The sequence below is a fragment of the Dendropsophus ebraccatus genome, chromosome 7 (genome assembly GCF_027789765.1).
Source record: "Dendropsophus ebraccatus isolate aDenEbr1 chromosome 7, aDenEbr1.pat, whole genome shotgun sequence".
NCBI classification, from domain to species: Eukaryota; Metazoa; Chordata; class Amphibia; order Anura; family Hylidae; genus Dendropsophus; species Dendropsophus ebraccatus.
The window spans coordinates 78,640,298-78,712,386 of NC_091460.1; positions in this window are offsets into that span (position 1 = coordinate 78,640,298).

A 72,089-nucleotide genomic window follows, 5' to 3' on the forward strand; every position below is an offset into this window, starting at 1 on the left:
GTCTGGTGTAGCAGTGTTACCCAGTCACAGTTTGGTATACCTGGTGTGCCCTGTATATACATGTACTGTATAGATGGAGTAGGGGGCCCTGTATACATGTACTGTATAGATGGAGTAGTGGGTCCTGTATATACATGTACTGTATAGATGGAGTAGGGGGTCTACCAGTTATTACTGTGGATGTTGTGAGGCAGCTTCCCTAGCAACCATTGCTCCCTGTGAAAATGAAAGCAGTAATCCTATTGGTTGCTAAGGCTCCAACTGCCGTGTCTGCTGCAGCTAATTATATCCCCTGTGTTTGCAGTGAGGAGATTTTCCCATTCATCTCTATGGGGCGCCTCTTTTTCCCCTCCCCCTCCCCTCCTGTACATCTGGTGGGGACGGGACCTTCAAAATAACCTTCCTGGGCACCCAATGTATCTGTGTGCCAAATTTGGGGTCAAACGGTTCAGGCGTTAGGAAGTCTATAGAGGACAGACAGACAGACAGAAGGAAGGACAGACAGACAGACAGACAGAAGGACAGACAGACAGACTTCGATTTTTATGATTGATATATATATATATATATATATATATATATATATAAATATATATATATTTTTTTTTAATAATGTCTTTTATAGCCCAATTTTAATTGATCAAGTGAGGTAATATATATATATATATATATATATATATATATATATATATATATATATATATATATATATAAAACCTCACTTGATCAATTAAAATGGGGCAATAACGGACATTATTTTAAAAAGAAAAAGAGGACACCCTTTTTTTTTTTACTTAGTGTGAACATAGCCTTACAAGAATCAACAAGAAATTATCATGCTGCCTTAAAGCATCAGTTTTATTTTTCTTTACACTTCCACAGCTGTTTTTAAACCAAGAAAAGGAATGGGGATTGCAGATGAGTGCTATTAATGTTTGAGTCTGATCGTTTGCAATTTGAATATCAGTGGCTAAAGAAGTTTGATGGTCCTGGGGAGTCCTGGAAAACAAGAATGGCTTGTATCCAAGCCTTTGGAAGTATTCATGTTTTTAAGACTTAAAACAAGGATGGCTTGTATCCGAGCCTATGGCTGTATCTATGTTTTCCCAAACTTCCTAGGGCTGCATTCAACTTTTTCAGCAAATAGTATTTGAGTGCAAAAGATCAGGCATGAGCATGCTCGAGTTGCGCTTATCTCTAACAGGGACTGTAAAGTAAGGCCTTCTACTTCTGTGGGATCCACTTCTGGCTTTGGCTCAAAAAGTGCAGTGGCAGATTTTGAAAAAAAATTGCAGTGTGTCAATGTGCAAAAGGGATCAATAGTATATCTCCTTAGTGCTACATTAGTTTATGGTGATTTAGTTTCTTTGCAGATGTGAGTTAAAAAAAATTGCCAACAATAATCACAATATAGCAATGTGTAGGCACACTTGACATTTTCCTTACTTCCCAAGAGTCTCAAGTTTCTCATTTGCTGCCGTCATCTCTCTATGAATGTTTTGAAAAATCATCAATTTAACATAAACCCCATCTGGATTAATATAGTTATAGCAGCTGTAGTGTGTCTCTTTTTCTGAATCTGTAAAGCTACATGCAGTGCAAGAGATAGGAGAGCCAAAGTACAGAGATATTTAAGTATCTCAGAATGCTGACCACAGTTCTGACATCACACCAGGAAGACCCCAATCACTGATTCATATGGAAAGAGAAAATATGTATTTCAAAAATTCATAGCGGGGAAGAAAAATACCACAACAGCAAGTTAGAAATGAATAATAATAATAATAATAATAATAATAATAATAATAATAATAATAATAATAATAGCGATTGTGCCCCCCCCCTTATTTGTAACCATGCGTGCAATTAAAAGAAACATCAAGCTTTGTGAAGGTGACAAGGTAAATGTACTCATTTTTCCATTTACTGATTTATTTTTTTTTTATTTCTCCCTCAAATTTATAGCAACGTGCAGTTCTGCCCCTAATGTTTACATAATTTACTTCTGCCTAATACAGCCCTATCCCTGCCTTTAAATCTTCCCAGTACATCCCCATAACCCTTATGAAGAGATTTCTGCCTGGCTACCATCTTACACCACAGGGTTATACAAGGAATACCATCACTCACATTGATTCCTTGTCCTTAATGGGGCTTAAAATCTAAACTCTAAATTGACCTATATTTTTGAATGGAAAGAAACCAATGCACACGCAAGAACATAACAACTCCTTAACCCCTTCATCACCAAAAGTCATTTATGCACGGATGTCCAGGTCACAATGAAGCAGCTTTCTCCTCCTCGCCTTCTAAGGATCATAACGCTATTTTTCCACCTACAGGGCTTCTTGGGGTGTATTTTTTGGGCCTAGTTTTTATTGGTATCATATTGGCGTACAAGAATTTTTTATTTTTTTTTAAATATATAATTTTAAAAAATCAGTAATCCTGAAGGTTTTTTCCCCTCTTTTTGTGTACGCTGTTCACCGTGCGGGAACAATATTTTTTTTACAGTTAAATATGCAATCATTAGATTACATATACTAATTAATGCTGTGCTATAGCATAGCATTGATCAGTGCTATCTGTAATCTTCTCATAGAGCCTGTCTGAAGTGATGGCGAAAGAGATCTCCTTCACCTGTCAGTGCAAGTGATCGGGACTTGCATGGCTGCGGAATCCCGATCAGTCAGTGACAATTGCTTATCCCGTCACTGACTTCCGCAAAGGCCGCCATTGCTATGCATTGCGCCATTTAAGGGGTTATGACCGCAGCTGCCTGCAATTACCCCCAGATCTGGGGACACTAATGGGTGCAGGGCCGATTGCATTGAAATGGCCCTGAGCACAATAAATCCCCTTCATGGCCACAAATGTTTATATACGTTCCTGCTGCACGGGTTATCTGCAGCAAGAACGTATAAAGCCGTACTGTGGATGTGAAGGGGTTAAAAATTCTAGGACTCTAGCATGGAATGGCCACAGTACTAAACCACTGAGGCACCATAACATCCATAGATTTTTTATTATCGCCTGGTATCGTTCACAACATGCTGCTCATACTGCTGCATTTGGTTACAACACCAACAAAAGTTAATGCAATCCTAATTTATTGAAACATTCTAGAAAACCTCTTTACTGTTAGACATATGGATAACTAATTAATGTGAATGAACCTATAAATCACTTTATTCATTTTAATCTTGATATGTGTCTAAGCTTTCCTAAAGATTACAAAGATTACCAAGAACAGACAGTGAATATACCATTAACCGCTGGCCATCTAGTGCTGAAACAAAATAAATAAGACTTGAGGGAACATGACTTCTCTTGAAGTCCAATTTTCACATATCATGGCAGCAAGAAACCAGTATAATTTGCCATCTTTTTATCTCTGACCTTTAGGTGATAGTTAATGATGGAGGAGCAACAGTAAAATGTATAGAGAATAGATTACATACCCATTATGACTCTTATATTAGAAGGTCAGCTTGTTATAGATGGTCATCATTATTTTTATTACCCAATATAATCTTCTTTTGATCAAGTCTAAGGCTTGTAACCCAGTTTCATTTATTGTCTGCAAGGGCTAGGCAATCTTAAACATATCTTTTAATGTGTACAGTATGATCAAAATCAAATTCCTGTCTAGAACTCGCTCCTCTTAAACAAGGCTATCTACCTCTCTTTCCATTACGTAAAAAGAGTTCACCCTGGGGTTACTTGTGAAATGTTTGCTGATAATGACTCAATACATATAACATAGACTACTTGCATTTTTAAGCCATAAGGATTGCATTGCCCTATTTTGCATTATATGAAGTCTGCTGAATTAATTTAGTTTCCTTTGGTACAGTATTTTCACTTGGATAATCCTTGCAAAACTGGTGCACAGTGTTATGCTTATAGGGGAATCTGTCAGCTGCAGTTCAGGTTCCAAACTGATGACATTTTTAGGTAGCTGTTGGGGCAAGGATATACCTTGCATATAGAGGCTACTGAGCTGCTAAAGGAAGTAACCCTTCATTCCTTGCCATGCTGGACTCTGGGAATCAGCCACCCTCTGTCAAACAGGGATGTGAAGGGAAGAACGGTGGCATTCCAACTCGAATCAAGAACTAGGAAAAGCCTCTTTGACTCTGCACCAGAGAATAAGAGCAAATTTCTGCAGCAGCTCTTCCTCTCAGCTAACAGAATGCAATTGAATCGAGCATCAGGTGACCTGGGTCTATATACACACACAGGTCACCTGGTGCAGCTTGCCAATCACTGCTATGCCAGCAGCCAACATAGCTGCAGTATAGCAGGATTTGCCAGTTCCTTCCCTGCATATTTAATGGATAAGTTAGGCCGCCAAACATGAGAGGAGACTTTCTATTTTACATGCGTACCATGTGGTGTGAAGGTGGCCATGAAGGTGATGTTACTTTGGATAAAAACATTGTAATCCTTAAAATGGCTTTTGCCTTGTATCTGCTTTTGGAAAAAGGAGAGGAAAGCTGGCAACACACCTATGAGCACAGCACCTTGAACTTACATTGCAGCCACAATACAGACACAAGAGAGAGACATTGTTATATAAACAATATATAGAAAGCAACAAGTTGTACCAGCTTGACTGCGCAGGACAGGAAACTGCTGACCATCTGTGGACCGACCTATCAGTAGGGGATATGTATGTGTCTTGTCACTTGAAACCCCGCCTTTATTGAAAGTTTATATATTTCATGTGAAACCAAAAAAAGCATGAGTGTGCACTCACAACTAAGCTGAGACAGGAGATTATACCGTCTTTTTTCATGACCTCATCGCTAGCGCTCAGCTTACTTAATTTGAACAGGGATCTGGAATGGAGGGATGGAGGATCTGGAATCTCATGCTCTCCATGATATGTCATTCAAAATAGAAGAATACTACCAAGAAAGACATATGAAGAAGGAAACCTTGGTCTTAGTTTACAGTCTGTTAGTTATGAAGAAACACTATAGGTTTCATAAATGTTAACCAGAGCAGTAACTAGAAATGGCTGGGCCCCATAGCAAACTTTTGATTGGGCCTCCTCCCTGACTGACCACAAACCCGTCAAGTGTAGTCCTGACCTTTAACATTTAACTGCAAGTGCTCAGCAGGAGTGCTTGCAGTTAAAGGGACATTTGCAGCACCCTGAAGGTCCTCTCGGCCACCTGGTCCTGCCAATGACGACAGCTCAGAGGGCTCAGTGTATTGTAGTAGTGGGCTACTGGACCCCTCATTTGGCATGCCCCATAGTAGTTGCTATGGCTGCTTTGGTGGTAGTTACGCCCCTGATGTTAACTATACAGAGCACCAGTATCAACACTCTAGAAACAACAGCTTTTACATTGAATATTCCAAACCTTTGACAGCTGTATAACTGTATGACTATAACATGAAAAAGCCTTTTTATTTGATCCCCATAGACTGGTGTTATAATTTTTGTATGGAGATTTAGTAGGTTCTCATAACTGATTTGAGTACCTCTTGTTCACGAGTTGCACTTGAGACCTGCTTTGTATGATGATAATTTTAAACCATTAAGAGCTTTGGCCACTCATAGAATACGTGAACTCACAAATTCTCTTGATCCAAAATGCAGGCTGTGAGGACAGATAAGATGTGAAATGTCTTAATATTACAAAATCTTTATTATTTTCACTGGATACTTAATAGTTAAATATTATAGTAACTCTTGCATTTGTTCCAAAAGCAATGGCGTCTTCATGCCTTTGGCAGCTTTATTACATCTCTAACAGATGTTTTAATTTGTCATATTTTTATGTCACCTCATAAAGGAGAGGCCACGACTCTGATCTCTAAATGCAGTCTGCACATCCACTACTGCATTTACTGGACAGGTTTTGACAATTATAAAGAGGGAATATTGAAGAAGTGTACCCTCTGGAGCAACCAATTCTGAAAACCATCCATTTTCTTTCTTATTTTTTTTTTATATTTTTTTTTATAATCCTTGTTAATTCCAGCCTTGCACTAGACAAGAAATAAGATGTATCTTGTCACTTCAGGGTAATATCATATAATCTCAGGGTAATAAAGAATTCATTTCTGGAAAAAAAAGTAGTGATATAGAAGAAGGTTCATTTTCATTCTTTACAAAGGGGAACTTTATCGCTTCAGATGTGACCTTGTATAATTAAATACAGTTTCAATATCATGAGGAAGAGAAGCAGAGAGACATAGGAATTTTTCATTTTATTTTGAAATGAAATAAAATCAAGTTATATGAAGCAGTCACTGTAATGTGGAATGTAATAAGTAAAAAGTATTCATTGCTTCCTCTGGAATTCTCTCAGTTGAATTTGTTCATTTAGATTTTATTCAAGAACAATTTCGGCGAACTTCACGAAAGTACAATTTAGTACTGCTGTTAAATTGCATCAACAGTGAATAAACTCAAGGGAATCAAACCGAAATTATTTTTTAAGAATTATTGAATAATAATAACAATAAACATGACTATTATTATTATTATTATTATTATTATTATTATTATTCCTTTTTATTTACAAGTTAATTTTTTTTTGTTTACACAGAAAGATGTGTGTCCGATAACAATCAATTTTGAAGCCTGCTCTAAAGACACGATCAGCCTTGAATCAGGCATTTACCCGGTACTCAACTAATCGCTGTCACTTTTTACATGGGTTGATTATTGACCAAAGAAGCATTTCTAGTACAGATGAGGGAGTAGTGAAATATTCGACTTTTGAGAATTCAAATCGAATAGGCACCAATATTTGACTATTCAAACAAATATTCAATCCCATTATAGTCTATGAGAAAAAAATTTGAGGCACTTGGAAATCCAAATTCGACCACTTGGAGGTCATCAAGTCCCCCATGAAACCTCCCTTAACAATGCCAACACCTCCGGAGTGACACTGTGACTTTAGGGGGAGCATGCCTGGGTGCACCCAACACCCCAAAATCGCAGTATAATGCCACTCTCCGCAGTTGCGAAGGAAAAATATTTGTGAACGCTTTACGAATGTTTACTAAATGCTCAAACATTTCCTTCGTATTTCATGCACAGCGTTAGATACATGATTCCAATGTGCATCCGTAGAGCGTCATGTTATTTGTGCGTATCACGCATTACGCTATATGAATGCTATGCCGCAGCAGAGCAGAGATTAGGCAACTGGCACAATAGGTATGACTTGCCTTTTAATGGGCAACTGGCACAATAGGTATCACTTGCCTTTTACTGGGCAACTGGCACAATAAGTATCACTTGCCTTTTACTGGGCAACTGGCACAATAGGTATCACTTGCCTTTTAATGGGCAACTAGGACAATAGGTATTACTTGCTTTTTAATGGGCAACTGGCACAATATGTATAACGTTTACGTGCCCTTAGTGGGCTAAACCAGGGACACTATAATTCACTTGTACACACAGGGATGAATACACCTGCTGATGCTGCTGATGCTGCTGCTGATGCTGTTATATCATCTACATCTTAGCACTGAGTAGTGCTTTGGATTCAAAGATGAACTTTTTTGCTGGATCTTAGCCCTGTAAAGGACTTTTGGGTTCAGTAGTAATCCTGCCTAACCAAAACGCTACTAAAACCTATCTCTCCCTGCTCGAAGATCTCTCCCTGGCTAGGTTGAAAGCGCATTTCATTCGAGAGAAGGAAGTCAATAATTAAATATTCGAGGTCATGTGGTTCAGCCATCCAATGAGGATAGACACCGTTTTCGTGCTGTGTGCGTACTCCCAGGGTCCCTCGCGGCCTCCCTGCATGGTGATTGGATTAAAAAAAGTACCAAGTGCGATGGGAGGGCTTTCAAATGTTTCCCGCATATTCATCACACTACTCGATTGAATTTGAATCTTTCGAATATCGCAATATTTGATCGAATACCATCTCGATCGAATCGTATTCACTGATCTCTAATTTCTAGCAATGCCCCTTCGACCGATGATTGGTCTAAAAAGATGGATTGAGCATAACAATTAATAGTGAACAACAGAGGTGACACAGAGTGATCAATACATTATAGCATTATAGCTTTTAATCTAGGGTAAAGGCTCATTTTTAGTAGTGCTGTTACATGGAGGCACATTGTTTGAAGTTAAAACTCCATAAAAGTGGACAACTGACTTTCATTATATTTTTCTGAAACAAGCTTTACAATATTTTACATGTAAAGTTTATCAAATGAAAAATTGAGATTCCTTGTCTTTCAGTTTTAAAGACTTCCAAAAGGAAAAGATTTTTTCATAGCTATGAATATATGTGGTTTATGTACCTCGTACTAACAGGTCAGAATCTGCCTGTCTCTGTCTAACAAGCAAATATTGGATTAGAAAAATAAATATGTACTTATATGAGTTGGAAATGTAAGGATTAGTGACAATGCTTGCTTTTCAAAATCTGTACAGATAAATTGTGATATGTTAAATCTATATCAATTGTGGCTTCTCAGTGAAAGGATAGCCATTTTTTTTTCTATAGCTTTGCCATTCTTCTTGTATCACTGTATGCATTAAACCCTAAACAATAATCCAGGCTATATGTTGCATAATTAAGTCAAAACATAATAACGTATCTAATCCACTACAGGATTTTATCTGGAAAAGGTATCTGTCTATTAATAATGATGCCCACAAATAATGATTGTGATTATCAATAGAAGGTTGCCTTTTCCCAATAAATACCAGCCCGTGCAATGTTGGCAGTTAATATTATCTAACCTTATCACTTTTACTTTTAGTTACTGATATGACCACTGAATGTAGAGTAGGGTCTATACACATTTGTACTCAAAGAGGTAGACACTACAAAATTCAAGCTATAACATAACTAAAATGAGTAAAATAATAAAAAAGACAGTTTTCTCAGGCTTCCTGGCTTCATAGTGGCCCAGTTAAAGCCAACATAAAGTTAACTTGCAGTAATCAGGTTGTGGTGTTCAGTAGCTTAGCACTTGATTGCTATCAGTGGCCACTTGGAACAATCTGAGGTTAAATCTAAACACAAAACCCCAGACAAACCCATCTGCCTACATAGACAGACCCTAAGACTGCCAAATCTAAAAAGACACAGCACATGAGTAAAATGCAAGAAAAAACTCCCCCAAACTATATAAAAAAAAATGGGTAATGCAGTGACTTATAATGAAAATGAAAAGTGTACTGAAAACAATATCACCATGTGCGGTCCAGTAGATGATAGGATTGGTCAGGTGGGAGCAGCAAAAACACCCCAAGCGTTCCGCCATACCTCAGAGATGTGACTAGCACTCAGGTTTTAGGGTGAAGCCCACTATACTCTCTTGGTTGATCCACCAGCCAACGTTGTCTCTCCCTGTCAACACAGTCACCTCGGCCGGCCTGCTTGACCTCCAAGCACCCATTACCAGCCCACCACCCATCCTCCATGCCCCTGCCAGCCACTGCCGATGGGGACATCCAACGACCACTGCCGCCTCTGCCCTCAGCGCAGGTCACCCTCACCGGCCTGCTACAGCTGCAGGCATCTATCTTCAGGCCGCTGTTGCTGGGGAAGTATTTCCTGTAACAGGGAGAAGCAGCAGCGGGTGTGTTCAGCTGACAATTATGTCCCCTGATTTTGTTTGTATACCGAACAATGTTTGAGTATCGAACTAAGCTTAATCAGGAAATTCCGTACAGAAGTGTACACTCCATATTATTGCATCATACTGAGCAGCTTTTCAACAAGCTTTAAGGCAGGAAACTGTGTGTCACCCTGGCGAATGGTACTATGGAGATGGAGCAAACAGTATTTAGAAGCAATGGGGAGCAAGGAGAACAGAGCTCCATATAGGTATTTCAAGGCCAAATTCAACAAAAAGTGATTTAGAAAAATGACAATTTTTTTATTAAAGTGCCCAAAACAGAGAAGTGTTGCCACGGGTCAAAATTACAGTTACAAACAAACAATGTAGTAGACAAGGGAATACATGGTCAGGAATGCGGGCTGAAGAATTATCCTCTGCTTTACTGCTGTGGCAGAGATTGAAGAGCAAAAAGAACCTAACCACATAGTAACCTGGGGAGGTGTGTAAGAGTATACAACCATACAGAATTGTGTAAGTGCAACCACCTGGTCCTCTTTTCCTGTATATACATGTCAGCATTCTGCCATTAGGCTGTATTGCATCAACACAGATCTGCCTGCTGTGATCTATGTGACAGGCAAATCTGCATCATTGCTTATCATGGGGTATCATGTTGTGATATTCTGAAATGGAGAAGAAGATGATGTACAAATGATAGCATATGCTAAATGTCAATTTGATGCATGGTATCTGTATTTAGATGAGGAAATATCCCAAGCTTCACTTTTATGGTGCAAGGTTTATGTCACTGGTACTGTAGATTTCCATACTTTTACTAGTTTTATTTCTTCTAGTATTTTTTTTTTTTTTTAGTAAACAATTCAATATTGGAAAAAGAAAGTCTTGAAATCTGACAGGTGCCCTGAGAGCATAGGACAAGGTGAGAGCATTGATTGCCAATCTACAGGGGAGAATCTCAGACATCAGACTGACACATGTTTCACAGGCCGTGGCCTGAATGCTATAATTTAGCTCCTACTGCACTGTGATTAAGGATCGCAGAGCCACAGCATCTGCATGTGCTCCCCAGAAAGGTGCTATTTTTGTGTGACTCTATTTGATACCGACAAGAAGAGTAACTGAGGCCTGCAGAGCCATTTTTAAAGCAATTTGTCATCACTATCATGGATATGACAGCTACCATTTTTCAGGCTTGATGCAGGGAAAGGTCAAAACCACTGATCTCATATCTATCAGTGTACAGATGGTTTGTGAAATATATTGATTTTTGTCCCTCATTACTGCTGGATACATGTATCAGGCGGTTTGTACACGGAAAGGATTAATGTCACTGATTAAAATGTGCTTGCTAAACAGCTAAGTTTTCTGTGACCTTTTTTCCAGCTGCAATGTTTACTCTGCAGCAAATAAAGAAAATAATATTTCTCACACGGCTTGGGTGCATGTGGTGTGTTTATCAGGGCTAATTATCACAATAGGACGAAGAGGGAAAATTGATGTTCTGGATGGTTGTCTACCAGTATGTTCTGTAAATAATGATCATTGGTGTTTGTGTACAGGGAAGAAACGATTGTGGGTCTGAGGTTTGTAACTTTAAAGTGATTTTAGGTCCAAAATCCTGACATGTCCGACAATGTGTAGACATATTAAAAAAAATGGTTGTATGTTGCAAAGCATAATTAATTAAGGCATTTATTTTATACTGTCTGGACACGGCCCATTTCCTATTGACTTCAGGGGAGCTCATTATTATACTGAAAAAACAGATGTAATTTAACCTCAAAATTTGAGCAGCATTTTACTTTTAATTTAAGTTGTGTGAACATAGCCAAAAACTGTCTTGTCTAAGTTGTAAACCACTTTGAGGTCAAAATAAAGACTGTTTTAACTAGATGTCCATCATCAGTTATTTTATAAGACTATGTTCACGCATAGCAGGTAGTTTGCCATAATTAGCATTATTTTTGCTACGATTTTGCCAGAATTGCAACAAAATAGCGATATTTTACTGCAATTGCGCGATTCACATCAAAATAGCTGTAATTAAAGCTTATTAAACGTTATGTAGGAAGATAGCCTAACAATGGGCATTATTATCTGAATAACAGCAATTGTTATAAAATGCTACCCGCTGTTTGACGTTAAATGATGACTGTCCAATAATGATGGCCACCACTTCGACGGGGTGTGAACATAGCCTATAACTGGCTTGCTTTCAATAAAAAAACATGCACTAAAAAGAGCATATTTAAACAATGCCCTTTACCAAAGCAAAACACTTTCTACTAGGCCTCACCCTACTACTGTGCATGGTCCTAAATTCAATTCTTTATTGTCTGATTTATTCTTAAAATCTGTTTAATTACAAATGCTCAAGTTTTTTGGTGCAAATTCACCAAACATTCTAGCACACACACACTTTATTTCTCTCCCCACTGTGTGTGCCCACATAAGACCAATGTAGGTAATAGAGGTAGACTGTTAGTTTATGATCTTTTCATTCATTTTAAAGAGCGCTTTGTGCCGCCACCACTACACAGAGAGTTCACTAGAGAATATAAATTCCTATCTTTCATATTTAAGAAACATTCACAGCAGTAGTCCCCTGGTAAAAGCTTTGGTGCTGTAAGAAGGGGGTTGATGTTCTCACATTTCCATGAATTCGGATGGGTATTTGCACATCTCTTTTTTCTTTTTAGTTAACGGTTGATTTTTATTTTGATGAAGAATCAAATTTCTGCAATACCAATAAATAGGGCCACAATAGTATGGTATACGTTCATATTCATTAGGAGAAGTAACGAGTGTGTTTATCATAGGTTGTCTTTTTGTAATTTTATCATTATCAGTGCTGTTTATGTGTGTACACATTTAGGTTGTGGTGAAGGCCATCCTGGAAGCAAAGGGTTAAGCAACAGCATCTATCTGTGTCTCCAATTTATAAAGTGAGATCTAGACAACATCTTTAACAGACCAGCTCGGCAGCCTTTAACAACAATATTTTATGAAAACATTCCTCTGTGCTTTGAGAGTTTTGCAATGCCCACTCATCATTTAGATCAATTTAGAGAGTCACACGTGTGGTCCAGTGGAAATTGCAAGCGTTCAGCCAATGATTCTAAACTGCAGAATAGCTTCACTTTACAGAATTGGGTTGAGAGACCACAGCTCGCATAGGAAAAAATTAATTTGTGACTGCTGAGCACTTCTACCCTCAATAAATTTACATTGCCCTATAAAGCTTACAGAACTGAACAGCCACAAGCGACACAGCTTTAAAGTAGAGCTCCAAAAGTATAAACATTAAACTACAAGAAATATATAAAGTGCATAGAAAGATACCATGTTGTCAGGGGAATCATGAGCATGGAGCAATGGGACGTCTGCACATAATGGATGACGTAACCACTTGAAGAGACTGGAACGCCTGTCAAACAACCAGTTCTGGTGCTGCTGTTTCAGGTTTCCTTAGCCTGTTGTGGGCCACAGGTTACTGTGATTGGTCTTGCAAACCTTTCTAATTGTGTTCTTTGCATTTATCTGTCTGTTTCTTTCCCGACCTGTGTCCATTTACTCCACAAACCATATAAGAAATATTAAGAGATTACAGTGGACTTACATCCAGTGACTCACAGAGAGTATATTCCCTAATTGAAAATGTTACCTTTTCCCTTTCTTCCCCATCTGGTCTAGACCATATCTTCCAGCCACTACTCATCTCATCAGAACCTGCCAGACAAACATCTTAGGCGCCACATTCTTCTAGCTCCCTACTTACCTTTCCCGATATAAAGTGCCCCAAATGGTGATAATGCCCCCTTTGCTGTCTCACACAGTTAAGTAGGTAGGTAAGTGGGTTTGCAGAGGTGTAGGGCCCCCACTGGGTAAGTAGAATGCTCCAGTATGTAGACAAGTGGCCCCAGTAGGTAATTACCCCAATTACATATCCCCCAGTTGCTAGTATTCCTTATTACTATATAAATGCCCCCTGTAGATTCCTAAATTTAGTAGGCCTCCTAGATGTAATTTCCTGAATTAGCCAGGTCCCTTTGTAGATATTCACAATAGTTTCCCCCCCCCCCTGCACCCCCCACCCAAGTATCCGCAGTCAGGTTACCCCTCTGTAGGTAATATCCCCAGTAGCTAGGTCCCTTCACTATTCTTTATTGATTCTCTGCTCATAGAAAACAACTTACAAGCGCCACCTTGCAATTTTCACAAAAATTGTTACAAAGCTCTGTGGTCTTATAGGGAAAAACAGGTTGCCGTAATCCCACTACTGTATCACAACTGAGTGAATATATGATAGATAAAAATATGTGTGAAGATGTATTTTATGACATTAGAAATATGGTAATGGTTACTTATTGTGCTACTGATTATAAAATGTGATAAAATGGTTATTATTAGAATCGGTATATACCTGACATCTGGAAAAATGATAGATCAGCTAGTGATGACAACCCATAGCCTATCATAACACATGCTTAGTTTTAAAGGGTATTTCTGTTTATAAAGTCACACAATGTCAGTATAACAATACATAACATTGGAATGCACTACAGTTCTTTCGGTACCAATTGTGATGTATCATGCAGCTAGGATGATGTTGATATTGCCGTCCTAATCAAAAGAAGAAATTGTCCACCAACTGTGGCTGTAAAGTGTTTATTTTCTATACTCATCGATGCCCAGCTCCTTTGAGTGCTTTATTTTTCTTTAAATGGGACCAGTTCAATATTACTTTGAAAAGCCAAGTAAGTGGTAATGCTATGTGTAATTTCTCCACTTACCTACCTGGAAACTCCATTTAAGCACATGCTTTTAAAGCTACAGCAAGCTATACACTGGGACTTGACATCAGATAGTGAATACAACTGACCCCTCAACATCACAAGTAAGGCCCCAATAACATCATTATTATTCTAATGGAGCAGGCATAACAGAAAGCAGACAGCGAAAACAGTGATTGTGAAAAAAAGCACTTTCATCTATAGCCAGAAACGTTTTAACTCCTGAGTGCAGCCTAATTATAGGGTAACACTGTGCCATGGGAGTCAGAGAGTCTATGGACTCCTCTGCTACATTTCATCTGTCAAAAATGTCTTCCTAAAAGCTTACTATGAACAAGGAGAAACTCTGTTCTGAAGGATGCATTTTGCTTGCATGAAAATATATTCTTCCCCTGGCACATTTTCAAACATGCATCCAGGATTTAATTAGCAATATTCCCATATTGTTTCTGTAAGGCAATATTCCTTGGCTAATGGTTTCTCCTGAATGTTTGAATTGTATTTATAGCACAAAAATTCACTAGTGTATTTTTAGACTAGTCTTTAAGTTAAAGAACAAAATGACTGTAATAATCATAAGTATAAATATACTATAATAATCATAAGTACAAATAATCTAGCCTTTACCAAGAAGTTACAATGATTTACGTGGGTGCATTTGCACACTGATAAATTCCAGCTAAAACTTGTTCCGTATCTGGGTATTCTGGGAATGCCTGGGTATACCTGGGAATGCATGGCCAAATAAAGCAGTACTACTAGGCCACTGCTGAAGAAACTTTCCTAAGACCAGTTCACTCTGCGATTTGTGGTACTGTCGGTTTAAACGAGTTTACATATGGATTTTGATTTCCGCCGAGAGTACGTAAACCCCGTGCCCCTTAACCCACAGCAAACAATTCAACCCATGCAAACTGACAGTACTGGGAATCGCAGCGGATTTCACTGCGGAACTTGCAGCATGAAATCCAATGCAATTCCGTTATGTGTGAAACTAGCCTAATTGTCTATTCTTAACGTTCTATGTATAACATATTTAATCTCATAAAATCTTTTTCTGTGTTAATTTTGCAAAAACTGTGAACATCAAGAAGAAAACCAAAGAGAGACAGTCACAGGTAAAGTATATTGTAAAGCACTGGTGCTAAAAGTCCCCATAACAATTTTAGGGTGTCTTGATCATCTATAATTGAGGCGTTATCAAGACAAATATTTCCTATATTTCAAAAAGTAGAAATGCCAAGTTTCCAAATTATTCAAAAATTTTCAGGAGATGTAAAATCAGAACAGCATAATTCAAAGTTCCTAGAGACTATTTTCAGAATGGTTATTTTATGGAAAATACTGTTTTCAAAAACAGATATGTCAGCAGGGCTGGTGAGTCCTTTCTAAATCCATGAGCAAGATTCTGGGATTCTTTGCGTAATCTGAGCACTTTGTTTAAAAGGAATCTGTCTCTAGCTTCATGCTGCCGAATCAGAGGTAGCATGTAGTACTAAAAGCCTTCCTTATTCAAACACTGTAGAATTTACTCTAAATTAGTTTTTTTCAGTTATTTTTTTTTTAATTATGGAGTATAGGGAATCAAGACTTTGGGGCAGGTTGCTGGCCTTGTTTGATACATCTGCCCCATTTTATGTATTGGGAATGATCTGCCAGTAAGAGACAGCCTCGCACAATGACTTGGATCCCCATTACCAGCCAAAGTTTAGACATAATGACCAATTATTGTAATTTTGAGTCAGTGTTTCGTGCTGCACATGGTTCAGGCAGATTATTTTTAAAAGTATTGAGACCATGAGTGGAAGTATTTAAATGTCTAATTATGTTAAATGGGTTTCCTGTCCAAAATAGACTCATAGAGGCATCTGTGACCCCACTCGGTAAGTTTGCTCATAACTACTGATGCACTATACTGTGGATAGCTCATCAGTGTATTTTGAATGAAAAAACCCTTTAAGTTTTTCTGTGTCAGACTTTCATTATTTTGAAATGTAGCATTGCACTTTGTGTTGGTGATCACTCACTATCCACCCATACAATATGCTAAAAATTATGGCCTGGACATCTGTAGTGCATCCGTGTTTCCGTCAATTTTTTTTAGAAACGCAACTAGAGATGAGCGAACCGGGTTCGGGTTCGAGTCGATCCGAACCTGAACGTTCGATATTTGATTAGCGGTGGCTGCTGAACTTGGATAAAGCTCAAAGGTTGTCTGGAAAACATGGATACAGCCAATGACTATATCCATGTTTTTCACGTAGCCTTAGGGCTTTATCCAACTTCAGCAGCCACCGTTAATCAAATGCCGAACGTTTGGGTTTGGATGGACTCGAGCATGCTCGAGGTTCGCTCATCTCTAAACGCAACCTTTCAACATTTGACTAAAAACTCATCCAGGAAATACAGATGCCAAAAGGTTAGAATCCATAGAAAATGGTGTAGCCTATTGATTTCTATGAGAGAATCCGCAAAAAAGTCTGAGTCCGCACTAAGACATGCCCTTTTTTCAGGATTTGTTTATGTCCTTGTAATCTTCTGATTGTATGAATAGCCCAATAGACATCAATGTACACTAACTGGAGTCCAGCAATACTGATCCATAGATTACGGGACATGTAAATCAGGCCTAAGAGTTGGATGTTATCATGAAATACTTTTGTTACTCCTCCCCTTTACAGCCTTTCTGTGATTGATAGGTTCTCTCCATCTGCTCTATTGGGACAATTTTGTCAATCGCAGAAAGCAGGATGACAGAGTAGTCTAAAATGCATCTGAGAAATACATCAGACTCCTACTTATGATTGCCACAACAAAGTTCAGTACAGTGTAGTGCTGAAGAGTAATGATACCCGTACAGACACTAAACGTCTCTAAGACAATGAAACAGTGTATTAGATCGAGCATTGTTTTCCAGCTGATTTTTATCTGTGGAAAAATTAAAACTTGGCTATGATTGGCTGCTGTGGGAAACAAGGTCAGCTTTTCTTCTAGACAGTTGTGATAAATGATGCCCAATGTGGCAATCTATAAATTAGCCAAAAGCACGTAACAGTACGTATGTATATTTAATATGTATACAGATAGCTGAAGATGATCTATAGGGATGCATAGCATATTGTACAGTTTAGCCATGCATTCATGTTTCCACACAACCAAAGAGGTCAGTTTTGAATTTATTACTTAAAAGTCATCTTTTTTTTCAGCTGTATAGCACTGAGTTTGATAAGGAAGCTGTAGAGTTTATATATTATTCATGATATCTAAAAACCCAGAGGCTGGACCCCTGTGGGGTCTCTCCAGTAATTGGTCTCCTGATGCTGATATGCTCAGCTCTAAAAGTCCTTAAAACATTATGAGATCTCTATTCCATCTGCTCCAAGCGTTGAAAAATGTGTTAAAGTAGAGCAGTGGCCTGTTTAGCTCACATCATTTTATATATTCTGCTTCAGCCATACACTGCATAGTGAATTCTCTTTAATTTTTATGAAGTATTCAGAATGCGAAGATTCCTTACAGTTTTATGTTGAGCTGGAAGCTATGGTGCAGCTTATGTAACCCAGTTAATTTAAAAAAGCCTCTGCAAAATCTGTTCTCTTTAATTGGTTCTACCCATGGACACTGGCAGCAAACAGATTAGGCAAATGCAGTAATGTGAACCTCAGTACTGCTGGGACTGACTCCCTCAACCTGCTGCTGCAGTTTCACAGCACACTGAAGTGCAGTTGCAGCAGTGGCCTGGTATACCTCTGGTATAAAATAATTCAATGTTTTGCATAATGGGCCCTATGTGACCCCAGGAGTTGTAAGCTGTTCATCTAAAAAGCATATAGCAATAATGCAGATACAAGTTGGCACATATTATTTAAACTTTTCCTCCTTTTGCAGTGATGCTGCACTGATTCATGGACAAACTTAAGTTAAATAAGATTGCCAGTCAGTGCAAGGCTGCGTTCACACTGCATTTTTTGATCAGTTCAACGTATATGTTTTTAATTGGTTCCTTTAAAGGACAGAAAAACATAGTCAACACTACTTTTGCGTACGTTTAAAAAAAAAACTCATCCAATTTTATCTGTATTTTTTGGAAATCAATGGAAAAATGGATCCAAAAGGATGGCACGCAACTGCATCCGTTTTTTTCAATAAAACGTATAGGAAAAACGCAGTGTGAACCCAGCCTTAATGGACAATTATGCAAACATGACTGTCCATATTTATACAGAAAAAACAATGAAATGAACACCAATGAACAGGAAAAATGACAAGAAGCAATATATGTTTGTAGCTGGACATTCTAATTATAGCAACATTAAAATATGGTTAGAATTAGAATGGTAGTAGCTCTGTGGTGTGCACAGGTTCCCTATACTAAGATAAAAGTCAACACATTGGTTGAAAGCATGGAATAGTTCTCAAAGAAGGGACCTGACAAAGAGGAAACATCAGAAAAGTCTGTGGATGATGCTGCAAGGACTAATCAGGAGTAAAGCAGGTAGACAAGACTCCAGGAGATGATGCAAGAGGAAAACATTACTGGAACAGAAGTGCGAGTAATAAACTGAATGTATTTGTCTTTGTAATACAAAGTATCATATTCTGATGTGTTTGTGTAGGTGTGTGTGTACTGTGTATGTGGTGTTTCTGACATGCTAAGTTTGAGGTGTACATGGTGTCATGAGGCTTAGAGGTGTACATGGCGTGCTGGAGGCTTAGAAGTGAAACTGGACCAATACACAGATATCTTTAAACAATGGGTATAGAATAGAGATGAGCGAACCGGGTTCGGGTTCGAGTCGATCCGAACCCGAACTTTCGGTATTTGATTAGCAGGGGCTGCAGAACTTGGATAAAGCTCTAAGGTTGTCTGGAAAACATGGATACAGTCAATGACTATATCCATGTTGTCCAGATAGCCTTAGAGCTTTATCCAAGTTCAGCAGCCACCGCTAATCAAATGCCGAAAGTTCGGGTTCGGATCGACTCGAGCATGCTCAAGGTTTGCTCATCTCTAGTATAGAAGCATACGGTCAGTAAGAACCTATGTAACATTGAGGCCATTTAGAAGAGCACAGCTAACGTAAAAGTGTTCTAGACCTGTAGGTAGCAAACTGATCCCTTCATAGGGAATGGTGACCTTTTACTTAAGATACAGGGACAAGTGGCCTTATTTGAGAAGCAGGGAATTATGACCAAGCTTTTGAGATGCAGGGAACAGTGACCAAAGATATTACCATTGAGACCCTGTAAATATAAACCCAAAACAGAGCCCTTGAGACCATCTGAAACACAGAATGCTCTAGAAATGGCATATAAGTTTCTCAATGGAACATCAACACATCATGTGTCATCTGAATAGTGCCAAGTCAATTACTACAACTTACATAAATAAAAATGGGTACAGAGCTGCAGATAGAAGAAGACAGGTGTGGCACTTCAGCTTCCAAGGAAAATGCTACAGGCAAATAGCTGTGACAGTTCAGCTTTCAAGGAAAAATGTTATTTTATAAGCCTGCCAATGGCCATCAGCAAAGACAAAGGCGACATGCGTTTCATGTCCCTATCACCTATTTGCCTGTCTGCAGCTCTGTGCCTAGTAAACACATGACAGGTTTTCTTTGAGAAAAAAAATAAAGGGTTAATTTTTAGGAGTTGTTGCTCCACTAAAAATATCACAGTGTATATGTTTAAATAAATAAATGGTATATCAAGAGAGCTATACTCTCTTGTACTATGCCCAACACTCAAGTTGCTTTGCAATTTCTCATTGACAGTGGTCCAAGGGATCTCCACCTTGACTAAATTTAGGTTCATGATATATGACATCCATGAACAACCCAAGACAATCTAGGAAAACAGAAAGGCCAAGAAGATGAGTTGCTACCTGGCCTTTACCACCTTAGGTATTGATTTATTCAGAAATACTACATGTAATGTTTCTCAAGGTTGACATGAGTAATAGACTTGAGAAATCACTTTATCTTTGGGCATTCCCATCATGTGAGAGAATCTTGGCAGACTCATCTTTATAAAGCTTTAGCCATTTTTGACACAAAGGTATCTTATACCTGATGCTCTTTACTATCATAAAATTAGATGCGTATACTGAGGAAGGTGGCCTCAGTCTCCATTTGTATCACGTAAAAAAAAAAATTCAAATACTGTTTTATGGGTTATAGGTTTCATATATTTTCAACTCTGATAATAAGGTCTCATAGGGTAGGCAGCCTTGTTAATGCTGGTTTACAGTAAACAAGCGGCAAATATATGATTAACACATCATGACATCTATGTGAGTGATATGTATTCGGGGAAGAATGAGGATCTCAGATACAGGGAAATATTATACTGGAGGAGTGTTGTTCCCATAGCAACAATAAAATTCACTAGTCTCTTCTGTGTGATGCCTATATACCGGGGTTAATGACAAAACTCTGATAATACTGATCAGTGCTGTCAAGTGGAGCAAGCATTCAACATTCTCACTGACTAGGATTACATAGGAACAAAATGTGTTCTTTGTGTCTATCTCAAGAACAATGACAAAAATATAATAGGAGAATGATTATAAAGAAACATAAACCTTATTTTCTACAACAGTATAAACATAAATGTTAATTTACAATAAGAACACTGTATTTAATGTGGAACATATGAAGAATAGTGATGGTCCAGCTACAAAAAGTTAGTGTAATGCTGTAATAATACCAACCATATCACGCTATGAAAGTTAGTGGAGGCAAATGGATCCCATTGACTTGTAACCATTATGATCTCCGTTGTTTTGACATAAAGAATAATATTCCATGTTGCACTATTCTTTTCATCAAATGTGATGGAACTTATTGATGGATGTTTTAAATAAGGCCTCCAAAAGTAGAGTGGCATAGTACAATGTGCAACCGGTGCCGCATGACTATGGTTCACAAAGAGGACATTTCCCTTCTTGTTAACCATAGCCGTGAGCTTTCAACCCTGGCACTTGTGCTAAGGAATCTTACCATTCATTTTCCATTTTTCAGAACATGCATGGTAACTGGACAATAACTTGATGGCACTGGCAGTAAGAACATATTTAGTTGTACGGCTGATGTAAAGGGGTTAATAACTTGTATATAAACAATAGGTTACAAAAGTGAGTACTGTTTATAGCTACATATAAGTCCTCCCTTGTTCCAAATCCATCTTTTTTGACAAGAAGTATCAGTGTTAGTGATAACAGTAGGCTGTGGGGAAAGGAGGGGGAGGGTATACACTAGGTCAGACAAGAAGAGAAACCAGCTTACTCAGACTGGTGACAGAAAGGAGGACAAATTCAAGGCAGTCTGTTGGGGAGAATCCCATGTGTGTAAGTATAGCTTAGTACACTGTAAATACCAAACAAAATGGAAAACTAATTTGTGATCAGCTGGTATAACACTAGCTAACAAGTTTACCTGAGAACAAGGACTCTGGGTAGTAAATGAGCATGTTTAGCTGAAAGTTCCCATCTCCCCATCCTTAACATAAAACATAAAGAATGTGCTGGGACCCATAATATGACTGCCTATTTGTCAGTTTTCATCCTGTGCAGAAAGTCTAGTGCAGCTGTTTCTTCCTGTTCATTACGTTATTTATAGTTCATTGACTGTAAGTACATTACAAGCTTTCAAAGCTTCACAAAAGAAGAGGTTCACTTAACAACATTAATAACTTCCTGTGCATACATGCATTAGAACAAACATGACATCTGGAGGAGAACATTCATTCATGTACACATCTGATTCACACTCCAGCCTCTATTTACAAGGCTCTTATGTATTGTATATATTGAATATATGATTGTATAAAAGCATACAGGCTTCTACGAGATCTAAACGTTTTAGGCTATGTTCACACACAGTATTTTTGCTCTGTATTTTGGTCAGTATTTTGCAACCAAAATGTGGATTGAATACACAGGAATGCTATGTTCACACACTGTTAAAATTCAGTGGATGGCCCCATTTAATGGTAAATAATTGTTGTTGTTTTTAAACAATGGCCGCTATTTGCCATTACATTAGACATAGCTTTTCTGTGTTTTCAATCCACTACTGGTTTTGGCTGCAAAATACTGACCAAAATACTGTGTGTATATAGCCTAAGGCTATATTCAAACTACGGTATGTAAAAACAACGGTTGTATTTCATAACAATGGCTGTTGTGCAAATAATGGCCGTTGTTTCAAAAGTAATGGCCATTGTTCCTAAAAGGAATCGGGTACATCCTCTTTAATATGAGCCACGGATCAAATGGTGCCGTCATGGGAAAGCCGGTGCCACGGTCCGTTTTTCTTTTAACCGCGGCCCAGTTCCCATGTACGGCGCCGTTCTATCCAAGGGTCCCGGGCCAGTGCTGGAGCACAGGAGGCGGGCCGGCCCACCCCCCAGAGGGAGGGAATTCCCTCCCCTCTATGAGGCAGCTCCTTCAGAATCAATGGAGCTTGGTCATAGAGAGGAGGGAATTTCCTCCCACTGGGGGTGGGCCGGCCCGCCTCCTGTGCTTCAGCACTGGCCAGGGACCCTTGGATAGAACAGTACACAGAACCGGGCTGCGGTTCCAAAAAAGGACCGTGGCACCGGCTTCCCCGTGAAAGCGCCGTTCGATCAGTGGGTCAGATTAAAGAGAATGTACCTGATGGTACATCCTCTTTAAATGGTTTACACAGTTCATGACACAGCTGGATCTGTGACCCGGCTGTGTCACAGAACGGTCGGTGTCAGTAAAGTTCAACCCGGCTGGTACTGCAGTACCACTCCGATGACCATAATTTATGCTGAATTGGAATGCAGGCGCATCCGTGTGCGCTCGCATCCCAATTCACCTAAGCACACAATGGAGAATGCAGCTGCACAAAACTGACATGTCAGTTTTCCATAGTGTATAATATAGGGGACATTTATTAAAAAAGGCTAAAATGCCTTTTTTAGGCACAGATAGACCCCCCAAAAAATTGCAAATGGTCTTTTTGTGAATATTTAATTCACATCGGGCCCATATACACTTCCTGCGCCAGTGGGATGGCAAGGGGGTGTTACAAGTGGCGCGGCAGCACACTTAGGGGATGTGGCACCTCTACATAAATCCTTTGAGCTCCGGAGCTATGGGGACATTTGTAAGCCTGGCATAAAAAATGTCAGACTTAATTTTTGTCTTCCTATGTGCACTACGACCGGGATTCCCTCTGACTTCTATGGCATTCTATCTTTTGTATTAATCATGGCTGTTGTTGCAATTAGCAACAACGGCCGTGATTAATGCAAAACATACATTGTGCGAACATAGCCTTAAGTTGTATTTAATTTGTTTATGAGATGCGGCATTGTGCTTTTTATGTGTAATGTTAAAATTGCAATATAAAAGATTATAGGCTGCAAATTTACAGTTTTATTAAACTGTTACAAAAAGCATCTTCAAGAAAAGGAAAAACCCCTGACATCTCTATAGTAAAATCAAAGTTTTGCTCTCTGTGCTTTATATTGCTGGTATAGCCAGTTCTGTATGAAAAAGGAACTAGAAATTGAGGTCAAAAGCCTTCTTTGATAACGCACACTGAAGCAAGTGGAACAGAATATTTTTTTTTTTCTGTGCAAATCTCTGCAAGTGGAAGATTGAGGGGATTACTTTTTATTGGAAGCTACCAGCTAACCTTGATCAATGATCAGAATTAAATAAACTTCTTTGATATGAAAAATGAGCTTATAAAACCTTCCCTTTCTCTCTTAGGAGGCTCAAGACCTCCAGTTTAAGAGAAAATAAGCAATTTACTCAGTGTCACTGACTTTTCTGAATCAAATATGAGACACTTTTATTAGAAGTGCCATAGGAAAGCCATGATTACCGACTTATCTATGACATGACACCAATTTTTGTTTGTATGTCTCCTTTGATAAGGTATAAATTGGTTAAACTTTCTTTAAATCAAAATTTCACAATCATCACTTAGTGAGGATAAAACAAACTAGTTTTACTCACATCTTATTAATGGTAACAATCACATATCTCTACTGTACGGTATGTTATTGTTTTTCTTGCCTCATATTTATTCATCACTTAACAAAAATAAATACACTTCAGTATTATATGAAATAAAGGCCCTCGTTGTAAATGCAAATTGATTGCAAACTATTTTTTTCAACATTTTGTTCCATTGTTGGTTCCACATTATAGTAACATAGTTAAGGTTGAAAAAAGTTAAACCTACAGAAACCCTAATGTGTTGATCCAGTGGAAGACAAAAACCCTAATAAGGCAGATACCAATTATCCCATAACAGGGAGAAAATTACTTCACAACAAAAGTCCTTTTTAGAAGCAGTTTTACACAGTGATTTATTATTTAGCAAATAACTAAACTTATTATTTCTACCACCCACTATGTATATTTCAGTCAGTATTGTGGTCCTCATATTGCAACCAAAACCTGGAGTGGATTAAAAACACAGAAAGGATCTGTTCACACAATGTTGAAATTGAGTGGATGGCCGCCATATAACATTAAAGAACTGCCATTATTTCAATATAACAGCCGTTGTTTTAAGATACCAGCAAATATTTGCCATTAAATGGTGGCCATCCACTCAATTTCAACATTGTGTGAACAGATCCTTTCTGTGTTTTTAATCCACTCCTGGTTTTGGTTGCAATATGAGGACCACAATACTGACTGAAATATACGTAGTGTGAACCCAGCCCTAAATTAATTTGTCTTTTCTGCCCAAGCCTCCAGCTTCTCCAAATCCCTCTGTAATATTATCCTCCTCTACGTTGATAACTCAGTGTCATTTGCAAAAATGGAGACTCTACTCTGTAGCCCCTCTACAATGTAATTAAATAAACATATTAAAAAGAAATGGACCCAATACTTAGCCCTGTATTAGACCACTAGTAACTATCTCTGTATATTACATAAAAAACACCCTCTGTTTCTTATCACTCATCCATTTCTTTACCCATTTCATGTGGCACAGCATTAAATGCTTTTAAAAAGTCCAGACTCACAATGTCCATAGCCTCAACCAGGTACAGTCTATAAATGACCTCCTCATAGAAGCTAATAAGATTTCCCAGTTTCCAGCAGAAAATGACGGTCAGTGGATCCCAAGTGTGGCGCTAAGGAGGCATGAGGACATGTGAGTTTTCATTGCTATTTTTCTGCACTCCTCTACCTTCCTTTTTTTTATTTTTATTTTATGGGACTTCTCTAACCTTCTTTAATCATTACCATGGCCCATAATGATAATGATTATACTAAAGCACTTTTATAACAAGATACATAGATAGATAATGAAATTTTGATCAAATTCATGTGTACAACATAAGAGTTTGCTGAAAAAAAAGAATCTGGGCATGTATAATACACTTACTGCCAGGACAAATCTATCCAACCTAATGTTCTGTAGTTACTGTAATAGTATCTTTACAGTATTTCCCCACCAGTATGATTCTTCACTTAATAACATATTTACTTTGGCACATTCATGTCATTATAGTCCTTTGTGAAATGCCTCCCACAGGATCAAATGCACTCAGCTCACCTGCTAGAAATGCTTGTTTCTTGATTAGCCTGCCATAGAAAAATAGAAATGAATCCTTCTTTGCAATAAAGATGTGGAGTCTCAAGTTTTATTTGTTTGTAAATGGCTTCACAACCTAAAATTCATTTTTATTTAAAGGGAATGTAGCTGGCAATCCCCTAGTGAGCATGGCACTTTTTGGTAATGTGTCAGAGGAGTGGATTATTCACAATCTCACATCTCCTCCCGTAATGAAATGTCATAGAAGAGTTGAGGCTCAGTATTTGTGCCGTACCTTGGCACAGCTCACCACTCATTCCTCTCCTTCATGAATAATACAAATATTAATACTAACTGGCCTCCTCCTCACTCAGCTGTCAACCAGTACCTGCCAAGAGAGGACTGTTCTGCAATCAGATATAGTTGAATGTTCGAACCTGTAAGCTAGCTATGGTGTAGAGGTACGTCATCTGTCTAGTAAACACTACCAGGTCTTTCTTTGGTTTAAATCCATTGATGTATATGCGAGTACATTCAGTGGTTTGTTTTCATATACTGTAGTTTATCATTATAATCATAAAGAGTAGTGGGACATGAAAACTTAATGATTACGTTTTCATGTCCCACTATTCTTTATGATCAAATCCACTGATAAAAAGGAAATATGGGTCTTTCTTTTTTTTCTCATTATTGTATCATTTTTAATAGTGCAAAGAATTCCCAATCAGGTCCCAATTATTTTTGTATTTTTAACACAATGATGAAAAAAATAAAAAAATAAATATCTATATTTATTTTTCCCATCATTGTATTAAACAGAGTGCGGCACAAACATTGATCCACAAAAACTCTTTGACACTTACACAGTACAGTGTTTCCCCAATGTATGTTTGATTATACAAAAATCCCGCACGTCATCCGACGCGTTTTACCAGCATAGTTTGAGGGTTCATCAGGGAGGCAAGATAGAGTCAGTTGGTCAGATACAAATTTTTACCAACAACTATTTAAGAACATGTGGGAAGATCAAAATGATTGATTTCTTGCTCGTCGTTTGATCGTTCGTTGCGTTTACACGTTCGATTATCGTTCGAATTTGATCGTTATCGTGCAAATTCGCACGATAATCGTTCTGTGTAAACGCAGCATTAGTAAGATTTATTTCCTCTGCTTCTCAAGCTCATTGGCATCCCTGTTCTTGGATGTGTTTGGAGTCCCAGAAGTGAGAGCCCTCACATCCCATTGATATAAAAAAATATATATATATGGCCATACTTAGTTTTTAATATGTATTGTCTTGCATTGGATACATTATTACTACTAATAAAATAGTCTAAAACTATATACTGTGTTAAAAATGATAACTGCAAATGCTCAATAGCTAAATACTATTAAAATATATTTACAGTCAGCCATTTGGGATTGGAATCTATTCTTTTAAATTATGTATATTATTTTCCTTGTACACATCTGAACCCCCCACAGGAAACTACAATCACCGTTGGCAGCTATGATCTAGAGCAGCTCGAAAACTTTGATATCTCCCCATCACCAAATATGTTCTCATTACAATAAGTTGGTTGACTTATGCGATGAAGCTGTCAGAGTTTTAGTTCATATTGGATACATTAAGACTCCCACACTAATGCTAATATTCCGTTTGTAGCTAGTTTACTGCACACAGAGATTTTACAGCAGGATAATCACTTCCCTGAATCTTTCATGACTTTTTTTTTCCAGATGCTCTAAAAAGTTGATCTTTAAATTATTTAGTTCCTATGAAGCCTGATTGACATGGAAAATGCACTGATGTTATGACAAATATGAGAAGAAACAGGAATCAATGTATCTGGAATGTTAAAAGGAAACTGCTCAGGAGAGTTAAAGTTGTAGTATATTGCTTCTATATATAAAACATTACAATGGAATCATGGAATAATACCACTGCATTCTTGTGACAGAAAGAGACCATGGTGCAAATCATATTCATACAATATACTGGATAAAATACAAAACTGCATACTGTTAACCAACCAATAACTACAGTGGAATTGGTATAAAAATGGCTGATTGCATTCTATCTATCTATCTATCTATCTATCTATCTATCTATCTATCTATCTCTGAGTAATGCTTTCTCTGTGGGGTGCACACATATTACTTCTAATTAAACTACATTAAAGGGGTTGTCCAGCGGGGAAAAAAAAGTCTTTTAAATCAACTGGTTTCAGAACGTTAAAATGTGAAAACAATATTTCCTGATGGACATAAAGCCACTGATAAGAATGGGACATGGGAAGACTTGAGATTTTTGAACGAAAATAATTAACAAATCTATATAACTTTCTGAAATCAGTTGATTTAAAAGAATAAGATTTTTGCTAGGTAACCCCTTTAAGTTTCAAATTCAACTGTTACCCTTCAATGTTGCATCAAAGCATTGGTACAGCTATTTCTTCTGTTCTCCTATAACTACCGGGTGACTCATCTTACAGTAATAATAACTATCTTCATGTTACCAAAACAACTCCATATTGATGAATTGAGATTTTGGGTCAAATAAATTTCAGCATAATCAGCTGCATGTAAATTCATACTAATTGTTCAAAATATTTTGGACTTTATTGCCTTTATTTAGGTCCATTGTGATACTAATTATATTCTTGACATCAAATGTACTGATATTTTAGCCTACCGGGGCTATACAAATAAATACTATTATTTTTATTATTATTAATATTATTATTATTAGGTGTTGGTCAGGGGATAAGAATAAAAAGCAACTATATACTTAGCCCTGGTCCCCCTCTGCTTCCCTGCAGCTCCAGTTCCTCTCTTCCTTGTCCCCCATTCTTCTTTCTTCTGCTTCTGGTATAAGTGCTGTGGCCATTGAAGCAGAAGATGACTATGTTCACACGTTTTTTCAGCTCTGTTTAAAATGACGTCCGTTATTTTGAGTCTAAAATAACAGACGTTTTTCAAAGCCTGGCATCCCCTTAGTGCAATGACAGATGTTTGCACATTATTTTAGTTTGGGGTTACTAATTGGCCTTTGGTTGTGGCTTAATTGAAAAATCCATTGAATTTAATAGTAAAAACGGAGAAAGAACAGTGACAAAAGAAGAACTGTGTGTGAACAACTAATAAAAAACGTCCGCTATTTGCAAAAAACGTCCGAAAATAATGTTCCTGTTCATTATTTTGATATCCGCGGCAAAAATGTCTGTTTTTTTAATGCATTGTGTGCATAGGAAGTCCGTCTTCCTATTGACATCAATGCAATTGCATTGAAGTCAGTTAAATTGCTGCAAAAACGGAAGTTTTTTTAAATAGCGAAATCTGACGTTTTTTTCTCCATTTTTGACGTTGTGTGAACATAGATTGTGTGAAGAAGATTGGGGGACCTGAATGGAAGTTGCAAGAAAACACGGCGGAAATAGGGCTAGGTAAGTATATTTTGATTCTATTTTTCCCCACTCCAGCAGCATCCTATTGTTTTTAGAATAGACTAGAATTTCCCTTTAACACTAGTGTTATATAGATGCATATTTGTGTGTCCTTTTTTTTTGGTCACAAAGCATGACTAATGCAATTAAAATGCATCTTTATAACACTAATTTGAATCAGCTTGCTTCTTTCTGAAAAGATCTAAGGGGATCTCCCAAAGAGGTTTTCTGTAAGGTGGACCATGAATCAATCGTAGTCCCACAGTACCAGCCCGATGAACACCACTTCTTTGGAAATGGAATGCGGGCACATTCCGGAGTGCCCGCATTCCTATAAGCCATTGCAGACAAGTTAAAGTCTGACCAGAGCCATACTTTACAATGTTTGCACAGTCAATTTTGTGTGGCGGTCATTCAATGAATAGCAGCCACACAAAATTGAAAAGTCTATTTTTTTTTGTGCGGATGCATGGAATCCCGGCCAGAGTGTATATAGCCTGTAATTAAAAGGATCGGTCACTGTCATTAAATAACTGCCATTGTAGCTGGTTTGCTGTTTTTTTAATGAAAATATAGGTTGTGTGAACGTGGCCCAAGGCTGTATATATTTAGTGTTTTGGTAGGCTTTGCTATATTTCTAAATCTGCATTTGTAGTGTCAGACTAACACAGACACAACCGGACAGTGGGCCCTATCTGAACCACCCACTGTCCCTGCCTAATTGCCTCAGCCGACCCTAGGTGGTCGCGGACAACCACGGAGACGTTCCCTGCGCTATATACGTGATACACAAAACAATACGGACAGACAAACACAATAAGGAAAGTAAACCAGGCTGGGTCAAACCACACGGGCAACGCAGTACAAAATCAGCAATCCAAAAGAATAGTCACAAGTCAGGCGGGAGGTCAGAATAACGAGTCGAGCAGTAGGAGGGATAGGACGTGGAACGCGGGAATATACAAGGGAGAGCTGGGACCAGGAATACACCTAATAGCCAGCGATCAGTGAATGACCGCTGGCTCTTTAAATACAGGACCAGGAGCCCAGACCAGATGTGATTGGTCCGGACTCCTGAGTCCTGATCAATTCACATGTGTAGGCTGCAAGCCGGGTGGCAGAGGCGTTTGCCACTCAGCTTGAACCTAATACTACTCAGCTGAGCATACAACGCTCAGCTGAGCCGCCGCGCGTCATCGGAGCCCGCGGCGTCCCTGGTAACCAAGGACGCCATCGGGTCTCCGTGACGTCACCCGGCCCCGGAGAGGAAGGCGGCGCTGCGCTCCGGCCGGAGCAGACGTCGCTGGAGCGCGGTCGGGTAAGTTCCTGACATGTAGATTCTATTGCAAAACCACAGTGTTTCCACATCAAGATCCACAAAACTGTGGATTTATTTTCGTTTTTTTTACTTCCTTATTGGAGTCTATAGGGAAAACTCACAGTAAATCCTTAGCATTTCTGCAATATAAATTGCCATGCTGCACACGAGCAGATTAATTTCCATGCAGAAATCCCAGTTGTTGTTTTTTTTTTTTTTTTTTTACAGAATGTGAGGAAGACTTCTTTAAATGTCATCAACTTTATTTGTACTGTAAATGTTAAAGACTTTTTATAAAGACCTTCAATGCAAAAAGTCCACTTTGCATATGCAATGTTTAGGCATACAAATATCTTGTCATTGTGTACCACTGATCTCCCTAGCAACCAGCGCTACGCTTTGCTACATATATTACTTTCATATAAAATTTGCATTGTGAAAAGAAAAAAAATGCACTCAGCATAATACATACTGCATAATACAGAAAAAAACAATATGAATAATAAATATAATAACATATAAAACACACCCCCTTAATTTTTTTTATAATTTGTGTTGGGATTTGTTGAGTGATCTGGCTGCCCTACAATGGAGACTGTAGGGCTGTCTGTGGCTATACTCCTCTTCAGCCTCTAGTGACCATTTAGTAGGGAGCTGCAGGGTTTTCCTCTGTATACTGTAGCTGTAGTGATCACTAAATGTTACTAGTGACTGAAGAGGGAGACTCCAGTCCAAGCCTGGCCCCAGACTAAAACAAAGAGCACTACTATACTTAGGGATATACAGATTCCTTGCTCCTTTACTGTAATTAGTGATATATAAATATCAAAAGGAGTTAAGCGATCATGCTGTGCATCCCTACTTAGCTCCCTATACTCCCTGCTCAGTAGGTAGTTTCCATGGTGCCCTTGCACAGGACAATATGAACACAAAGTAGTGAGCAGGGACTTCTGTCATTTAAAGGGAGTCTCTGCTTCTGTAAACAAACAGTGATGCTATGCTATGGTAATGCTGTATATTGACAATTAACTCCTTATAGTTTGTGTGTACAGCTCAGGCAATGTAAGGCTGAATCCAAATCGGTGTCAAATTTAAACCAAAACTAATTGTTAGAGATTTGCTCATCTTTTGTTGTGAACTAATACAATATATCCACAAGTAGCTGATTTGTTGGAGACATCTTTGTAACTGAAAATCTGTTCTATGCATCAGAATGAGGATGTTTTTTCTACAGGCACATGTGAATAAACCCTTTCACTGGTTTTCTTAATACATCAGTAGTGAAGAAAATCTGCCACTGGGACATCACACTGGTCATAATAATACTTTTCACTTTTTGATTTTTACTATATTAGAAAATAGCACCGGTGCTTTTCTTCATGGAACCTAGAAATGATTTCTTATCTCCTCTGGATAACTTCTTGCTTCAGAACCACATCAATCTTTTAGCTTTAAAAGCCTGCAATGTACAGGCAGTACTTATATTTCTATGGATCTATTTGCTGCCATAACAACTAAGATCTCATAGTTCTAATCATCAGGAAATGCCATCCAGTAGTTCCATCAACACCCTCATTACAATCCTGAGACATTTCTTAGTCTCTCGTCTTATAATGACTGCTAGAGCTGCATGTAAATGATAAAAAATGTACCTTGAGCAATTTAGCTACAAGCATAATTTTCATCAGTGTGCATTAAAAGCTTCACTGTCAGTGCTGTTTACCTCTTACTTATCACGGTAATATAAAGTTTAGGGAGAGCCAGGTATTGATGGAATATGTAGTGTTATACCTACAATATGTGCTGCTGGATAATAGATGGGAAATCATGAATAGTATGTAACAGTCAAATTGATAGCTATACATTTTATTTTATACTTTGGACTTATCTGACATTCAAAAATAATCTATTCCGTGTACATTTTAGTGTTAAGTGTGCACTATGAAAATATTATTATTATTATTATTATTATTATTATTATTATTATTATTATTATTATTATTATTTAACTGCCATTATAACTTTATCTTAATCAACAGGAGATGTGATATAAACCATGTTTGCTATTTACATTTTTTTAAATCTACATATTTTTTTAATATATTTATTTATTTTTGTTATCATGCTTTAAAACATAGATATACTTACTTGAAATCCAGGTCCAGTCTTCTGAAGGCAGCTTTTTAGTGTTGTGCTGAGACCAAATGCAGAAAGTCGCGCAGTCATTGTGCTTACAGAGAAGGCAGTCATTTGATTGACAGACACATTGAGCCGTGACACTCTGTACTGGCCTGGACTTCATGGGGGACATTTACCATTATTGCACCCCTGGCGTACAGCAGGGAGAAGGTGCAGATTTGCCCCTTCTCCATGGTGTCCTGCAAGGGGGAAGGTGCAGCAAGGTAGAGAGGAGGCCTGCTCCTGCACCTGATTTATCGTGATTGGGCTGGGTTCACACTACGTATATTTCAGTCAGTATTGTGGTCCTCATATTGCAACCAAAACCAGAAGTGGATTAAAAACACAGAAAGGATCTGTTCACACAATGTTGAAATTGAGTGGATGGCCGCCATATAACAGTAAATAACTGACATTATTTCAATATAACAGCCGTTGTTTTAAAATAACAGCAAATATTTGCTATTAAAGGACAAGTGCCATGAAAAACTTTTTCCCAGTAACTGAAGCACATTACAAAGTTATATAACTCTGTAATGTGCTTCAATCACCTATCTGCCTGCCTTCCCTGCCTTTTCCCCCCTCCACCCCCCAGCAGGAAGTGTCCTACCTCACACAGACCTAATGACTTTCGTCACCGTCACCAAGCTCTTCTCTCAGCTCCTTCTCCTGTTACACTAGCCTCCCCCTCCCCTGCCTTGTCAGGTGACAGGCTTGCTCAGCTCCCATTGGCTGAACAACTGCAAGCCATCACTTGTCACATCTCACTTGCTTATCTTCCCTCTGACTGACTCCGGCACATAGGCAGCTCCCCCCTCCACTCATACCCTCTCTGCTGCTGCTGCCGTGGACTCAGTGAAGAAGTCATGTCACTAGAGAAGATAAGCTGAGCAAGCAGAGTCACCTGACAAGGAGGGGAGGGGGAGGCTGGTGTAACAGGACCTAGAGCAGCCCTCCTGCTGATGACTCATCCTCACAAGAAGGAGCTGCCTGGTGATGGTGACGACAGTAATCAGGTCTGTGACACTTCCTGGTGGGGGGTGGAGGGGGGAAAAGACAGGGAAGGGAGGCAGATAGGTGATTGAAGCATATTACACAGTTATATAACTTTGTAATGTGCTTCAATTACTGGGAAAAAGTTTTTCATGGCACTTGTCCTTTAAATGACGGCCATCCACTCAATTTCAACATTGTGTGAATTAGTCTTCCATTGAAATCAATAGAATGCCTATGTGGTGGAAATTACATTTGTAACTAACAGGGCGCTGTCAGGTAGGTGTTCGTTCCTCAATATAGATAGTACATCAGCGATAATTTTTATCATATGTGCCATCTTTGTACATGCAATTTTTTTTTCTTTCATATGTGAGAATTCACCATGCACTCAACATGAATAAAAAAATGGGCCATTCTAATAAGTTATCCATTTTACAAGGATGTTTTTGTATGCCTGCATTAATTTCTTATTCCCTTTGGTGACTGTCAAGAAGGAATTCTATTGCCAAGATGTGAGTTTCTTGGTCTAATTATTGGAATTTCTGAAATATTCTTGTTTCTAATCTGTTTCTAGTTTCTGAATGTATTTTTTTTTTTGTACATTATTATGGATCCAGCTATTTTTCCTGAGATTTTTTCACAGCATTTAGAGATATGCATTGCAGCAATCTCCACGGATATGGAAAATAATAAACAGGAACTGTTCGACTGACATAAATGGGAAAGGATACTGGGCGTACTATGTGACCTTTGAAGACGTCATCACACAGGAAGGCTGATCTTTGAGCTTCAGCTATTGTCCTTTCTATCTAATGGTGTCATCTTTTATTGTGATGCTGTATATATTCACAGACAGTTTAAAGCTATGTTCACACTACGTAAAAGTACGGCTGTTGTTGCCGTACTTTTACCGCGGTGGAACAATGCCTGTTGTTCTATGGGATCCCATCGCGTGCGCTCCGGCTGGGATCCCATACGCCGCCGCAAACAACTGACATGTCAGTTTTCTGCGGCCGGAATTCAGTGAATTCTGGCCGGAGAAAGACCTGTCAGTACACACAGTGAAGCGAGTGGCTACCACACTACGTAAGTACCGGCCGAGATGATCCGGCCAGAGACTGGCCGTTCCATGACCCGGCCGGGGTCACGGAACGGCCGGTCACTTACGTAGTGTGAACATAGCCTTAGTTAGTAGAAAAAAATATTTAAAGGGTAGCTTCACAAGTACCGGATCTATTTACTAATAAACACTGTGTTGACATTATACCTGTTACAATAACTTAGAAAAATATTTTTTTTCCCCCATGATTTAAAACAAAGTTATACTTACTTAAAATCCAGATCCAGTCTCCTTTTAAGTCTTGTGCTGGAAAAAAAAGGCACCAAACCCAGGAAGTCCTAGCCAGTTCATATGAGCTAGACCATGGGTTACCAAACTGCGGCCCTCCAGCTGTTGCTAGACCTCTAGCTGTTTCCCATCATGCCTGCACAGCCAAATCCAAAGCTTTAGCTATATGGGTATATAGGGAATTGTAGTTTTGCAACAGTTTGAGGGTCGCAGTTTCAAGACCCATGAGCTACACGCTACCTCCATACACACAAACAGTTGTATTATAGCTTTTTGGTGCCCATACATATGAGTAAGACAGTACTTCCATACACACAAACAGTTGTATTATTGCTTCTTGGTGCCCATACATATGAGATAGACAGTACCTCCATACACTTAAACAGTTGTATTATAGCTTTTTGGTGCCTATATATGAGATAGACAGTACCTCCATAGACTCAAACAGTTGTATTATACTGTAGCTTCAAAAATATCCCAAAGTCATTCACTCCTCAGAGTAGAAGCAAATGACTATTGTAGGTTGCTAGCTTGTGAGATTGTGTAAGTAACATATATATGGTGTCATGATCAGCAACATTTCCTCTACAGTGAAAAGGTGTAAACTTGCTGGCTGAAAGCTTGCTGAATGAATGCTCTTACACTCTGAGATTCTGCTTATGTTTGACCTGTGCCTCAAATGTCTAATAATGTTTGTTACATTGCCCTAAATCCTCAATGGGTGGAGAATGAACTAAATGCAACCCTCACTTGAAAAGAGAGTAGGTGTAATGATAGGTCAGTGTTTTAATGTCCCGTTATCACGCCACACATTAATAATGCTTCCATCAGAGAGCACTGTCTCTGAAAATATGGGTGCGGTCACACAACACTGCTCTCAACAGTAATTTCAAGATGATGCTATTTTTCCTTCTCTCATTTAAGCACCATTATTACAATATTTCGAAGGAAAGGAGAAAGGCCAAGATAATAAAGTGGAGAGAAGTGGGTCAGGGGATTTTTTTTTAATAAGCTCTAATGCACTGTAGGAAAGAGAAAAAAATCAGATAAACCCTCTACGAGATATATCTAATCTCCTTATCTAATCTGAATCTGCTCTAGACAAGCAGTATTAGAGATGCATGCAGCTGTTTCCATTAACTATATTTCTCTTTTTAGCCTTATATTTCAGGAGGTAATTCTCACTGTCCAATATAAGACGTCACCTAAAAGAAAAGAAAAAAAAAAACTTGTGAATGCTGTTAAAGCTGAAATATACCTGGCACTGCTCCCAACCCTATCCCCTGTTGTCTAACAAGACAGTTAAACCATTGAGGATAACTGCATATGTATGAGGCCATTTGTTACTGTGGTGAGGGAAATTGTGCACTGACAAGATGATAATTCCCAACAGAGGCCCAATTTCGCCCATGTTGATTTCCTGGTTTACACATTTATCTTCATTTTGTGCACATTGTGTTTTTTATCGTATCCCATAGTGCAATAATGTGAGCAAGCTATTAAAAATAAATGACTAATAAGCTAAACTAATAAAGCTGAGACTTCATGAAAGGGATGAAATTTTACTGTTCTCCCTCTTTGTTATATTGACAATACATCTTTTTAAAACGTGTTCGTATTATTGCAGATTTGAAAAATAAATTTGTAAGGTTATTAAAACAATTTGAGTGTCTTTTATGTGTTTTGTATTATTTGTTCATGTAATTCCTTAAATCAAACCGAATGTGTTCACTTTGTCGTTTAAAGTTAACCTTTCCATTGAATAGTAAAGTAAATGACACAGCATGTTAAAAACTTTTCTTTAGGTTTAGACAATGAATGAATGTATAAAATATTTAAAGCAGATAGCTAACTAGACAATTCTCTCATATTTCATATTTTATCGTTTATTTTTACAAAAATGTTAATAAATGCTCCTGATGGGGCAAAGCACTTTCGGCATAGCATAGAACATCTTACTGTGGAAGTACAGGGACTCCTGTCAAAATGACAGATGACAGGAGTCTCTGCTCCTTTTTCCTGTGGGGAAGAGGAAAAAAAATACTAATCCCTACCCACTTGTGTGTGTTGCCTTACCTAGACAGGTGTTTTCCTCTTTTTAAATCTCTACTATAGAGCGCAACAGAGGAAAATAATGGTCTGGACCTCAGCACAGACAGAAACAGGTGTTTTTTTTTTACACCAAACACTACATAACATAGAAGAGGAGCTTGGTCACTTAGAAAATCGTGAAGCACAAAACTAATTCTGATTGAAAGAAATCCAGTTCTTCTGTAGATTCAGGATGAATCCAATTTGCTCTAAATCAATTCACTCACCAATAAATTATGTATTTATGAGTATGAATAGAAAGAATAGCAGCACTAAAACATTATATGTATATATAGTCCAAAAAGCTTAACTAAAAGTTGGTGGGATTTTGCATAAATGGTGTGTGACTCAAAATGCATATTTAAAAGATGGTAAAAATTTAAACTAGACCCTTTGTGACCCTTTTATTGCTCAAACTGTCATAAATGTAATAAAACATACAGACAGGGAGGACACAGACAGAGAGGACACCAGCAACATTATATATATGTATTGTATATATGTATTAGTTAATACAGTTGAAAAAAGACACATGTAAGAGGAAATAGAACAGCGCTCCATAGCACTGATCAGAGCAGGTAACAGGTAAGAGCAATAATTGAGAAGCTCTCACCTGGTGGGGTTGTGCAAGGGGAGGCACAAATTTCAACAATAGCATGTAACAAAACCGCAGCCGCTCCCCAGATTCACCATAAAAATGACATGTCATGAATATGCCTGTGCCGAACTCCGTGTACGCCTGAGATGGCACTGATACTCAGTGTTTTTGTATGTTTGTGCAGTGTCCTGAACCTTGTCTGAACACTGCTCTATTTCCTTCTGTGTTTGTTCAGCCACACCCGCTTTGCCTGAGATACTCCTGGCCTCTCCGGAGTTAACTCTGATGCTTTTTAGCTAGTCTGACAGACTGTTCTCCCTGCCAGTCAGGTTGCTCTTGCCCCAGGTGTTCTGAGGAGATTAGGGGTCTGGTCCAATCAGCTCCTGCACTGGACCTCTGGTCTCCTATTTAGTGTCTGCCAGCCTGCCTCTCACTGCCGGATATTGAGCTTGTCTCAGCCTGCTTCTGCCTCTGTTTAGCTCTGTGTTTATTCTGACTATTTTGCCTTGTATTCTGACTATCCCTGCTTGCTGCCTGCCCCTGACCATATTGCCTGTTTATTTACTTTGCTTTTTGGATTGTGTTTTTGTACTGCGCTGCCCGATTGTTGTGACCCGGACTGTCGACCATTCTTTATTGTGTTTTGTCTGTCTGTCTTGTCTTTGTGTCCCACCTAGCCAGTGTAAGGACCGCCTCCCAGTTGCTCGCCGCCATCTTAGGGCGGATTGTGGCAAGTAGGTAGAGGACAGTGGGCGGGGCTGAGCTTAGGGCTCACTGTCTTGTATTGTCCTGCTATCCGGTTCCTAACATGACAGCAATATCGACTATGGTTTGTTCGGGCGCAGGTCCAAAAGGTACACAGGATAAATGGTTCAAAATGTATTGTAAAAACATTCATGGCGACACAAACGATCGGTTTCTTTCTCAAGTATTATCTGCCCATCAAGGAACTCATCAGCATATATACACCCATTTGATGACATCCTACACAGATAATAGGTTAAAACCAGAAAAAAGCAAATTTAACTCATGATTAACTAGATACTAGAAAAAAAAAAAAAAAAAAAAAAAATATATATATATATATATATATACAAAAAAAAATTAAAAATATACAATATGTAAACTTATGATCTGAAGAGAAAACACAGAATGACACAGATCTAATGAATATTCTCAATAGTTTCATTTAAACCATATGGAGATAAAGTACACAATTTAAAAATCCAGTAGGACTCACGATTGATGAGATGTCTATATCTGTTTTGCTGCGATCTTACTTACTTTAACGATCTTAGAACAGATTCCTAAAGTTCCCTGCAACAGATATAGACATCTCATCAATCGTGAGTCCTACTGGATTTTTAAATTGTGTACTTTATCTCCATATGGTTTAAGTGAAACTATAGAGAATATTCATTAGATCTAGTGGCGGTCTGCTGCTGGCGCTCCTATACCACGGAGCGACGGCAGCAGATCGTTGCTGTATCAGTCGTTTGTTTTTCAACAACATTCCGTGGAATAGGGCCTTAAGAACTCTGGGGTGTAAACCATCAGGCCCTGGAGCTTTGGTTACATTGAGTTTATTTAATTAAATTTGGACCATATCTATGCAGAGGGTGGATACAGTGGGAAGACAACCTAAAAAACTGGGATACAGCCTGGTTTTTCAGGCGGTCTTCCCGCTGTATCCACCCTCTGCACGGAGGTTTAAGACAGCAGGAATCATTGCTGAGAGTCCGGGTTCGTATGAACCCGAACCTCTGCAGGTTCGGACCATCCCTAGTTAACTCCCCGTCACTTCATGACAGAACCAGCACAGAGGTCATTGTATTGTATTATTTTTTTGTAAATGCATGTGTGTGTGTATCATGTGTATAAATGTGTAAGTCTGTATATAAGTGGTTGTGTGTGTGTGTGTGTGTGTGTGTGTGTGTATGCATGCTATTGCCTACATGCTATGCCTATTGTATGTGTAAGGAGTAGGAAGATATGGTTGGGGTAGGGTCACTTGTGGCACATATGCTGTACATTTTGCGTATGAAATATCAGTGTGGAAAATCTGCCACATTTACAGGAGCAGTAGAGGGGATGAGGAATCATTTTTTCTAAATACCACCCAGTTTTATTTATTTTTTTGCCTATGCTGTGTGTGGCATATGATTAATATACATGTGACATGTGTGCGGCATATGATATATACACTGTGTGCGGCATATGATATATACACAGGGGAAGTGTACATGATTGGGAACTGCAGATGGGACCTAGACTTGCAAGTGCCTGCAATTTACAACTGCACATGCTAGCTGTGGTGGCTAACACAGTGGGCAAGAGCGCACAGATTGTACTAAAAGGCTGTATTCTCACATTGTATCATTACATAAACACAATGTGGCATCTTCCTCTTTACTGCAGCTTCTAGTGACCATCACACACACATACAGCCAGGTGTGAGGAGGAGTAGGTGTTAGGTCTCCTACCATAAGCAGCCCTCTGTGTAGATCGCTGTATTGTTTATTTGGAAGGAGGGGGGCAACGAAATTGTCGCCCGGGGCCCGCACCAGTGTTAATCCGGCCCTGTATACAGTATTAAGTAACAGAAGTATTACTGCTTAGTACTTTCCTTTATGTTGTTACTGAGCTGTTACTGTGTTCCTGAAAGCAAAGCAAAAATGTCAAGGACTAAAGAAAGAACATTAGACATCAATGATATCAATAGTATATGTCTTAAAAATATTACTAATTAGTAACATGTGCATAGTACATGTGAATGACTCATTCAACAGATTATCTTGTGCTATAGAATAATAAGAGACCGACTAAAGGAAAGAGATGAATGGTTTGGATTAGTTGAGGCTAGAGCCATTGAAAGAAATGATATAATAAGCACTTAGGTTACATGATATAATCAACAAGTTTATATAGGAATTAATGAATTACGAGACACAAGGTTGAGTATAGAACAATAATATCTCTATACCTTTACCTTTACTATAGAACAAGCTTTGGTATTCACCCTGTCTCATCAAACTTTCTCATCAGTCCCTTGTCTTTGCCGTGAGGATCTACAGATTACTACCTCCTGGAATGGTGACATCTGGCCTACATCAGTCTAGTCTAAAATAGACAAACATGTCAGGTGTATAGTACAACAGTCTCTGCTGAACAGAGGATATGACTGGTGGTGCTTGTAAAGATGCTTTAATTGATCACCAGTCAATCTGAGTCAATTGTAGTGTACACAATCTATTGTTAGAGTCATTCTTTTGGGTTGCACATGCCTATACACTGTAGCTGTTCCTGATTAAAATATCAGCTGGTGGAGACTAATGAGCACACTAACACACATGTTAGGGATATGTACTGGTAGACATAGTTCTGGTAGCCTCTTTAAACAATAGCTTTTTAAAGGAAACAAGATACAACGATAAAAGAGTTATCCGTCAGAAGATGCAAGAACATTTGAACACTTCATTGACAATAACACCTAGGAACCCATGTGAAATAAGGACACAGACATTCTTCAAATATACATATTAGGCAATATTACAATCTCCTGAAAGTTCCTAAATCTTTTCTTTTACGCATGTTTGGCCTTAGGAGCAACCTCATGCCAGACATCTGTTCGAGGAAGGTCTGTCCATATGACCTTTTGTTAGAGGCAAATATTCTACTCAAGATCTTTCTCACTTCTGTAAATGAGCTTCTTTTTAAAATAAACAAGCACATATGGATAACAATCAGACTGTGCTGTGCAGCTTATAAATGGTTTTAAAATGGAAAAGAAAATAATTTTTTCTATATTAAAGTAAAAAAGTCAAACAGTTACCATTTAATACCTATGCACAAAGGCCAAATAATGAGATCACAAGAACATATTACCTTGACAAATACCTTCATATTAGGACCACATATTAAAGCTATGTTCACACAATGTATATTTACGTAAAATCATTATTACGAAAATATACGTTACCTTTCCTTCTATGGGATCCCGGACGGAGCATATACACACAGTATACGCTCCGGCCGGAATCCCTAGCAGCACCGGAAACAACTGACATGTCAGTTTTCTGTGCCCGCATTTCATTGAATAGCGGCCATAGAAAACTATGTCAGTGAACACTGTGGAGCGCGTGGCTCCGGTTGCTCCCTCAATAGTAAACAGTGGAGAGTTCTGAGGCGGGCTTGCACGGATGCGCCCACATCAGAACTCTGTGGCCATAAAGATCATGCAGCCAGTACTGCAGTACCGGCCGGGATGATCTTATCAGAGACCGGCCGTTCCGTGACCAGGTCGGTCATGGAACGGCCGGTCTCTTACAACTTGTGAACATAGCATAACACTGTATGCTAGCTAAATATTACCACTGTACTTTTTGTAAAAAAAACACTTACGTTTATAATGTACAATTATAATGTACAGTATCTATATAGGCAGATAGGCACACAATTTACCTCTCCCCTGATAGTCCACAACTGCCATCCAGATGTGTTTAGCTCCTCACTTTTCCAACACTCCATTTATTTACTCCTGCTAAACCTTTAGTAGAACCCCTTTCCGCAGTACTGTGCCTACTTCCCAGTCACATGACCGAAACAGTTGCGTCGCACCGTCACAATGCAAATGAATGGGGGTCATGTTCCAGCCCACAAGCCACCAAGACCACACAATCACTGGATTTTTAGTGACTGCAGGGTCACATGTATGAGCGGATGGTTTTTTTGCAACCAGGGGGGAAGACAGACAGTTAAACATATCAGTTCCTGGACCAGGAATCTTTGTGCAGCCCTAGCCTTATAGTTATAAAAATCAGCTCCCTTTGTGTCGTAAACATACCACACACAGTAAAATTGTCCTTTAAGTGACCTCAGTGCCTGAACTACACGTGCATTTGTCACAATTGAAGATGAGTAAATTTACAATAAGTTTGTGAACATATTCCAAAAAGAAGAAGAAAATGAGTTGCAGTCACCAAAGAAGTCTTCATAAACTTTATTTCTTCATATCAAACGATAAAGACTGGACAAAATGGACATAGCAGATGCTAGACACACGAGGTAGTGACAGACTGTTTCGCGCAAAACAGTCTGTCACTGACTCGTGTGTCTAGCTTGAAAACTCACGTCCTGTTAAATTTAGAAACTTAGTTTATTTTAGAAACACAGTTTATATGATAAATACTGTGAACTGATATACCACTCAAAATTATTTGTGGGCATAACATTACAAAGACACAGAACTGATAACATTATAAAATAATTAGTTCATGGACATAAAGGTCTCCATACAAATTGTAATAAGCCTCCACAATATGGCACCCATAGAAGTCTAGGGCCATACTGTATCTCCATATGCCTCCAATTTCACATAGAAGCATATGGAGGTACTTCCTCTTGATTAAGTCTGTTAGGGTATACAAAACATGCCTATAAATTTGTAGCACAGGGACTCGCTAATAATGGAGCCAATATACAATACAGCTCTGCTTTATACTTCTTTCTAATTATCATAATATCATTGCACAGATTTCTTCTCATCAGAGGTAGATAATAAAAAAGGATTAGGATATAACACACATTCATTATCTGGGACTTGACCTTATTTATAAAGTTTTGCTTACTTAATTCTAATCTCATAGCACCTAATATGTGCCACAGACAGCCAAGTGGAAATTAAGGATATCCTTTTCAGATTTATGTCACATTTTACCCTGCTAAAATGCACATACAAATCCGTATTTACATGTTCTGGCATTTAAGGTTGATCTAGTGGCACTTTTATCCAACCCTTACTCCAAATGCACAATTAAAAAGATGTAATGTGTAGCGCAGGAATAACCTTAATAAACAATTACAATGTGTGGTCAGATGCAAAACAAGACATGAAATGTCTTAGATTGGATAAAATCATCTATACATGTACACTAAAAAATGTTACTGCACTTTTTTTTTTACTAGGGAATTATGCAAAAAAAACAAACAAACAAAAAAACACTGAATACAATATTAAGGACATATACAAAATATAGGAGTCTTTTATTACCAGGACGGGGCTAATCTTCGTTTTTGTGTTTTAGTTTTAGTTTTTCCCTCCTTGTGTTAAAAAGGCCATAGCACTTTCATTTCTCCACCTAGAAACCCACATGAGCCCTTATTTTTTGCGTCACTAATTGTACTTTGCAATGACTGAATTATTGCATAAAGTACACTGCGAAACCAGAAAAAAATTCAAAGTGTGGTAAAATTGAACAAAAAAACACATTTCTTTTATTTGGGGGGTATTTGTTTGTACGCCATTCGCCCTGGGGTAAAACTGACTTGTTATACATGTTCCTCAAGTCGTTTTGATTACAACGATATATAACATGTATAACTTTTCTTTTATCTGATGGCCTGTAAAAAAATCAAACCATTGTTAACAAATATATGTTCCTTAAAATCGCTCCATTCCCATGCTTATAGTGCTTTTATTCTTTGGTCTGTGGGGCTGTATGAGGTGTCATTTTTTGCGCCATGATGTTTACTTTCTATCAGTACCTTGATTGCACATATATGACTTTTTGATCGCTTTTTATTACATTTTTTCTGGCTTTGATGTGACCAAAAATGCGCAATTTTGCACTTTGGGATTTTTTTGTGCTTACGCTGTTCACCGTACGAGATCAGGAATGTGATTAATTAATATTTCAGGCGATTACGCACGCGGCAATAGCAAACATGTTTATTTATTTATTTACTTTTATTAAAAACATGGGAAAAGGGGGGTGATTCTGACTTTTATTAGGGGAGGGGGCTTTTTACTAATAATCACACTTTTTTTTTTTTTACACTTATATTAGAAGCCCCCATGGGGGACTTCTAGTATAAGTGCATTGATCTCTCATTGAGATCTTTGCTGTATAGTAATACAGCAAAGATCAATGAGATCGGCACTCGGATGCTTTCGGCTGCTGCAGCCGAGAGAATCCGAGTGCCGAGTCGGGATCAGCGCCATTTTGGCGGAGATCCCGGCCGGCAACAGTCGCGGAGATCGCTCCACTGGGACAACGTCCCGGAGGAGTGATCTCCGCCACTAGACACCAGGGCAGTGCTGCGTCCGGTAATCGGATGCAGCTGTCATCTTTGACAGCTGCATCTGATTACTGTATTAGCAGGCATGGCAATTGGACCATGCCCGCTAATACCCGCGGTCCCAGGCTACAAGCGGCACCCGGGCTCACGGCGGTTCAGAGCGCGCAGACCCGTTCTGAACTCCTCATGCGTCCTTAAGAGGTTTTAATAACCCGATGAGTCTCCCAAACATGACATGCAATTGGGGTGTCTCTACTATGCTCCACATCCTTTACGTGTTCACACACGCATCTTCTGAATTCCCTAAATGTTTTACCCACATAGTCCTTGGGGCAATCACATTTACACATATATACAACTCCGTCTGACCTACAGTTAAGGAAGTCCCTGATTTCAAAAATCTCCCCCGTTGCTGCACTTTCCACTTGTTTTGTGGTCTTTACAAAGTTGCATGCCTTACACCTCCCACACTTGAACATACCAGTGGATTTGATATTAAGCCACATAGGATTTGCACTCGGCCGTGTGTAGTGTAATACAAAACTTAGGTTGCACTGCAGTTATAGCTAATCCCGGCCACAGTGTATACACATAGTATGCACTCTGGCCGGGATGCCTAGCAGACACACATGACATGTCAGTTTTGTGCGGCTGCTATTCATTAAATAGCGGCTGCACAAGCCTGACAAGTCACACAATGGAGAGTGCAGCTCTCCATTATTGGTTATGGTGAATTGGGAAACGGGTGCACACGGATGTGCCCACATCCCAATTTAGCACAAATGACATCGGCCATTCTTTAAGGTGTTTAGTGTCCAAAATAAGGGAAATGTGGTTTTTTCAATATGAAAGCCTCCTAAATCCACTTAAGGGCTATGTTCACACTACGAAAATCTACGTCCGTAGTTCTCGCCACAGAACTACAGCCGTAGATTTGCGGGGTGGAACATAGCATTATTTGCTATGGGATCCCGGCCGGAGCATACACACATCGTATACACTCCAGCCGGGATCTGCGCGGCGCCGCAAACAACTGACAGGTCAATGATTTCCGTCTGCAGAATGACCTGTCAGTTCACACAGTGAAGCGAGCGGCTCCGGCCGCTTGCTTCACTCTGTGCTATGGGAAACTCTGATGCGGGGGCCCGCTGATGCATCAGAGCTCCACGGAGGAAAGATCAACCGGCCGGTACTTAAGTACCAGTCGTGATGATCCGGGCTGAGACCAGCCGTTCTGTGACCCGGCCGGAGTCACGAAACGGCCGGTCAAATACGTAGTGTGAACATAGCCAAGAAATGAACTGGTCCCCCCCCCCCCCCCAAAAAAAAAAAAAAAAACAGTTTTGGAAAGTTTCATGAAAATTTGATAATTTGCTGATACATTTCTAAGCCCTGTAACAGCCTAAACAATAAAATATGTTTACCAAATTATACCAGAATAAAGAAGTCATATTGTTAATGTGACAAAGTTCTCTAATCGGGCCCCTGGCTTCTTTGTTAGGAATAGAACTGTGGGTTCAGCACATAACCCGCAGCTCTATTCATTCCTATGGAGCTGCCGGAATAAGCCAAGTTAGCCAGAAAAGTGCTTACTCGTCCATAGGGCTCAATAGAGCCATGGGTCATGTGCTGTTGCCGAGACTCTATTCATAACAAGAAGCCGAGGGGCGATACAGACCGCTGCGTGTATGTAAATCTGCCAGCCGCTTAACCCCTTCTGATGCCGCCTCCCGCTCCAGCTCTGTATACATTACCTGTTCTCGCTGCACGGAGTCCCGGCGTCCTGCTCTCCCACCCGGCCAATCAGTGGCTGCGGCAGGGCAACACACTGATTGGCCGGGCGCGAGAGACGCCGGGACCCCGTGGAGCGAGGAGGTATGTATACAGAGCGGAACGGGAGGCGGCCGGCATCAGAAGGGGTTAAGCGGCCGGCAGAATTACATACACGCAGCGGTCGTTCAGACCGCTGCGTGTATGTAATGACAGTGATCTGCCAGGACCTAGCCGACTCGCAGCGTTATTAACGCTGCGAGTCGGTAGGTGTGAAGGCACCCTAAGATAGTATTATACATAATAGTGGTATGATATACTATACACTGTAACAAAAGCCCATGTAGCCAGTAGCATATCTGTATGGTACCCATTCCCAAGGTGCCTGAAATATACTGTATATACTTGTTTGCTTTTAATATACAGTAAGAAGTAATTAAACCCTAGAGCATTTGTTTCAAACATTTCCGATACTGCATACAGCTTTGTTTTGGTATTATGTTCCTTTTGATTAATTTTATTTGACATTATCTTCATATGCCTGGATAATGTCACCATTACCTAATTTTTCATATTAACTTAGGCTTTAAGGAAATAGAAATAGATAGCAGTAAAAAGCAAAAGCCTCAAACAGCGATCCACGCCAATGGGATTAAAAAATGTTGCTTATATATGCAAGCCCAGTTGTGTTATCATCAATAGCCAGACAGAAATTGTAAACCATATTAATTCTATTTATACATTTTATTTGCATATTAATTAAAAAAGGAAACAAAACCTTAAACATTTTAAACATGAAACAAATAATAATAATGGAAACTTTCATATATTCCTGCAGTACAAAAGTTTGAAAATTACAAGGCAAAGTTTATTATACAGCATTATTAATTAAACTAGAGATTAACACAGCACAATATAATTGCAAATCTCAGCACATGCAATTATGTTATGAGTTGTGGGAATAATTATTCTGTATAGGGATAGTTGTGTATTATGAAAGGGAAACACACTGAGAAATGTATTAACCATCTATCTTTACCATCTTGATCTCAACAATCATTATCACCCACCAAGTGGGCAAACCCGTTGAGGCTGCAAATCTTCAAAATTAAGGTTGTTGAAAATTAAGTACACTCAGCATTTCTGTTTAAAGATTACTTAAAGGAACAATAACCTTAGTAACACAACTTGAAAGGCTTATATTTTCCATTAAATCCTCTTAAAGTAAATGCTGCACATGAGGAGATGTAAAGCTGGACATAAACATTTGATTAAAGTCGGATGTACCCGCCAACTTCAACAGGAACAGTCAACCATATAATGTGTATAGGGACCTTCTAGTGCTATCATGATGGAAAATGTTGGGGAGAGAACAGTTGGCCATGTTGAGAGCCTTATGTTCTCTGGAGGATAATTCTCTGCCAGGTAAAATGATTGTAAGCAGTTTTCACCCTTCTTTTCATTCTGCTCAGCCTAGCATGCTTGTGTATGGAGAGTTCAGAAAAAAATATGTGGACCAATTATCTAGAGCAACATATGGCCAGCTTAAGTTAATTAAAGCTCTATAATGTACTATAGGAAGTCTAAGCAGGATATCAACAGTAAACATTGTACAAACAGATAGGGTTCTGTCTGCCATTCACCTATCACTGCCTGGTTTCTGGGGGAAGGGCAGTAAATAACCTCTTGTGGGAGACTGTATTAGGCAACTGACACTTTTCTGTCTATTATCTCCCAGCCTGTGCAGCTACTATATAGCTTATACAGGCAATACAAGAAGGGAGTATGCAGCTCTAATATGGCATCCCAAGGGAAGTGTTTGAAAGAATAATACATGTGTAAACAAATAAAACCACTACAATACTATTTCCCTTCTACATACTTCAGATTAGTACTATTTACTATTCAATTAGTAAAAATAAAATTGAGACATGATAAACCTCTAAGCCCTAACAGAGCTAAGCAAAAATCTTCCACTTCAGTTTATTTACAAAAACAAGAAAACCAACACTTTGACAGATCTCAACAGTGAAACACATTTCTACGCATTCAATAAATTGATTTTGATTGTATAAGACTTCCAACACCTGTCAATTCCCCATTACCTTTCTGTTACAGCTTTAGTTTGAGAATATGAACCATAGCTTCCACCACAGTTTACTTTTCACTAGTATATATGGGATTTTTTATACAATCATTGTCTACCTTTCAGTACAACTAGCATTATCAAAATTCAAAATAGTTGAAAACCAGTTGTGCAAGCAGGCTCCACCCTGAATGTGTTGTGGTAGTTTGCAGTTTTAACCTTTGCTGCAAGCTACAGACTACAGGCTGCTGCAATCTGTACATTTCTAGGCCAACAAGTTAAGCACTAAACTGTTAGTAAAGCTAGTAAAGATTTCATTATTTTTACTAACCTCTAATTAAAGGTTATTATAATAGCAGAATGTGCCAACAATGGAAATCAGAAATATTTTTATATAACATTAAAGGGAAACTGACAGCACGAATATGCATATATCAGTGCTGTAAGTTTCCAGTAGCCTTTTTTTTTTATATTCATTGTGTAGGTACCTTTACTTTGTATTTCAGGTGCGGCATGTTAACAAAAAAAACTATGTTCAAATGCAGGGAACAGTATCACAGTGACAGGTCTGTTACACTGTTTGTGCCAGCCAAGTTCTAAGACTAGCCCTCCATCATCCTGCTGATCCCGCCTCCTCCAAGAAAGATTTACACAGTGGCTTTTCCTGGCTCAGTTGAAATCTCATGCTCGCACCGTTCTTTCCTTCAGTGGTGCATGCGCCGCTTGCCCTTCATGTTGTCCAGCGGCTTTAGCATTATACAGCAGATGCGCCAACACTGACGGGCAAAACACTAGAGCAAAGCTCCTCTTCCTCTAATGCTGCCTGTCAGTGTTTGCAAGTACAATAGAATTTAGCTGGAGAACATGGTGAGAACACGATGGGGAAAGAGAAAGCACAATTTCAACTAAGCCAAGAAGAACTGCCAGATCAATCTCAGAGCTGGTCTCAGAGCAGGGCATAGACAATGTCACAGACCCACCTTCGTAACACCGTCCCCACAATTAAACATCTTTCTTTTTTCTAACTTGTTGCATTCAATCAATCTACAAAGTAAAGGTACCTAAGTAAAGCTCGTAAAATAGGCTACTGGAAACTGACAGCAGAGATATATGCATATCCAAGATGTCAATTTTCTCTTTAAAGTTATAAATGATATTGCAGAATGAAATCACTTCAAACAACAGATTTCGCCATAGCACAAAATGGATTGAAGGTATACAGAGATACAGTATCCCATTAACACCCACAGGCATTGTAATTGAAAAAAAAAACTGTAATTTGAACATAAGGCCATTCACTGTGATGACATATGTATATGATTGACAGGTAAGCTCCAATGCTCACTAACCAAAATGTTGGGGCATATTCTAGTCATATCCAACAAACAAGAAGAGTCTATGTCTATTACCTATGTCTATTAAGAGTCTATTACCAAATGTAGTATTCACAATAACTTCCCATGCACAGCACAGGATAACCTGAGGATATTCAAGTACACATTTGGATGTCCCAGTTATATGCTGCAGGAATATTTCTTTAAAATTGTATTACAGTATAAGCAGTAAGGTAAAATCGATTACTGCCCTATTTACCTAAGAATAAAAGTAATAAAGCTGCATTTACAAAATATGCCAGAAAAATGACAAATGAATAAAATGAATGTAGGTGTGCAAAAACCATGAGCAAAACTCTGTGGTGTATGAGACCATAAAAGAGAAGGTGAACAGAAGGACACAAAATGAGATTTTTCACAGCTAGAAAATTAGGAAACAATAAGAATAAGTATGGAGTAAATCCGAGAGCCGAATCAGAAATGAAATGGAACAGTACACTAAACCTTTCCGGCTGTGTTTCCAGCTTATGCTAAATCATTGCCGAGCTATATGCCTGGATTCTCTTGGGGAAAATCTTGCTCATTACTGCATATCATGTACCAAGGAGTATTCAGCTATGATTCATTAAATCTCATATTTAGATATATGTTCCTGAAATCCTCCAGCAATTTCAGCACTTACAAAATGTTATTTCTTTTGAACTTCGATTATAAAAAATGTTTAAGGTTAAGTCACATCATCTTTAACAACGTTTGCTATTTTCATACTAATAGAATAGCAACATTGCAAGAGGTCGTCGCCCTATCTGTAAAGACAAATTGAAATAGAAATGCATTCCAGCTACACTTGTGTTATCAGCCTGTACAAGGGCTGTAATAGCTTTCGTTGCTACATTAATGTAAATGAGGAAAATTACATTAGGAGAACACTGAAAATAAAGGTTTACAAAAAAAGATAGACTTTAAGTATCCCTTGTAGAACAGCATTGCTCTCCCGTGTATAATAGTAACACGAGAAGGTACATCCGTATTGCTGAGGCTACACCGAGACTTTTTTCTGTTATTACAAAAATGCTGTGATATCTCTGTTCCATAGAAATGCACTAAGCATCTTGAAAAACTCTTCATTGCTGGAGATGGCATCAACTTCTAATGCATTTTTGCAGCAATTATGGACAATATTTTACCACACAAATCACAGTAAAATAGTTTAATTTTTGCTATGTTGCAAAAACGCATGAAAAATGTATCAAAATCGCCATGTGTGAACACAGTCTAAAAGGGGTTATCCAGCGCTACAAAAACATGGCCACTTTTCCCCCTCTCTTGTCTCCAGTTCAGGTGTGGTTTGCAATTAAGCTCCATTTACTTTAATGGAACTGAGTTCCAAACCCCACCCAATCTGGAGACAAGAGAGGGGGAAAAATGCCCATGTTTTTGTAGCACTGTATAATCCATTTAAGAGAATCACGATTGTTTAATGCATTGAGTATCTTGGGAAAAATATCTTTCAATTTGCTGCAGTAACGAGAGCAATTAGTTATTTCTTATTTTAAAGGGGCTATCCAGGATAAGAAAAACACAGTTACTTTCTTGCAAATCCTACCCATGTCCTAAAGTTTGTGGTCTGAGCTACATAATCACACCCAAACTGAGAACACAAGAGTAGTGCTGGCCATATTTTTTTCGAAGCCTGCATAACCCTTTTAATTGTTACACACTAAGAATTCTGAGACATTGTAAAAAATACTCCCCCCCCAATCAATGGAAATTGTTGTTTTGTGTCTGGCCCAATGGAAATTGTTGTCTTGTGTCTGGCTCAATGGAGATTGTCTTGTGTCTGGCTCAAAAATTGCATCATCACTGTCACAAAAAAGGCTTATTGCGAGACAAACTAGAAGTCTTGCAGATAGATAAAAATAAATAAATGAGGTTACATGGCAAGCTTTCAAATCCACTCGGGACACTTCTTTGGGCACCGAGTGACCATGGAATGAACAAACCATGTTGGTTCTAAAGCTCACCAGCGAAAATCTTTTTCTTTCAACTGGTGTCAGAAAGTTATATAGATTTGTCATATTACTTCTATACTTATTAGCTACTATATGTCATGCAGCAAATGTTTTATTTTCAGTCTGACACAGTGCTCTCTCTGCTGACATCTCTGGCCAAGACAGGAACTGTCCAGAGCAGGAGACGTTTTGTAAGGGGATCTTATAGAAAACTCCTACTCTGGACAGCCCCTGTCTCGGCCAGAGATGTCAGTAGAGAGCACTGTGTCAGACTGAAAATAGAACAACATTTACTGTTTGAAATATAGTAGCTAATAAGTATAAGAAGGCTTGAGATTTTTTAACAGAAGTAAATTACAAATCTATGAATCTTGAAAGAAAAAGATTTTCACTGGACAACCCCTTTTTTATTTTTTGTAGCTATTAACATGTATCATATTTGCAGGACTGCTATTTTATTTCTCTCTCTGAGAGCAATAAACTTGTTTTCAACTGATAAACATGGTAATAATCCATTGTCATTTCACTACCACAAAGTATTAGGAAACTATGGAAACTATCAGTTTTGCCATTAGTTTTTCTCTGGGGTTTTTGTACCATACCAAAGGAAAGATGTACTGGCCTTGATCTTCTTCCTTCCTCCTAAAACAAAGGGGTTAGGTGATTATTTTTAATCACATTTTACCTCTATCATTACAGACATCTTGACAAAAATGTAAGGGGTATAGGGACCTTATAAGATTCACTCAAAAAACATGACAAATAAAATCTTAACACGGACATAAAAAGTGAATATAATCTGCAATGACTTAAGAATTTTCTCTGTCAGTTCATGAAACAAATCTTAACATAGTGAGCATGTAAAACATACTTGGTATCAAAATAATGTTCAGCAGATTGGGGTCAGTATGGAATGCTAATTATCATATTGGGACCTGAAATTTACTGTAGTCAAGCGATCAGGATGCAGTTATTTTGTTTTTTCTAATGAGAGAAGTGACTTGTAATTCTCAGTATTAGATAAAACCTTTATTATGAATGAGCCACCAGGGTTTATTCTTTGCATCATAGCTATAATAACAATGTCCCTTCTGTATACTAACTGTCATCTTATGGTTTATTTTTATACTGGCTAATTAATTGCCTGCTATTCTACATTTCCACTATAGGGCTATGTTCCCATTTCATGATCTTTTCTGACCCAATATGTTCCTGAAGTGGGAACATAGCCTTAAACTGGGTTTAGCTACAAATAAGGTTTATGCATACATATATAGCTGTATGAATCTGTCATGAAACTATGAACAATGCCACCCAATGGCCCAAAACATGCAAGTAACACATTTCCACACCAAACTGGTACCTTAAAATAACATTTGTAAACCGTGTCCAGGAAGTAATGAGGTTGGGGGGAAAATTACAGAAAAGATATCACCCATTAGTTATACATAACTACATAAGAAAAAGACAATTTGTACAAACCTGTATGTAAAATGAATGAGTTTTAGCAGCTGAGTTTTCAAATAGACCAATTGGCCTTTAAAATGTCCAGGTGTCGGTCAGGTAAATGCCCAATAAATTAATATATAGTGCTACTTTTTCCAGAATAGATGACTATTTGGGGCTGGATTATTTTTGCACCGTGATCCCTACTAGTAAAAATAATAACACTAAACTCCATTTTACACATGTAAATTACCATGTCACAATACGCTCATTGCCAAGAGTCTGTAGCAATAACAAGCCAGTTAAAACAAAGAAGATCAAGAAATTGTTTTAAATGTATTCTTTATCCTATATATTTATTTACAACATATTACCAAAAGACATTGTTGCCCAGAAAACACGTTAGCTCTCCCCCAGGAGAAAAAAAAAACCTGACACATTTGTTCCCGATAGAGAAGACCTAAGAGACGGTAGGACTCTGTATGGCAACTGGAAAGAGTTGTCCAGTGCACAGTTCTTATGAGAACTGTCACTAAGCAGCAAGAAGCTCCTTACATAATATTTATAAACAGAACTGAATTTTTCACACAATCTTGTGTATAGGCAAAGAGTTAAAGAGGAACTGTCATCCCAGTTGCCGGGGCGAACTCTGCCCCGGCAACAGGGGTGACAGGTTCCCTTTAAAAGATAACTTTTTCTGGGAAATTGCCCTGTTTGCAACCCCCCATCCCCCAAGCTGCCCCTGTATGTAGCAAGAAAACTGACCTTCCTCAGTTCTAAAGATATTTTAATAAAAAAAATAATAATAGGGGAACATGATTAACATTAATTCCGAGATCACACACAAGAGACATTTGAAAAGTTTTCTTCACATGATTTTCTTGTAGAGATAGCTATTATATTTTCCCCTAAACTTACTAAATAGTATTTTTACATTCTGCATATTATGCCAATAATTTTACTATTTTATTTGTGCTTCACTCTTGATCTGATTGATGAAGTCTTCTACAAGTACAAGAATGAAAGAGATGCCATTCATAAACGTAATACTAAATTATATACATCTATTATTTCCTTGGACTAAGTCAGACAAGTACTTATGTCTAATGGTTCTATTTCGCCAATGATCCATTCCATACAATATGGCAGCTGATGCCCTAAAATGTCTTGTGTTTTTGTTGTCAAACAAAAGTGCCAAGATGAGACCAATGAGGCATGGACAATGACTATCATTTTTATCCTTTTTGTACTTTGTTCTCTGGCCAGTTGAATTCAAAAGGAAGGACTACCAATCAATTTACTGCTAGACTGCAGCATTTCTGACAAGAGGGAAAGGCGTATATAGGCAATTTAACCCTGACAATGTGATTTTAAATGATAAAGCTATGTATTATCATTATGAATTCTCTGAGGTTGACCATTGTTAAATATGACTCACATGGAACATTTTAATCATACAAAAAAATCTGTTTATGTCCGATATTTAGAAATCAAATGTCTTTCTGCCTGCTCAGTCTGTCCGTCTATCTAATCATATGTCTATCTAATCTGTCTGCTGTTTACTACTGCTATTCTTTATTTATACAGCACTAACAAATTAAACTGCACTTTTTTAATGTCAATGGTAAATGTACAAACAAAATTAGACATTTAAGAATTACACAGTAATGGTCAGTTTAAACAAGAGAAGTGAGGACCCTGCTCACAAGAGCTTGTGATCTATAAAGAAATAGTATTGAGACAAATGCTAATACAATGGTACATCTTTTATAAGTAAGGGTATGTTCACACTATGTGAATGTGGAACTCTGAGTAAATGAGGAACACTCCACTGTGGAATCCCGCCTGCCTCAGGGTATATGCACACGGAGTAATTGTTACCGAAAACTCTGTGCGGAATCCGCCACTTGTCCCTGCACTCCCGCTTCCCTCTCTGCCGGCTCCATAGGCTCTATTATATGCTACGCACTGAGTTTTCTGGGACAATTACTCCATGAGAATAAACTCTCAGTTTGCCATAGCCTGTATATGAGAGGGCTTGTGCATCTCCGCTCAAGCCGCTCTCTGCACAAAGAAGTGCCAGGTCAATTCTTTGCACAGAGAGAGGTGGGATTCTGTGGAATTCAGCCACATTTACTAAGTAGTGCACTTTATGTGAATAATCCAATCACCGGCCAGAATCTATGTATCTATATGTGTACATATATGAAATTGCATTTCAGTGCACTGAGTGTGTGGGGTGGTTAGTTCTAAATGGAGGGAAATCTAGAACACGGGCTCCACCCCCTCATGCCCCCACACAGGCTCTACCCCCTCACCCCCCCCCATCCCCTAATAGGTTACATTAAAATAAGTTTTCTAAATAGGACAACGCTTTGGATTATTTAAAATAAAACCCCATGCTATAGTAATGTCCTATGTGGTTATGGCATCTATATTCAAGCTATTCTATGTTCAGTGAGTTAAAATGGCCCTTTATTCAATGATAATTATCACATGTGATGATTCTTCAAAATTATTTTAATTGGCCATTGAATTGTAGTTCTCTATTGATTTCTTATGCTTAAACAATTACTAATTTAAAGCCATCTAAATGTAACTAAAAGGCAGGTAAAGCGGCACTTAATCTAACATACTTAATAATCTGTATCACATTGCACTCATAAGTCGCAATGTCAGAGTCCAGATATAACACAGTCATTACCTTCTGTGTCTCATATACTCTTGTGACTAGAAGCATAGGAAGGGTTTTAGAATTCAATCATCTAGCAGACAATAAATAGACTTGTAAATTAAAATACACAGAGTGCCACTGCAGAGCAGGCTATGATTTAATCATTGTACTGTTCCTTCTCTCATGCAATGCAAGACCAGCTGCAGAGAACTCTTTAGATATTCATCAAATCTTATAAATATGTCACTAAATGATGGCTTTTCATACATATTGGAATGTACATTATTTAAATAAATTTGACCCAGTGATTTTGAGGCTTGAACTTAATCATATGCATGAGTATATATCAGTGGAATGGAAATAAAATCCTTGCATGAAATTTTTCCATACAAATAGGGCACATTACATTGTTGGCCTAAAAGGCAAGTCACACACATAGGCTAACACTTGCTTCACCTTTCTGATGTGCATTGAATATATTATAGCACTACTAAAGGAACACTGAAGGGAACTGATGCACTGTGTTATCCCTAAGTACCAAGCTGGTGAAAGCAGTGCATGACATAGGGATTCTTTCTTAAACATCCTTGTCATTATCAGGTCAGGCACTAAGCATAGCATACTGTGTTTTGCCTAGCAAGTTTTACCTAGTGTGTTCATTGTTCATATATGTTATATGTGTTACACTTAACAGTTCAATTACAGTGTTTGTTTTTTTTTCTTTTGCATTTTCTGCATCATGTTAAAAGGTTTGAATTTTTTTTTTCTGGGCTAATTCACCATTAAAACATAATTCAACAGTACAATAAATGTTATAAGATTCCTTGTCTGCCCTGTTTGAAGAAATAACCCAAAAAGAGTCCTGTATTTTGTAAGATTGAAATCAAAGACAGCAGGAGGAAACAAATACTGGACACAAAACCGTGGTGTGAACGGGGCCTTACTGCTTGCTCATTGAAATAGCATGATGCCTAAATAAAGCATTTCCAGGACAGAAGCATCTGTGCTATACGTGTAAAAGATTCCACTAAAACCCACATGATAACAATTTTGTGTGCACACTTAGAGCTTGTACAGTACTGTGCAAATGTTTTAGCAAGGTGTAGAAAAAATGCTGCAATGTAAGTCGCCTTCTATCAGATCATCCCAAATTTTCATTTTGCATCAGGACAATGACCCTAGACATATTGCTAATGACATTATAAACTATTTGTGGCATAAAGAAAATCAAATTTGGGGGGGTGGGGGGCTGTACAGAGAGGACACGAGTGCAGGATATGCTATAGATTTGAGGATGCGGATCTGATGCTGTGTAAACCAATAAAACTACATTTCTAAATCCTGGATCAAATCTGCAACATGTGAATGTACACTGACTGTTCAATTAGATTTCATTTGCTATGCTTCATTACATTTTAGATTAAGGTTCAGATATTCCTGTGTTTTCAGTTTTTGGTTTGCCCAACTTTGCTTGAACATTTCAGCAGTGGCCAAAGCTTAGGTTGAACATTGCTTTGAGTACTGTGCATTGATTGGCTGATGGGGATCGACAGGAGCCGGAAGCCTCACATACAGGGAGGTTAATGGGGCAGGTTACATACTCGCAGCAGAATGAAAATTCCGCTGCGGGTATGTAACCCCATTGAACTTTACACTACCAGGATTTGCAGTGGATTTCGCTGCAAACTCCGGTACGTGTGAAGCTACCCTAAGGCCGGGTTCACACTGAGCAAAACTAGCGGAATTCCTGCTCTGTCCGCGCTGAAGAATGAACATGTTCATTCTTCAGCGCGGAGAGACACTGTGAGAACAGCAGCGCGCGCCTCTCATAGACTCACATTATGAGAGGGAGGCTAACGGCATTCCGCCGCGGAATTCCACTAGTTTTGCTCAGTGTGAACCCGGCCTTACACAGCAGATGTTTTTTTACCTTAGTGGTTGTATATTTGGGGTTGTTATGCTGTTGCAGAATAAAAATTTGGAGTCAGACTTCTCATTGATAGGGAGATTCTAACTCTGCAGCATTTGTTCCCCATCTTTCTAAAACTTCTGAATAATACTGTATTGCTCCCCTAACTCTATCTGGAATACATACACACATGTAGACTCTGCATACATATGTGGGGACAAGGAGAAACAGTTGTTGGCTTAGGACTGTGGAGCTTCCTTGATTCTCCCATGGTGTCACCATGACAGTTCAGCAGACCAGACTGATTGCTGAGACAGGAGGTGATGTTATTTCATTAATACAAACAGGAGGAAACTATTTGGAGCAGTAAATTGTGCCACACAAGAAAATCATTGCAATCATGCTACATGGTATGTTTCATTAAAGAACTTAAGCTTTTGATATGATAACAAAATATTGTTATTACAATTATGCTAATCTAAACCTAACTTGAATTCTAATATTTTATTTAATTATTGGAGTTGAGCACATAGTAAAATACTCGAGTCCTTGCTAACATTTTTCAATGCTCAATTGCTCAACTTGAGTAATGAGCCCCTTTTAGACCAATAGAAGACTATTACCAGGTGCCCGCTACTAGTGCGGAAAGTGCCTGGTTAACATAGGAAATTTAATTAAAAACAAATGATTGTTCAAATTCAAATTTCTTTCTTTTTTTTTTTTTTGGTCTAAATTTTGTATATTTTTTTCCTTCAGGGGATATCTGAACAGAATATTCAAAAATTCAAAATGTGTACAAAAAAATGGAATAGCTTTCAGAAAAATATTACAAGTGAGACAGGGATTGACGGCAATTTCAATCAATCTTCAGCCATCCTTGCCTCACTTGTAATGGTTTTGCGAGAAGCTATTACATTTTTTCGTTCTAATTATTTTATATTTTGTTTGAACATCCCGTAAGGGAACAAAATATATAAAATTAAATACATTTGTCAGGAGCTATAAGTGAAGGTCAAATTGGCCGTCACTAATTTGAGTAGGATCTGAGCGTATTCGCTCAATACTAATAATTATTCATAATAAAATGCATAATACTGCCAGTAGAGTTAAGCAAAGCGAATTCACAGCGATTTGTTACCAAATCCGCTGAACATGGCAAAGATGGTGGAAGCACATGTTAGCTTACAATACTGTCACTTGGAAGCAAGGGATGATCCATTATCACTTGCGCCCCATCCAATCAACCACAAGCCTCACTGTGATGTCAGCACCTCCCCCTCTATATATAGGGTAATTTGTTTCCTGGAGGTGGCCAGGTGTGTGTGTGTGTGTGTGTGTGTAGTGGTGCTGTTGTTGCACCAGACAAATTCTCTGGCTGTGGGCTGTACCAAGTCAATGGGTGCTGGCTGGGCATTACACCAAGTCACTAGGTGCTGGTGTGACAATATACCAAGTCACTGGGTACTGGCTGGGCATTACACCAAGTCACTGGGTGTACATTATACCAAGTCACTGGTTGCTGGTGTGGCATTATACCAAGTCACTAGGTGCTGTCATGGCATAATACCAATTCAGTATGCATTGAAACAGTCCGTGGGTGCGATGCTTGAAGTTAACCCAGTGTTCCAGCTCAGTGGAGTTCCTGCTTTGTCGGATTACTAGATAATTGGTTCATGTAAACCATATTCACACTTATGTTGCTTGGTGGTAGCTTTCTTCGCCGGCGGCACCTGCTGGGTTTTTGGGGGGGGCCCTTAGGGTTTGGTCCTGTGACATTGGGGTTGCAGGGCCCTTCTATAGCCTCCTTGCCTGCTTGCGCTCACTCTGCGGGGTTGGCGGTCGCTGACCGACACTGTGTTGAGTGAGTGTAGGGACCTGCACTTGGTACATGGGGCAATATGGTTTGATGAAATAATATACCAACATCCTGGCGTTGGTTTTTAAATGTAGCTGAGAGGCATTAGTGTCAGCCATAGGTGTGAGATGCAGCAGCTCCTTTCTCTCCATGTCCGTATTCATGTAAACCCTTACTGTACTGTCTTGGAAGACACACATGATAAAAAATATTACAAAACTCATTCAAATCACTATTGAACCCCTTCAAACCTCAGTACAAGAAAGCATTCAACCCCCTCTATTTCCAGTGGACCCCCCCATTAGGTTACATCTGTGGTCTGTCCCATTTATTGAGGCACCAGTAGTGGCACTATCTCCCATATACAGTAAATAACTTACTTGGCTCCCTGCTAATTTTTTTAGCTCCCTCAACCATTCAAGTGTTGATGCACTCTTAATCAAGCAAGGTAACCTGCCTTTCAGCAACAAATTTCTGCTGGTAGTAGCTTTAGAAGTTTGTTCTATCATGGTTAGATGACGTCATCCTGCTTGATATATACAGTACCGCATGACAAAACCTTTTTATAGCCTATTACCAAAAAACCACGAGAGCCATTAAAAACTTGATACAATAAGTATCCTTTGGTTAACCACTGTCAAACTATCCTGGTGATATTGTAAAAACTCCAAGAACATTTATCAGCCAGTAACCATGCGAGTCCATAAAAATGGAACATGAACGCTACTATTCCTTGTCACAAGTGCCAGTGACTAAAAACCCCAAGGCTATGGTAATAGGAAGGGAAATGTCCTCTTTGAGAAACATAATCATGGGGATTTGTGCCTGGATAATACTGTTTGGGGGTATGGGTTGCATGATGCACTTTGTTGAGGCATTGAACTGCTGTGGATGATATATACCTGTGTTGCAAATGGTTTAACCCTTAGGGGACACAGCCAGTTTTAGCAATTATGACATAGTCAACGTTTTTAAATCTGATTTGTGTCACTTTATGTATTAATGTTTTTGAAATGCTTTTTCCAATCTTTGTGATTTCTTCTGTTTTCTCGTGATATGATCCACATGATAGTGGTAAATTCGAACCCTGTCAGACGCAGCTAAAGACCAACCTTTTCAGTCCAGACCTGCACTGGGTCCAAAATATTTAGGGGCAAGGGTGACTCCAAGTATGACTGCACCTGTGATTTCAGCTGCTGCTGGAGGGAAACTTCAATGTGTGGCGCTCACACTTTTTTTTTGTGTATGTGTGTGTGTGTGTTTAACCTTCAGCTCTTTTGACTCTTCTGGTTTTTGCACCCCAACTATCCTTGTCATCTTGCTCCCCTGATCTTTTGCTACCGTGTTTGGACTCTTCTGTGGATCGTGATTTGGTACCTCATCTGGCTGTTTTGTGTGATCTCAACTAGGGATGAGCGAACCGAACCGTAACGAACCAGATTTGTTACGAACTTCGCAAAAAGTTTTGTTCTTCACCAAACCGAACTTCGAGAAAGTTCGTAACAAATCTGAATCTCCTGATATTCGAATATGCGATAAACGTACGCATATCTCCTGATATTCGAATATTCGATCCCATTAAAGTCTATGGGAAGTATTTGATTATTGAAAAACATCTATTCGACCACTTGGAGGTTCACCAAGTCCACAATGACACCTCAGGAAATGATGCCAACACCACTGGAATAAAACTGGGACAGCAGGGGAAGCATCTGACACCTCAAAATCGCAGGTAATAAAGTCACAAGTCGATGTTATACAGGTGAATTACCTGGTTATTAAAGGGTGTATGAATATTTTATAGGTACAGCTGGTCGGCTGTATTATGTAGCACATAGCACTTGGTAAACAGAGTGCCTAATAGTAGCACAGCAGCCTGCTTTTACCACCCGGTGTATTTATGTATGACGTAGCAGCACGTAGCACTGGATGAACACATGTACTGTACTACTCTTCACGTATCAGCAGCACAAAGCACTCTACCATTTGTAGATTTGCTACTACATATTTAAATGGAAACACCCAGTAGCCTTGTTTGCTGTCACTGAATGGAAACACCCAGTAACCTTGTTTGCTGTCAAAGAATGGGAATAGCCAGTACTCTTGTTTGCTGTCAATGAATGGAAACACCCAGTACTCTTGTTTACTGTCAATGAATGGAAACACCCAGCGACCTTGTTTGCTGTCACTGATTGAAAACACCCAGTAGCCTTGTTTACTGTCACTGAATGGAAACACCCAGTAACCTTGTTTGCTGTCAATGAATGGAAACACCGAGTAACCTAGTTTGCTGTTACTGAATGCAAACACCCAGTAACCTAGTTTGCTGTCACTGAATGCAAACACCCAGTAACCTAGTTTGCTGTCACTGTCACTCGCTCATCACTAGGTGTGAACTTAGCCAAAATGTCCCTCTTTGACCATGCAGAAAGTTGTGAGGCATGCAGATATATTACTCACCGCAACGTATCTCTCTTCGAAGCTCGGTCAGGATATCAGGGCTTTTTAATTTTAAATCCGACCATTTTTGCTGGATTTGCCCTCTGGTCTTCTGGACATTTAGCTGTCTCCGAAGGGCACGCAGAACTTTCTGCATAATTTTTAACTTATGTTGGTTAGGGTTTTTCACACATTCCTGTCTTAAATCATAGTCCCTGTCATCAAAGAACTGGACCATGATCTTTAATTCGGGCCTGGTGAATGGAGCAGATCTCTGCCATGTTTCCTGTCTTCTGCTGTGCACACTGCAATGGTCGCATGAATGTCATGTATGCGTCGCACGAACTTCGTACGCATCGCTAGACGTACAAATATCGTACGTATATACGCACACGTAACTAACTGTTAATAGCTGGTTTATACTGCGATTTTGTGGCGTCAGATGCTTCCTCTGCTTTACTAGTTGCATTCCAGTGGTGTTGGCATCAGCTCCTGAAGTGTCATTGTGGACTTGGTGACCTCCAAGTGGTCGAATACATGTTTTTCAATAATCAAATACTTGTTCTCATAGACTTTAATGGGATCGAATATTCGAATATCAGGAGATATGCGTATGCTTATCGAATATTTGAATATTTCACTTAGCAAGATTCGTTTTAGGTTCGGTTCGTACGAATCTGAACTTCACGAAAGTTCGCCGAATCAAACCGAACCGAACTTTTCAAAAGTTCGCTCATCCCTAATCTCAACCACACTTGTCCACTGCTGCCCATAGCGGAAATGGAATGATTGCCTGGCTGATTGACATTTTTTTTTTAATTGTCATTTTCCAATTTTTGACACTGTAAAAACATCTGTCGAAGAAGAAAAACACTACTCTGCAATAGTTCCACTATTGTAGTTACTATAGTTTGGTTGTTTTAATGAGGTTCTTTTATATTCGATTTGTGAGTAATTACGAATCTGATGCAAAATTTGCAAAACAAACTCCACAAAACAAATTTTCAGCTGCTTTGCCCATTTCTAACTACCAGCACTATAATGACTAATAATAATATTTACAGCTACTGCTGCTGTTACTACTACTAAAACTAGTAGTACTACTACTACTACTATTAGTAGACTACTGAAAAATGATGGTCATATCTATCTGGCAATTATCTTTTAAATAATATTTGTTTTTGATTGAATGCTCATATGTGTTTTTAAAGGTGATTTATTTAACTGTCAATCTTGCATGTATTTCTATTACATATAGGTATTTCATTAAATGAACTGTATTACTTTAGCTTGAATAATACATCCATCAAAGTCATGCCTGATAAAGACAGTCTGCTTATTCTTTGCCTCCAGCCAGATTATACATATGAAAATGCTTAGAGGAGAAGGGAATAAAAATTGCTAAAGGGAAAGTGGTTTTTTTGTAGTGTGACATACCTACCACAATAGGCGACATAACTCCACCATACATTCTACAACAAAATCTTTTACCCACAGTTTGTATAGTTAGAATTGCATTTTTGAATTAACTAAAAAAAAAATTCTATTCCTAAATGTTTATATTTTTTCTTTTAATATGAGGAAGGCACACACCAGCATTTTGTGGCAGTTTTTCATTTGGTTTATTAAGGCAAGATCCCCTCTGATTGTTATATATAGCTTGGTGAAGCACATGGTAGCATGCTTCATCCTTGGCTCTGTACTCAATTCTTTTCATTGCAACAGATGGGTTCCAATATATGTCTATTCACAGTGAGGCAGAGAGTTCACCTGGCAATTTGTAAAGATTAGAGGAGATATGCATAAAATGATACCTACATATATATATTTTTATTATTATTATTATTATTATTATTATTATTATTTTTTTTTTTTCAACTACAGGTGTAATAAGCTGCAGATACGGCATGTGACCTGCTGTTCTATTTATTTTCTATGGAGCCACTGAAAAGAGCTGTACTCAGCTCTCTCTGGCAATGTTTGGTGGACTTGAAGGTGTGCTTGGGATTATTGCCATGCTGTCATCACAACTAGAGATGAGCGAATCAGTTCGCCCGGATTGGGATCCGGTTCGGATTTTCCCAAAAATCCGAGTCCGATCGGATTTGGATTTTTGGAAATCCGCTCCGATTTTTTTTTTCTTGCTTTCTAAAATGGCAGCCGACATTCTAGGAAGCAGGAAGTGCTCCGGGCGGGAAAAGCGCTTTCCCATGATGCCCGGAACACATCCAATCTGCAGGGATCTTGTACTAGCCCACCCCCTGTGTGACGTCGGTATTGCTTTAAAAGGAGCGGTCACATGAACGCACCACACAGTGTGTAGAGGAAGAGAGAGAGACAGAAAGCAAGCTGCTGTTGTGTACTACAGACTACTGAGAAGATATTGTGGGAAAGCAAAGGAAAGATTAGGAAAGCGGAGAGGAAAAACATCTAGTGATTGAGAGAGAAACATAGAGAGGGCGAAAGATAGATAGATTAGGCATTGGACACAAAAAGGGTGCACGGAACCAAAACGTGCAGTACAGATATACAAGTCCTATACTTCTGATAGTGTGTATATCACATCTGTCTTATCCTGAGAGACAAAAATACTTGGTTCAGGTGTATAGCATTGTATCTTAAAAAAGTGCTATATACCCAATTTCTATACTTGGACCCTTCTGATTGAAAGTGTGTATATCACATCCGTCTTATCCTGAGGAACTAAAATACTCGATTCAGGTGTATAGCATTATATCTTTAAAAAAGTGCTATATACCCAATTGTTGACTACTATTGCTCCTGCCTGGCCTCCATGTTGGCTACTCCTGCTCCTGCCTGGCCTCCATGTTGGCTACTGCTGATCCTGCCTGGCCTCCATGTTGGCTACTGTTGCTCCTGCCTGGCCTCCATGTTGGCTACTGCTTCTCCTGCCTGTCCTCCATGTTGGCTACTGCTGCTCGTGCCTGGCATCCATGTTGACTACTGCTGCTCCTGTACTGGCCTCAAATGACTATTGCTGGACCTCCACTGGCCTCCAATGACTACTGCTGCTCCTTCACTGCATTTGTGACCTTTTTCCGGCATAGACACTGTAATGGTGAATTTCCTGCATAGACCTTGTAATGATGTGCATTGAAGTCTAAAAAAAAAAATTGACTTTGAGATATCGAAAAGATAATGATGTTACTGACATGTAGAGCCCTAAATTCAACCAAATACACTACCCCCGTAACATATAGATGCTTTAAACTATGAAAACCTAAGAAATCCGAAATTCGGTCAGACCGAACTTTTCGAAAAAATCTGAAAGTCCGGTCGGACTGAACTTTTGAAAAGTTCGCTCATCTCTAATCACAACTCATCGGCTGTGGCACACCACACAACCCAGCAAACCCATCAGCTGCAGCCAAACCTCCCCACACACACACACAGCCCAGCAACCCCTGCCATCGCCATAAATAAATCCCCCCGTTGGCTGTAGTGCACCACACAATCCATCATCCCAGTCAGAGTCACAATACATATATATTACACTCCTGATGGATTACACAATATATATATTACACTCCTGGTGGAAACCTCCAGGATTCCTCCACATAGATGCACAGTCCTCCACTGGGTTGGCTCGTTCCCAGTATTTTACTAAAAAAAAAAACGCATCAAAGTATCAAAATGTTTTCCTTTTATTTTGCTATGTGCATACAAAAAAAGGGCCGAAACATTTTTATCTTTTTTGTATGCATATGGCAAAATAAAAGAATTTTTTTTATACTAAAGACAGTGTCTTCACCTGCGATTTTACACACATATATATATATATATATATATATATATACTCAAGTCTAGAATGAAAAGTGAATATGATTCAAGTCGAGTACCATATGGATGCAGGAAATTGTTAAACTTGACTATATTTTTTTATGATTTTCCATAAGGAAATGAGCTGTCAACACTACATGTAATTGCTTTATCTTCATTTAGAAGTGGACACGATGTGCTCATATCTTAACAAAATATGTGACAGAAATCCTCAGGGAAAAGAAAATAACTAAGATTTCAATAACACTAATTAAATGTAACCATAAAGAATACAGTGAATGTATTTTATAACATTTATATATCTTGTAGATTGTTGAACATGAAAAGTTAAGACAGCATTCTAAACATTGATGACCATAACTTACAGGGAATGTATAATCTATGTTCTTTTTTGAAATAAAAAAACAGATACTGAGCTTTTTTGTAAAAAAAAAAAAAAAAATAGATGCTTTCAGTAAAGAAATATTTTCTCATGTTGATTCTAATCTTTCCTTGACTAATCTCAAATTGTGGCCCCTTTTTCTTGTGTTCTTTTTCTTCCATTCATTCATTCATTCATTAAAACACTTCCTTCCTTAACTTTTTTAGTCCTTTAAAATATATAAAGGTTTTGATCATGTCTCGCTTATCCTTCTTTCCTAGACTATACAGATTTAGATACATTTTTCCTGACTCCACCACCTTTGTAGCCCATCTTTGGACACGTTCTATTTTGTTAATATATTTTTGTCAGTCAGTTCTCCAGAACTGGACACAGTATCTCTGATGTGGTCTCACTAGAGTGCTATAAAACAGGATCACAATCTCCTTCTTCTAATTGGTTATACCTCTAGCTATACAGCCCAGCATACGATTAGCATTACCTAGTGCTGGGTTGTACTGGTGACTCATTTTAAGGCCGACAGAAACCATATCCCTAAATCCCTCTCTTCTGAAGTCTTAGCTAACACAGGAGGTAAACATTCACATATAAGCTATTTAGCAGCCACACTAGCCATAGGAAATAATAGACTGGAGATGTTCATTGTCTTCTATAAGATAATGGTCTAGGCATAGAAAAGGTTATCTGTGATCCCCTATTATGCATAGTGTGATCCTAGAATAATTGTATTGCCTTCCATTGTAATCTTGTCTAGGATAATAATCAAATGAATGCTGATGATCAATGCAAAGTGATCAATGCAGACCAAGATGGGTTAGCGTACAAATACACAAATGAAAAAATGTTCCAGCAAAAAAAGTCCTAAAAAACACTTACTTTATTGTAGAAAAAACTTCCATAAAATACAGCATGTGAACAGGTACATGTAATCTAGATGCGTTTCGGTTGTAACCAGCCTTTATCACAGCTAAATGAATAATGGACATACAACTCATATATATACAGATAAAACAACAGAAGAAACACCCTCTCACCACATGTTATCCAGTCAGGTTCACACATCAGATGACTAATTAATAGGCAAGGTTTGAACCAGACTTGGGAGTGGGGGAGGGGAAAAGACAGGCAACCTGAACAATGCTGATTAGCTAGTACAATTATAGAGCCAAATTCACATGAAAAGAAAACTGACCTCCTAAAGATGAAAAAGTGGTGCACTAAAAGTGTCAGCATAGGTTTTTTTAAAAACTATTCATAGATATAAAGAAAACTATTCATAGATATAAAGAAGATCTGATCTGAAGTTTAAACCTGCTGGAAAGCGTGTATTTAGTTTAAGAATCCAGAACGCTTCTCTATTGAGAAGCTTCTGCCTCCAGTCACCACCTCTTACATTTTTGGTTACTTTTTCTAAACCCATAAAAGTGAAAAATTTTACATCTCCTTCATGGTGATCAATAAAGTGCTTAGCTGCACCAGATGATTTTACATTTTTGACTCGTATGTGATGTAGGTGCTCTGCTATGTGGGTTTTTATTTTCCGGGCAGTGCATCCTACATACATAAGGTTACAAAAGGAACACTGAATGGCATAAACTGCATGGTGTGAATCACAGTTAGTAAATGACTGGATATTGTGGGACTTGTTGTTCGTACCTATAAATTTTTTTGTCTTGTGTGCAAACTTGCATACATTGCATCTGGCGCCCCCACAGGCAAAGAAACCTTTCTGTTTCAGCTCATTCATTAAGTTCATTAATGTTTCAGTTTATTAAGACGTGCCTGTTCAGATGATGCAGATTACCAACAGCAGACTGTTATGCTGGAGGAGAGACTCAGAAAAAGAGGCTATGCAACGTGGATGCTCAAAAGAGCAAGATAAATTGCAGCCTCTAGAGACTGGGACTCACTCTTCCATCCAGCCTGTAATAAAAATGACAGCGACAAAAGTAGGACAATAGTAAAACCTGTTTTTTCCACAGTGACATCTTACAGAATGGTTGTCAGGTAGTGGCACATCGTGGCACTTCAGTTGGCAATATTGTGTCTCCATCGATGCTACCAAAGGCCTCAAGTAATAGAATGTGGCTGAAACAGAAAGGTTTCTTTGCAAGTTTGCACACAAGACAAAAACATTTATAGGTACAAACAACAAGTCCCACAATATCCAGTCATTTACTAACTGTGATTCACACCATGCAGTTTATGCCATTCAGTGTTCCTTTTGTAACCTTATGTATGTAGGATGCACTGCCCGGAAAATAAAAGCCTGCATAGCAGAGCACCTACATGACATAAGAGTCAAAAATGTAAAATCATCTGGTGCAGCTAAGCACTTTATTGATCACCATGAAGGAGATGTAAAATTTTTCACTTTTATGGGTTTAGAAAAAGTAACCAAAAATGTAAGAGGTGGTGACTGGAAGCAGAAGCTTCTCAATAGAGAAGCGTTCTGGATTCTTAAACTAAATACACGCTTTCCAGCAGGTTTAAACTTCAGATCAGATCTTCTTTATATCTATGAATAGTTTTCTTTATATCTATGAATGTTTTTTTAAAAACCTATGCTGACACTTTTAGTGCACCACTTTTTCATCTTTAGGAGGTCAGTTTTCTTTTCATGTGAATTTGGCTGTATAATTGTACTAGCTAATCAGCATTGTGCAGGTTGCTTGTCTTTTCCCCTCCCCCACTCCCAAGTCTGGTTCAAACCTTGCCTATTAATTAGTCATCTGATGTGTGAACCTAACTGGATACCATGTGGTGAGAGGGTGTTTCTTCTGTTGTTTTATCTGTATATATATGAGTTGTATGTCCAGTATTCATTTAGCTGTGATAAAGGCTGGTTACAGCCGAAACGCGTCTAGTTACATGTACCTGTTCACATGCTGTATTTTATGTAAGTTTTTTCTACAATAAAGTAAGTGTTTTTAAGAACTATTTTTGCTGGAACATTTTTTCATTTGTGGATTTGTTGCTGCGGACTGTTCCCCGCCAAGTTCCCTTTGCAATTTTTGTCCCAACACGATAAATATGTGTCTTTCAAACCACCATTATATTTCAGCATAATTAGGCTACGTTCACACTACGTAAGTTTCCGACCGTAGCGTGTTCCGTGAATAAGCGGCCGGAAACGTACGTAGTTTGCATACAATGGAAAGTATACGATCTACGGGCGCACAGTTCACACTACGTACGAACTTACGCCCGGATCGTATGCGTCGCCGTAAAAAATGAACCAGACCATTGTTTCGGGACGGAAATGCCGTAACTTACGCCCGTAGCGTAACATGCGGTTTTGCGTTTTTTTCTCACTTTGTTTAGCGTACAAATACCTATGGTTAAATCCATAGATATACAATATTCTATATAATAAAATTCAAAAAAATTAAGCAGAGTTGTCCTTAATATTTATGCAGGCTTCATAAGTGACAACACTAATTTCCTGCTTCCACACCTGTTTTTACCACAACTGAGGTAGAGAAAATGTACAATGAGGAAATACATGAGGCCTCAATTCTTTCCTTCCCCATTAGGAAATTAATTCACATATTAGACACTTCGAAAAGATGAAACAAAATAACATCAAAGCTTGTATTCAGCTGACAGTGTTTCATTTCTATTTAAAGAAAGTAAGATTTTCAGTGTAATGAAACACATTTCTTTGAATTTGCTGCTTAGAATTCAGAATGTCGAAGAGTTTAAAATTACAATGGGAGTTGAAGATTAATACATTTTCTAGATTAAAAATGACAGCAACACTTCCCACATCTGACTAGGACTTTTCTAAATGGTCACATATTTTGATTAAAAAGAGGCTCTAGTTTGGAGATACTTAAATAATTATATTACGGAAGTGCACAAGTAGCAGATGGTTTTGGAAACATTCTCTTTCATTGAGTATTCAACTTTGAACACTATTTTATTTTTTTAGCTGAATAAGTTAAGAAGTATTTTGCATTGAGAAGGTGCTATACCTGTTCCTTATTAGCCAAATTATTTTAAGATTAATGCTTCAATGGATTTATGGTAAATCTTGAAGTACCAAATAAATAAATATATATATATATATATATATATATATATATATATATATATATATATATATTTATATATACCAGGAAAAAGAGCAAAGGACAGCATCTCCTCATAAGGTGCTTATAGTTTTATTGTGCCAGTTTGCAAAAAGAAAGTGCAACGTTTCAGCTCTATGAGCCTTTGTCAAGCATATAACATGATGATACTCATCGCCATTTTATATTACACATGCCCAATCACCAAAGGGTTACAATTAAAACACAACCAATCAATACAGAGTAGGCGGTACTTAAAAGTATACAAACAGTGTCGTAAGTCCATATCCACGGGAAACACTTCTAAAAGTTACTGTCATCTACCGTAATTCATATCATCAATATGACTCACTATTCCGCCTTCCATATATCACCCGATCCTTCCGGCTACAGGACTGCACATCGTCATGATGTCTCACGCTGTCTCCGGCACCCGGTTTGTAAACAACTTCACTGCGGTTGCGCACAGTCAGCCACACCACTGGGGGATCCCCGACGTCATCAAGGTCACATGAGGCTTCACTACCAATGTCAGCTCCGTCAGTATAGGACACCCCCTCGTTGTCATGGTTTTCGTAAACATTCCTCGATCTCCATATAATAGCTCACGGGCTCTGCATCCATCAACGCGGCAGCGTATTTCATTCAATGTCCATTGATTGGTATTGGTAGAGTATATACCAGTGTATCCGCACATAACAATTAGTAGACAACACGGGGCGTATTCTCCACAAGTTCTCACTCCATCCGGAGTTAAAAGATCGCCCCGCTATCTTCAGCTTTATATTTAGTAGTGCCATACACCAACCCTTGAAAAAAGGGAAAAAAACGCAGCAATACCGCAAGTGAATGTTCACACCACTCGAGACCCGAAAACCCTCTTCTTCTATACAACAGTCAGTGAGGGAGCAAAATGGAGAAAGTGACACCGATTGTGGTCCATTAACATAGTCTTTAGCAACCCTGTGAGTGCCAAATTCGAGTGCATAACGGAGATACAGCGCTTCTTGTCACTTCAGAATATGCAGCCTGGCAGGTCTGGAAATCAGATGATATACACGAATAACCTCTGTAAAATACATAAAATGACATGTAATTAAAATCATAAAAATGATGGGACATATATACAAGGGAACAAATTGGGTATGCACTCAATCGAACACATTTAAGTTTAATTCTTGATTCATACCCCTAGGCCACATACAGTTCAATGTGCTTATCCATCTCGCCTCTTTTTGTTTCAATAATCTTTCTCTATCTCCTCCCCTTCGCAATGGAGGGACACTATCAATAACCCGGAATCTAAATTGGCTCACAGAGTGCCCTGCCTCAATAAAA